General features: G+C 38.4%; 1 protein-coding gene across 2 annotated transcripts; it reads left to right on the forward strand.

Annotated features, from left to right (window-relative positions):
* The first annotated feature begins 22,299 nt into the window (after positions 1–22,299).
* Positions 22,300–46,271, forward strand: DYRK1A (dual specificity tyrosine phosphorylation regulated kinase 1A). Of its 2 annotated transcripts, none has more exons than XM_081998696.1 (10): positions 22,300–22,496; positions 33,578–33,705; positions 34,585–34,773; positions 35,498–35,645; positions 39,075–39,361; positions 41,803–41,949; positions 42,318–42,458; positions 42,742–43,048; positions 43,365–43,489; positions 44,760–46,271. In XM_081998696.1, the coding sequence occupies exons 1-10, from the start codon at positions 22,364–22,366 to the stop codon at positions 45,381–45,383; spliced, it is 2,229 nt and encodes a 742-aa protein (XP_081854822.1). In that variant the 5' UTR covers positions 22,300–22,363; the 3' UTR covers positions 45,384–46,271. The 2 variants fall into 2 exon arrangements, with proteins under 2 accessions (XP_081854822.1, XP_081854823.1); XM_081998697.1 differs by having other exon boundaries at positions 22,300–22,492; positions 33,613–33,705.
* Positions 46,272–72,089: the final 25,818 nt, after the last annotated feature.

The raw sequence follows: 72,089 nt of genomic DNA on the forward strand, positions 1-72,089 counted from the left end.
TTGTGTTTTTTGTTTGTTTGGTGTTTTCCTCTATGTCTGGAGGCATATGGAGCTCCAGGGGAAGGCAAGAAGTGAAACTTCATTTTTTCTTGGGAGCAATCCAGACTCTATAGGCTGCCATCCAAATGCAAAAATTCTGACGCTATCTGTTCAGAAAAAGTGGTACAAAAACGTAGCTAGCTGAATACTCCACTTTTCCAATAGAAGGCAGTTTCCTTAAATAGAATTTGGGAGCTAACTTTGTCTAGAGCAATGATTTGGGTTAAAAACACTGCCAGATCTACAGTGACATCTTCTTACTTGAAGTCCTTCACTCTGGCTACAGGTATTCAACCTGGATGCATGTAAACTCTCAAGGTATATTAAGACAGCTCGGGCATAATATATAATGTGAACGAAAAATCTACTTCACCATTTTTTCAGGAAAGGAGGGGAATGGGTTAGTAGAGAAAAGAATGAAGTTCGTTCTTTGCACAAATACACTTGCTCATGACTTACAGCTTGGTTATAGTTTAAGAGCATTTTAATACAGTATTTTATTGTTTTGTATCATACTTTTTTCCAAAGATCTGAGTCTATTAGCAGCATCTTTTTGCCATCAAAAAATCCACATTATCCTCAATAAAAAATTAGCAGTAGCTGCGTCTTTCCAAGAAGCCGCAGTAAACCATTAGGAAGATGGTTAATCTACTTCTTGTCTAAACCTTTTGATCGATTTAGATGAAAGTGAATTGGTGTCTTATGAGCAAGTTTATGTAGCAAGCTACTTAAAGTGATTTGGTCTCTTTCAAGATTGGCTTTACGGTTATTTACCTAATGAATCAGCTGTAGTTCATCAAAGACCAGGTAATTAGATAGGTATTGCACCTTTTAGATTAATGGGACCTCTGACAGAGGTGTCTCTTTCTTTATCGAAGTCCATTCAAAGATATGAACTATCTGCAAGAGTTCATCCGCATTTGAAAACAAAAAATGCCTTAGAAAATTACTAGAAGTCTCTGTATAAGATGCTCCATGGAGAAGCATCAGTATGCTCATTTTTGAAGAGTCACGGAGTCTCTCTTCTCCAGCTCATTCTGTGGTCCTTAATACAGTTACAGGGGGAGGGACAAGCATGTTAACTTCAAAATATGAATTTGCATGCCTAACATGCTTCTGCCCTTCAGTAATTAAATCCTGTCTGTCTAGTTCTTCATCTGAGTAGACAGAATGACTGTAGTATCTAATCTGATTACAGAACGGAGTCGTATGCATGGGTCCACTCACTATTGATCTTTCTTCAAGTTACATTCCTTGATTTTTAACCTTATTCTTTGAGACTCTGTAATCATTCCTTCAGAATTCAGAAATGAAGTGCTAGGCATGCTCACACACACACACACACATATTTCTTCCAGGCAAATTGCCCCTTCTGCTGATGAATGTAGAGAATATAGTTTTGATGGATTGTTCCCAATGGATGAGCTGAACTCAGATATCTGCCATTTTGGATACACATAAACCAAAGAAAGATGTAAAGTCTTCTAGTGTTCCTCATAAAGCTTTTCCTTATTTGTTTGAGCAGAGTAGAGCAGAGTGGAGTATGAAGCAGCACCATGAAGACATATTAAGCTTCTTTTATGAGAGTTGTCAAAAACTATCTGAGTCTTGCTCAGCTCAAGCTAACATATAAAGTGAGAGAAGGTGGGAAGGCGTCTGTCTTTCCCCAGTTTTGGAATTGAGTCTAGTTTTTAGAGTAGCTCTGCAAACTATAGATTGTATACATAGATAGCTATTAAAAATATTTGGTAGTTGTAAATAGATGAACTCTTGGCAGCATATTCAGTTACACCAAAGGCAAGCAGAAACAGATTGGGACATATATGCATAAATTTGTATTCTTATTTAAGAGCTTTTCAAAAGCTTTGTTTGCACAGCTATGCATCTGTGATAACCAAATGATGAAATGCCATATTATCTTATTAGGAATTTTGGTCAGTATTAGGAACTTCTAAAAATTCTGTTCCATACGCAGAAACATGTTTGCCTGGTTTCTTTAAAAATGGTGATAATTGTATTGTCCTTTATAAAGTAAGACAGGCTAATTTCCAGTTAGCGATAAAAGGGCAAAGGGAAAAGTGGAAGTGTAACCATTTCTTTCATTTGGGGACTTTAGTTGGTCTATGATTTTGGGGGGGGTTGTTTTTTTTCAGTTTTTTTTGTTGTTTCTACTTCCTCATAATAATATTTAATACATTCTTACTTGGCATACATTAGCACAGACATATTCACTTAATTTGTTATTTTTTTAATATGTCAAAGTTAGATAGTTGAGCATTCTTCCTTTGCCATCACTAAGCCAGCATACTGAAATTTTTTGATTCTGCATTTCTGTAAATAAAAGAATTGTAGCTTCTTCCCAAAGCAGAGTTCTTTCCTATTCCCTTTTCAAATAGGATATCGGAAATTTGAAGAGAAAATGTAAAGTGCTTCAACATAGACTAGAAAAGCCTGTAGGAACCTATCAGGTCACACTCTTGTGTGGAAGGGTTCTCCCCATAATGGGAAGATACGCAGCCTCTTTTTGGATGATGAGCACAATCTAGCTTAGTCTTTTATTTATTGGAGCTTTAAACCCTAGGCAAGTCAGGAGCACCAGCAAGTTTACAGATCACTTTTTTCAGCCTCAGAATCAAGCAGACAGGTAAGTGTCTTGAATTCTGTGCCTTTTGGGAAGGGGTAGTTGGGTCCTGATCATTAGTCTGCAGTGTGCCTAGGTGCAGACCTCTGATTTGGTTTTTGGTCCCGTTGAGGTGTCTCCCAAGTTTTTCAGGCCTACTGAGAATTCAGATGTTCACCGTAGTGTCATACCCAGGAGTGCAGTTGAGATAGACCATTTAGAAAAGTTGTAAGAAAAACATAGCATATGCAACTGAAACCACAGTCTCTGCAGTTAAACTCTGGGCTAACTTTATGAAAGTTTCCATGTCTATAGAAAACACAGTGCTATGGCCAAATATGAATGCACTTAGTGGTTCATTACTGAGGGCTTTGCTTCCCTTGAAAAATGTGTGGAGGTTGAAGTGGAGCTGAATGGGGACTTCATTTCTACTACAAACTTTGTTTCTCATGCCCAAGAAGATGGTTTGGCTTGCTTTCTCTGTTTGATACTACAAATGTTTCAGAGAAGTCCCTCCATGGCCTTTGGGACATGCTTATGTAGGAAGACAGGTCAGGTTATGTTACTCTCTATCTTCTCTATCATTGTGGAACCCACAACAAAATAATTATCAGCACATAAAGAAGGCCATCTCTGACTTGAGTCCTTTTAACCGTTCGTTCATCGTTAGTCTCTGTGAAGCTCTACTTTTCCATATAATTCCCATTTTGTAGCATAAAATTTAATTGTTGCTGACATTTTGAAACATTGGATTATTGGCTAACGGTGGCCAGTACAATGGCACTCTCAAGAGTCTATCATGCGTCCTTCTTGCAAATAATGGCAAAGGCAATTTTTCCATTTCTTTCCACTCCCTTTTGTGTCTAGAGATGTTAGGAATAGGAGGTCTCTCCTTACATTTTTGTGTGGCAGAAGAAGAGAAAAAGAGGGAAAGTCCTCTATGGTGCCTTCTGTTTGTACGTGACAGGGCTTTCTGAAGTTGCTAAGAACTATAGCATTTCGGCAGATTCCTACAGAAGTCATGAATAGCCTGTCTGAGACTGACTGACATTTTGAAACAGTTTTGTGCTAGCTTGTACAGCAATGGCAGCGAACAACGCCGTATTGCTTTCAACCCAGATGCTTTGGCAAATAGCAGCTTCATGTGTTGCCACTGCTTGGCATAATGACTGGTGCTACAAAGCAGTAGCAGGTGGTTTGAATTTTTTCTGCTCATTCTGCACCAAGTCCCTGTTTTTTTGCAGTAGTTTTGGAGCATGATAAACAATATTGCTCTTTCTTCTGGTAAGGATTTTAAACTCTTGGATGCACTTGGTAAAAAGTTGGGCTGGATGACAGTCTACTGGAGGAGGATACCAAATTACACAGCTCTCATTTTCTTTTCCAAACACCTTATCGGTGACAGATCCTATGTTTGTTTTATACACCCCCCCCCCCCCCCCCCCCGTTCATCACTGTAGTAACAGAAAGTCCTATTACTTTGAAAATTGTTTTATTACCGCTCTAGTTTATGCCCTGTTGCTGATAACATTTCTTCTGTACCCCTTTTCAAGCACCTTCTCCCACAATAGCTTAAGATAGCACTCAGTCTAATACATCTGCTTTTTCAGTCATGGGGAGGAGGGTGCTTCAAACTTCTTCCCTCTTAGCATCTTCTTGCTAGAGAAGAGCCGTGCTGCTAAAATGCGCATCTTCAAGTGTATGTTTGCCAGAGTCCTCACTGTAGCTGCCTGCTGTACATGAAGCAGGGTGTTTCATAAGCGTTGGCTATATATGCCCATTCATTCTATAAAGCTGAAGAGATAACGTGCCTTATTACAGTATTGCTTGGATTAGAAAGTTTCCTGTTCTGTATATTTTTTCTTCTTTTTTTCTCTGCTGAGAACACACTTGAATTTACTGTAATGCTGAAATGTCAAAATGCATTGGTACCTAACCTTTTTAAGATAAAGCAATCGTGTGTTAATTGTTTCACTTTTTTTGACTTGTAATGCCTAGACCCTCAGTCACATGACATGTTAGGAGATCGTGGTTCTTTTGCATTACAGTACAGTCATGTCTGGTGCCTGTAAATGTAATGTTCAGTATGTGCTTATGAACTGGAAGTATACTCTGATCAGACACTGGCACAGTTGTGTTTGAAATTCTGCAAGAATTAAAAGCCTGCAGGGGTTGGAACTTTGTTAGCATTTATGCTATGAACTGAACTTGTGATGATCTTTTCACAGAACACAGTCGTTGGCTGAACCTTGAAGAATTGCTTGTCTGTTTAATGTTTGGACCCCATTAATATTTTTACATAATCCCCTTTCCTTAAAAACATTGAAGTCTCTTTCCTGAGCTGTAATGTTCTTCTCCCTGTGCACCTCTGTAGAGGCAAGAAAACCCAAACCAAGCCCAAAAGCATGGCTAACCATCTGGTCAGATTTTCCTTGGTGCAGTTTATATATCCTTCAGGGAATGGTGGAATTACTTCTTCCCTTCCTGCTCCCTTTCTGCACCCCCTTTGAAGTAAGCTGTCTTTTCTGGTGCCCAGAGCATACCTTGCTATCTCTGCATTGCTCCCCGTAGTGATGCTGCAGATACATGTGACAGGCTGCTCTCTCAGTAGCTTGCTTTGAGAATTGGCATATAAAAAAGGAGACTGATGGAAGGAGAGCATAAATGTTATGTTTTAAGTATGGTAATTGCAACACGTGTTTTTGGTTTATGCATCTTCCATAATGTCCCTAGAGGACATGGGTGGCAGTTTTTGGAAAGGAGGAGCCCAGTCATGGCAAATGTGAACTCCAGTCTCTGCTTACAGAGATTTTGTAACCTGGACATAAGATTTATAGATACATAAATGTATAATACTTACAGATGTAGCTGAAGATGTAGACAAAAATTAAAGGTTTTAAATTTGCACAACTCTGGTACTTCAGTGGTGTTGCTCTCATAATTATTATTGGTGTGGAAAACCCCTGATTTTAATAGTTAACTGTAATTTTTTTAATACATAGTGCTTAGTTTATACTAGCAACAGTAAATCCTTGGAAGGAAATGGATGAGGTACACTTCAAAAATAATTTTCTTAAATCATAGTATTATCCTAAAGAAATAGTGATACAGGTTTTCTTGTTTTGTTTTGTTGGTGTTTTTGTTGTGTTTTTTAAATTTTTTAAAATTTTTCTGTTTTAAAATTAGTGCTACTTCAGAGAAATTAATGCAATTTTCAGTGACCCCCACTTTGGGGTCATATTGTTGTTTGGATCAATGAAACCTGGCATCACTGTCGTTTGGTGGTTGCTATTTGCAAGTACGTATTCAGCTGTACTTAAGTTTTTTCTCATTGAAAACTAGTACTTCAAAATGAGACAAATCAGAAGAAGTAATTACTTAAACTTCGAAATGTGTATACTAAATACAGAAATTATTACAAAGGCAGGAAATTGGTCTTTCAAATAAGTGCTTTGGAATTGTGAGGTTTCACTGTACTTCTGAAAGCTTGGTTTTATTTCTCATTTTAGTTGGAGTTCTCTGTGATTAGCAGGAGCTAAACGTTACAGCCTTCTACTGGGTAATTATTTCTTGTTTAGCGACTTAAGAAGTCTGAATGCAGTTTGTCAGGAAGTAAGGACTGGCTTGAGACATCTATTGTAAAATGCCAGTATAAGAATATCAGTTATCAAATCGTTAAGAACACAGCCCAAAAATTAGTTAGTTAGAATTTACAGCTTGTGAATATTTTATAGAAGAAAATAGTTCTGGTGCTTCCAGTCTACTTTGGAGTGAGGAAAAAATCTTTATGAATGTTGTTATTTTTATGAATAATAATATGGGTTAATATGGACAGCATGTCTGGGAGTTTCTAAGTATTAGAAACTATATCAGAATTTCTGTCACTAATACGGAATTTTAAAACAGTGTACTGTCTCCAAATGCAACAAAACTGCTCTGTTCGTTGCCAAAACAAAGTATGTACCATAAACTTCTGTTTGAGTGAAATGAACTATTTTAAGATTATAAATTAAATCAGCCATTGAAAGCATTCCCTAGAATCATTACACCAGCAGGTTCCCCATAATCAAGGTGTAATTTATAAAGGTAGATTTTATTTTTTTGGTGGTTGTTCAATTTGTCACTTAAAAAGCCTTCTATCTGTGTGTGTAAGTCTAGAAAAGGCTTCTGATTGATGTGAATTAAGTTTATGATATGTTAATTTTTTGCCAGCTAGCGATCCCAAATAAAGTGTTGTATAGCCAGTGTGAAACTAGTAAAGCAAAAAGACTTGCAATATCAATAGGGCTATGCATTATCCATAACCTGCAAGTAGAAGGAGGGGACATAACATAAAATCTGAAAATACATGCTTGCCTATGTACCGAGTAATTTCATTTTTGCAGTTGGTTTTATTGTTTTAAATTTTCAGCACTGTATCAGATGAAATCTACCTTCGTGGTAAACAACAGAGTACAAGTTGGATTGAGGTAACATAGTGAAATAGTTTGAAAGTACATGTGATTAATTTAATTGTGATTAGAAATAGTTTGCATCAGTTCATAATACCGTATTTATTCAAACTACAAAAGTACTTTCAGATCCTCCCCCTCTCTCCTGAAAGCTGTTTTCTTTGGTCAGGTATTGAATAATTTATATCATGTGAGATGATTGCACATGATGTATTCATCCCTTGTTTAGCTCTTACATTAATGGTTTGGCATGCTAGCTGTACATTGATATGGTAGATGCTTTCCATTTTTTCTGTACCAACTGTTTAAATATATCTTGTGCCTCAGTAACTACAAGTGGGAAATGACTTGAATTATTCTTTTTCCCTTGGTGGTTCTTATGCGCAGGAAAAGATTCCTTTTTTAATACATACGTATTTGTACAATAGATTTAAGGAGAGCTTTAAGAATGATTCAGATATTTATGCTAACCTTATGTTCAGCTGGAAATGCATCTGGAATCTGAAAAGCGAAGTGTAGATGTTAAGCTAGCTGTTAGCCACAGGTATTGATTAGGTAAAAAAATATTTGGTGTTTTTCACCTCCTGTACAGATCGTATGGTTTGATGGGTTGCCATATAGCAGGTAATTTGTGTTCAGTCTTTCAGTTTTGCACCGTAAACTGAAAATTGTAAGTAACATTATTTATATTATGTTTGGAGGTGGGGGGAAAGAGAAGGCACTGCACCAACAAGAAACTCTTACTTAACTGCTGATAAAAGTATTACTTTGAGAAGGCAGTTGAGCAGACTAGGAGGAGGATTAGTGCTGCAAAGTACTGGCCCAGGCTGGATTGCTTTGAAAATCTTGTAAGCCTGTGGTCAGATAACACTGCTGCTGCTGCTTACTGCTGTTGCTGCTGCACTGTTACAGGGTTTGCTAGATGAACATAAATCAAAAAGCACTAAGTTAGTTTAAAAAGCTAACGTGAGATAAAGAATAGATGGAATTGATTTTTGTATGTGTCAGAGGCATCAGTGCACATACTGAGATAATTTAGGACATGTAAGGCAATATTTTTAGTAGATTTATTCTTGATAAAATTTTCAAAATGAAGTTGCTAAATTTTCCTAATGAGGGAGCCAGTAAAACTTTTATTTCTGCTAGCAATAGGCTGTGGAACTGACATTTTGGGCACTTTCAAAACAGATTTGGTGATTCAGATGAGAAAAGTTTTGAGTGTCATAGAGATTGATAAAGAAATACAGAGCCCCTCTCTCTCCTCTTTAGCAGTGACCCAGGTTAGTGGCTGACGGAGGAGAGTCGCAGCCCTCCTTTAGCTGATCGGTGGGCAGAATAGTGTCACGATCCTTCGAGGGTTTGAGACGCAGAGGCGGCCGCTGCCACCGTTGCTTTCTATCCTGTACCTGGTGTGTACCTGGACAGGAGATGTCGGTTGCCAGTGTCAGGCACCTTCCACAAGCACTCGAGAACGAGCAACACACAACCACCAGTCTCCCAGGTGAGTGAACGGCAGGAGCACTTCCACATGGCTGTCGGGCTGTGTGGAAAGTGAAGTAAAACATGCCCAGGGATCACTTGCGTCCGCCGCAGTGTAGAGAGAAGCTGTGCAGCTGCATTCTGCTTTGAAGAGAGAGGCAGTTGCTTCCAGAATAAGTCTGTCAATCTGTGCATTTAGAGACTTCACTTGAAGGGGGCTGAGCAATGCTGGGTTTCAAAATACACATCTGTGCGTGTGGGAAGGGAACCTCCTGAGGAGTGCTGGAAGTGGTGATGGTCAGTAGCTGCCCTTCACCCCTATGTAGTCATGCTGTCATATGCAGAGACACTTAAAGGCAAATACTCTTTCAGATACGTTTGATTTTTGAAATTGGTGGAGGAAAAAAGTGCTCGTTTCTCGTAGGATACTTCAGTTTCTTATGCTCAGTCTTAACTGGTGGTTCAGTTTGGTCAAACGAACTGAAACTTGTGTACTTGAAATCTGTCAGTGGGGTAAATCACGAAGGAGGTTCTTTCTTTAGCCTTTTTCCTCTCCCTTAAAAACAAAGACGAGTGTAGTAGCTGTGAAAAAGGGAGTGATGTACTGTACGCTGCACGTACTATCTGATACAGCATAGCAGCCCATATGATTTTCTAAGGTGATCTAACTAAGCCAGTGGAAGAGAACTTTCCTGCTTTTAACTGTTGTGTAGAGCCCTCTGAAGAGTGTTAGCAGAGAGATGTAAGCCTTAAGAGTGTTTGGATATGATCTTCTTCGGCCCTTTTAACATCTCGGCCCTTCGAGGAGCGTTCTGCAGGCCGTCCCGCAGCAGAGCTGTTTCACGGGAAGTTCAGACCCTAATGCAGCGCTTAGCTGTAATCCCCGTGTATCATGACTGCATTGCCCTGCCCTTGCTGTGGGGGTGAAATGTAGAACATGAGTCTAATCCTCGGTAGATGGAGCTAATTTTGCTTTAAACTTGAAAGTGTTAACAGCAACTTGAAAATGTGACAAAGCTCAATTGCATTTCTTGTTTATTGCTTGTTTTCCGATTGGACAATAGGCAGCAGCTCTACCCTGGCAACTGAGGGCTGCGATTTGCATAGCTCCCTTTTGATTGGCCGATGGGCTGACGAACTCGCCCAATCAGGCGGCGAGGTTTTAGTGGTAGGCTATGCTAATTACCCGCTGTTGCTGGGGTTCGGGGTGGTTTCCGCGCGCCGTTCTGCTGCATTGTGTTGCCTGGTGAGCGGCGTTGATAAATGAGCAGTTAATGAGCTGCAGCAGCGCCCGCGCGCTGCGGGCAGGCGCAGCCTTCGGAACAGAAGCGAAGGCAGGGTTTAATGGCTCTTCCCTCTCGCCCGCGTGAATACGTGTGTGTGCGTGTCCTTGTACCGACGTGCCTATATGTACGTTAAAAAATGTGTGTGTGTATATACACGGCGTTAATTTAAATAAATAAATAAATAAATTTTAAAAAACCTCCACTGGAATAGCTTGGAAGCCGGAAAGAGCGCTGCATAGATGGAAGAGGACTGTTCTCGTCCTTTCCCCACTTAATTTATTTTTTTTTTATTTTAATAAAAGTGCCTCCTATTGAAGTAACCAGATTTATGCAGAAAGCGTGGCTATGGAACATTAATAAAGTCAGCTTTAATATCAGTACTTCCTAAAACGCAATAGCCTCTGTATCTAAGTATCTATAACTCGTGTGAATATAGAATAATCTATTTCTAGAACGCACACTTGCCTTTTAAAAATGGTGTATTCACATGTCTTTCCCCCCCCCCAACCCTATCCCTCCGCCCCCAGCGAAAACCCAAACCCCACCTCAGCTGTAACAGTTGAATCTGGATTTTTTTTTTTCCCCGTCCTATATACTATTCCTGCCTAAGAATATTGGGAAATCTGATCTTCAGATATTTTTGTTGCTTAAATCTGCATCTGTTTTCTTTTTTTGCTGCTTTCCAAACCTGCTTTTTCTTCTGGTCAACCATGAGTTAGTTTACCTTCTTCAATCCTCCTCTTCCCCAGAACCTCCCTCTGTCTTCCTTAGCTGTCCAAATTGCAGGCTTTCTTTGCATAACTACTCACGTTCTTTCTATCCAACTCAGTAAAACTGACTGTAAGGCTAATGAATTATTTAGCTGAGTAAATCCATCTACATAGGTTCCATGGTGTGTGTGTGGTTTTTCTTCCCCCCCCCCCCCGTATCAATATATGTCTGAGGTTTGATACCACCTACCATTTACTAGTAATGGTTGAAATTACTTTCACTGGCGTGTTTTTGACCAGGTATAACACCAGTGTCAGCAGATATGGAATCCTTTTGAGTTCAGTTGGAATTGAAATTTTGGTAAAAGTAGTTCCATTTGACAACTATTTTTTGTGGAATATTTTTGAAAAACATTGTGCACAAAATACTTTTTTCTATTTTTACAAATTTGGATTAATTGGTACTTTAATACCAAGAGAACAGACAGCATTTTCATGATTTAGTGCTTATGCTTAGGACTAAACAAGTACTGTTTTTTAAACTAAAGATTGGAGCGCGTTAGTTCAGGTGAGTGATAGTTGCAGCCGTTCATAAGTTTTGTTCATCATGAAGACCAAAGCTTACTGTTAAAAAGCAGTCTATGATTAAATCTGATTTTTACTTTGGTGGAATTTTAATTTTTTGACCCCTCAGAAATCTGACAGCAGAGGTAAATCTAATTGCTCTTGAATAAAGTGAACTTGGTGATTTCGAGTGCATTTTAGAAGCTAAAAACTAAGATAAAATATAATTTGTACTTGGAGTTTGCTTGAAGCCTTCTGAAATGTCAGTGTAGAGATTTTTTTATAGAATGTTTAATAGAACAACTTTCATAAAACCATGTAAATTTAAACTTCTTTTTCTGTTGTCTGTATTATGAAATTGCCATGATTTATAAAGTATTTTCCTCCTTTGTGCTTTTTTACTTATACTGAATTCGACAGAACTTTCTGTATAAGCAGTGTTTTCTATACGTATTTGTGTTTTTCACAGGTTGCACTGGGAACTGAAGGACAGGTGTGGGCCTTTTGCCTAGATTAAATATGCTTACATAGTTGGAATTAAGTAGTTGTTTTTAAACCATTGTTTGGAATAATACTCACACTTCATTCTTTGTTTCTATTTTAAGTGTTGTTATGTACTTTCACCATGATCGTAAAAAAGTACATCTCCATTCTCCCCTGTCTTTATATTCACTCTTTTTAAAGGGCAGGCTTTTCATTAAATCAGAAAACTTATAAACCACATAACCTTAGAATAAATGCATAAAATTGTAAAAGAAACATACATTTGTAGGGGTAGAGAAAAAAGAAGTACTAGAATGTAGCCTTGGCACATTTTCACCAGCATTGGTGAAATGAGTGTTTGATTCTTTTGAATATTTTAATAAAAATTTATTTTTTTTCAGTTTTAAAGCAAACGTTAGTCCTCTTCTTGAAATATGGTTTGTTAAATATTGAATGATTAATATTGATTGCTCAGCTATTTGGTTTCACTTACTCATTTGGCATAATATAAATACCATGTTGGGTTGAATCATCAGCCAAACTACTTGAATTTGACCAGCGTTTCTCAAGGAACAGGTTTATGATGAAGAGTTGGACAGACTTACAATGTGGTAGGAAAACTTCTGAAGAATATTAAATGTGTATTAGAAAAAGATAAAACCTTCAATAATAAATACCTTGGCATGTATACAGTTGCACAGTTGAGAATGTATCTTCTTCATCTCTAAATACTAGGATATCCTCCCTTGGAGGATTCCATGAAGGCAGTGTGTCAAAAGGGAGTTTAAAAAAGATAAATAAACCAGTCGCCCAACAGTAGAATAAACAAAGTTGCTGATGTGAAGCCTCTTGTTCATTTCTTCATGTCAGTATCATTGCCTCTTTGCGGGAGGGCAGCCTTAATTTTTGTCACTATTCAGCAGAGGCCATCAGATGAAAAAGGCAAGTTCACAACAAACAAAAGGAGGTGGTGCTTAATGCCCTGCCGCCTGTGAGTAAGCTGTGGAGTCTCTTGCCGTGCAGTCTTCTGGATGCTAAAAGCTAAAATGCAAAAAGTGGTTCAGGAAGTCCATAGAAGAAAAGGATGCATTATATATATGCATAGATACATATTAATCACAGAGACTCTGCTTCATGTAATTCCTGGACTGTAGACTAGGTGAATATACACCTATTGCTGTGTGCTTGCCCTGACTGCTGTTGGCCACTTTCAGAGACGGGACACTCATTTGAATGGATCTTTGGTTTGATAATCTGAGTAATTCCTATGTTAGTGCCCTGTTGCTTGAAAGAACTGTGTTACTTTTCAGTCTTTAGTCCAACATGAATCAAGTACCCCTTCTTTTTTGATTTTGTTTGCAAGCAGAAATGAACATCCATTTCAGACCTCTCTCATTTGGTTTACTTTTCCCAGATTCTTGAAACTGAACCTGTAAAACTGCTCCTCTGTGGAGGTCTGTAAAACAGAGGTTTACCTACTAGTATGTGTTCTTTGTCTTTTTAAAGCCTTTCAAATTCTATACATACCAAATCAGAAATCTAAAATCATGGAACCCTTTTGTGTTTAACCTGCATCTCCCTGTTTTTCTGCTGAACAGGATAAAATCCAGTCTCGTAAGAATATTGCAGAAGTAAATTGTTCTTTGTGAATTACATGGATACTAAAACAATGACTACTCTATAGAATATATATGCAGACAGTAGTAATTTTATCTGGAGCACAGTCTGAGGAGTGTCAAGGGATATTATGTTAAATACAATGAAAATAAAAAGATCTATTGTATGGCAACCTATTCAGTGAGCGCTACTTCCATTCTGTCCCTTAAAATAAATAGGGTATTCATGTAACTGAACAGTATCATAACTTATTTACATAGAGGCACTAAATTAAAACTGTGGAAATATCCTGGTGTTTCTGAACTTCTGTACACAGTACTCTTCCATTTTAATGTTCTTTCAGTCCGGTATATACCTAGGTGGAGGCTTCCGGTCTATGTGACGACCTGTACATAGGTTCAGTTCTCACTGTTTACTTGTGGGGCTGAAGGTTTTTTTCAGAAGTTCTCTGAGGTGGGCCTGCTTCTCAAGAATAGAAATGTGAAAGCAGAGTTCTCATAAAGCTTAAGATTTTGACTTTGTAAGTTAGAGTACTTGTGTTTTCTGTAGATTTTAGCAGAGAATTTTGCCAATCTTTGGCTTTATTTATAAAAAAAGTAGTTTTACAAAATTGTCTTAGTTCTAAAATTCTCCAGAGTATACTCAAAGTAATATTTATATGCTAATGAAATATAGATTTATATAGTGTTGCCAGTGGATTAAATCATAAATTGCTCATGAGTTTTAGACATTTCCTTCTCTTGGAAATGGAGGATTATAGTGAGCAGTGGTGTTTAGTCTGTTACCAGATTTTTGAAGTGGCTAGGGAGAGATATATACCACAATCTCTCCTTTTCACAGGTCTTAGCCACCGTATTTCTTACAGTGGAGGGGACTACTGTCCCGAGTATGAGCCTTACTGCACAAAAGCAATAAAGCGCATGCATGGTAAGTCCTGTCCAATGCCCACCTCCTGCTGCAGCTCAACCAGGAAAGAGGATAGCCAAGATGGGTACAACAATGTCAGAACGGTTAATGAAGCCTGCTCTTGGCCTATCCTTTCCACAGGTTTTTTTGTTCTATCTCTGCCATATGACCAGACACCTGTCAGGCAAATCACGTCAAAGGTCCACAAACTGTTGAGAAAGGTGGCACCTCTTAAGCACTTCATCTTCTCTGCAGCTCTGTCCTTTGGGAAGGAGCATAAGCAGGAGAGGAGGACTCTGTGGGCTGGGTGTATTGGCTTAGTGAACAGAACTTGAGAAGTTGGCTGTTTCTAAGTTTAGGGCTTAATTTTGCTTTGAGAGAAAGTAGCATTTGGAATTTCTGTACAGGGAAGTTGACTGAATAGTTATTGTAGAATAGCTTCTGAAGTAGCCATTCTTAATAATATAATTCCTCCGTGATAATACAGTTCCTCCAGAGGAGGAACTAGTGTGGGATATTTATAATGGAGTTGTTTGTTCTACAGTAGCTGCTGCAGGTAATTTCCCTTTGTTCCCTGGGTTCTCTCAGCTTTCCTCATTACCGAGCAAGCTGAGTGAAGTCCATGTACCTTCACATTCTCATGCAGTCATTTTAAATGCAGTGCATGAGGACAATAGGCAAAGCAGTGTTTCAGTAGAGCAGTAGTTCACTTAGAGTTCAGGTTGGCATTTGCTTATTGCTCAAAATGTGGTTGTTCTAAACTCTAAAATCCCAAGTGCTTGACATTTATTATGCTTAGGCAGAACTCGGGTAGGTCTAACTTGTCTTAAATGTGGATTTATTTGAACAGAGAGTTCTTGAGATACAAGTGTGTGTCTCTTGCTAATGGCTCACTCTCTGTTTTAGGATGTGCTAATACAATGCAGAGGTGGTTGGGTATTCAAGCAATGCAGAGATCAGTCTTCTCACGCTTCTGGACTCATTTCTTAGAGGTATATTCAATGTAATAGCTGAGGTATTGTAATGCTGATTGGTACCGAGAACTTGTACATGCATGGATTTTGAAGACCAAGGTTGACCAGAACTCTGCAAAGCAATTAACTTCGCAAAAAAAAAAAAAAAAAAAAGTGGGTCTTGTGTGAAGGAAGAGGGCTGTACAGTTCCTCAAGTAATACAGGATTTTCTTTGAGGAGACAATTGGCTGTTTTTACATTCAGTAATTTGAATACAGAAAAAAATAAACAAGAAGGTGGATACCTTCAACTGTGGTGACATAGCAGAGATTGGACTTAAAAAGATTTGAAGTCTGAAGCAATCATATGCAGTACTAAGAACTACCATACTTGGTCTGTGTCATAGGCCCACAAGCTCTTGAACTCTGCATGTAGAAATGAGAATACCCATTGTAGTGAATGATACAGTTCACACTTTTATTCTGTGGTCCTGTTTTCTGGCAGGCCTTCATTCAGCTGTGAACATACTGCTGAGATGGATCACCTCTGCACATTGCTGAATGACCCAAGTAGTAGATAGCAGAGATAGAACAGGGAAAGGGAGGATGGGGCAGGAAGGGGAGGAGGTGAAAGGAAGCTCAAAATATTTAGGGTCAAAGCAATGATCTTTATAGGGAAAATGTTGAAGAACAGGAAGAAAAGTACTAGCAATGCCCAGAGAATTACAGAAGAGGAGTTGTGCAGAGGAGAAAGTTTCATACTTCAAAATGAGTTGACTCCATAGGCCAGGATAAATCCCCAGGGAATATTGCCACTGATGCCAGTTTAGTTCTGCATTATTTCTGCTAGTTAAATGCTATTGTGCCATACTTTACTCATCTTTAATTCATGGATCCGATAAGAAATTCTGCCTCTTCTTTGAGCTGAGTTGAACAAAGAGGTGGGAAAATGGGGACAGTGGCATTATTGGGAAACAGCCAGAGCGTTCTGCGGAAGTAATAATCACTGCCTGGAAGCCAGGTGCAGAGGGCTTAGGTACAGAAGGGACTATGAAGTTGTTATAATCTTAAAGAAGACCAGTTACCCAGATAACAGCTTAGTGATAAGTTCTCAAACATGGGGAATGACTAGATTTGAACTTTTAAAAGTATGAAATAGAATGCTAGTGTGACTTTCACTGCTTTTACCAGCTTCATCTTGCACAACAGTCAGTAGACAGTGAAGTACTTTTAAGGCTGTTACAAAGGTTATGTTATCAAGTAGAGAACTCTCTATCTCCTGGTGTCATGACATCAAGATCAGCTACTGCACTGGCAGATGCTTTTGTCAGTGTTGAAGGGTCAAAAACTCACAGGGTCAGAAATGTTAGAGTGGTCCTTTTTTCATATTAATTTTTAATTGTGAGGTAAGTAGGTATGAAGAAATATTAAGGAAACGTCACTTCTTTTAATGTTTTAATGATTTTAATGTCTGAATTTGTCTCCTTTTTTATCCTTCACTATGAGTATACCTAAACAGAATACTTGGTAGAACTGCGACAAGGACACAGAGAGTCACATACATACATTGAGAAGCAGAGTATATTTAATGAGTTGGGTGACAGAAATGCAAAGAAACTCTCTCACTGCTATGGAGATTTTCAGATGAAAACCCACATGACAGAGGAGCTGTTCTAACAACTCCTTGCTTCAAAGAGAGAAATCCCGTCACCTGCTTTGTGCTGATGTTTGTGGCACAGAATCACAGAACCACTGAGGCTGGAAGCCAGGATCCCTGGAGGTCACCTGGTCCATCAAGCAGGGCCACCTAGTGCTAATTGCCCAGGACTCTGCCCAGTTGGGTTTTGACTATCTACCAGGACATGTTATCCATAGCTTCTCTGGGCAAGCTGTGCTCGGTCAGTGACTGTGGGAAAGGCTGTAGCGTGGCTTCCAGATTTATTATCCATAAGGATAAGTCAGTCTTGTCCAGAGAATAGACTTTACAATGGTCCAGCTGTAGGGAAAACTTCAGTGGAAATTGTCATATTCTTAGATACCAAATTTAAATTATCACACCACAATTTTTTTTCAGAAATGATGATCCACTCTTGGGGTGGCACACTGTCACCTGCAACTCTTTACAGTCGGTGAATATTTGTGCCTTGCTTTATGTTGAAAGAAGGCCGGCAGTGCATTGCACCACATGGTTACCTTATGATACTTTTTTTGGGAGGAGGTAATGTTTAAATTAGTTATATAGACTGATGTCAAAATGGGAATAATAGAATCTAAAATGAATGAGGTAGGAGATTGAATTTTGAAACTGCATTGAGTTTAGTTAATTTATAGATTGTTCAGTAACTACAATCTCAAGTATTTTTCTACTTTTGAGTTACTAATTTCTTTGATACTTGGAAAAGTAATTTAAAAAAAAAAACAAACAATTTTGCATGAGGGACGTATTTCCCATCCTTATGAAATAAATACATTCTTGAACTTACACTCTTCCACTGTTAAGATGATGCTTTAAAGAAATAAACCCTACCTTCTTCCAAATGATAGGGCAGTCCATTTTTGCAGTATCTGTATTTTCAGATAGTTATGAACCTCTTTGGAGGTTATAATTTAAGTTTTCTCTATCATCACTTTTATGCTATTGGCCCCCTTTTAAATATTTTCTTCCGGTTATAAGAGTGGTTTAGCCTTACAATAGTGTAGCATTTTATTAATACTCACTTTTTCCTCACTTGTTACTTTCCAGAGACAGTAAATTTACAAAAGCCAAGAAGTTACTATTGTTGTCGTTTATATTTTTTTTATATTATGGTATATAGAATGTCACTAATGAAATAGAGTGTTCTGAACAGCTTCCCTTCAAAAGAGCTGTTACATTCATGGCTGTAGAATAACAGGGACGTATGCTCTCAAGACTGAAATAAGAGATGCTTTCTGTAGCTGGACCTTATTTATGGCAAGTTCTGATTTAATCTCATTACAGGCAAATAAATGTTTGTTGTAAACTGTAAAAATTTACAATGGTAAACATACATAAAACTGTATATTTTTATGCCATTCCCTGAACTAAAACATTAGGTATGGCCCATTCATAAGATAGTTCTAACCACTCCCAATCTGTAATCTCTTCCTTTAACGTACTTCATGCATAGAGATCTTGGCATACTTTTTGTTTTCTGTCACTTTGTTTCCTTCCCAAGGTGCTTCACAACATGTAATCATTTGAACTTATAGCAGTTAGAAATGAAGATTAAAGGAATAATGTCTAGTCAATCATCAGATACTCCTATCTTGTAGAAGTTACAAATATGGTGTAACAAGCTCCTGTGGATTGGTTGGGCTAGCCAACTTCCCATGGTGGTCAGTAGATCACTTCTTTGAATGTCTAGAGGTCTCCAAATGAACTTCAGCCACAAGGGGTTTTGTGAACCTTGATTAATGGATGTACACAAATGTTCCTATTTCTATAGCTGACTGACTCCTCGGCCTAAAACTAAAAGACGTCAAGAGTGCTATTTGAGCCAATTCTTCTTTCTCCCCTCATTTCTTCCTACCATGTCATTAGGTGTTTCTTGGCTCATAATAGTAAGTTATGAGTGTTCTCCTGGGATTAGTTGTACCGGGGTAGGATTGCAGGTACCATGGAACAAAGTCTGAAATGTGGCAAGGGCAGATATTTCATCAGGGACCATATCCTGAACATTACTTGGTTTTGTTGACAGCTAAGAGAAGTCTTTCAGCAAGAGAAGTCTGTGAACTCGTGTGTCTCCATTCAGTGACAGTAAGAAATTGTAAAGATGAAAATTACTTGGCTACTGATATTTTGACCCAGGTAGTTCCTGCTTATTGTTAAGATGGTTAAGGGTAGACACCACCATCTTCACAGAGACTATTAAAATGCCTATTTGGCTAGCTCACACAGCATGTTCTTATATCAATTTCCATCCATCTACTTGTAACAGACTTCAGGTCATGAGACTCTAGTGAGGCTCTTGTGTTTATTAAAGTCCCTTTTTCTGAGATTCAGTGCTGCTCACTGAAATAGTTTCTACCAAAGAACATTTCCATTCTACCAAAGAAATTCTACCAATATTTCTACCAAAGAACAACGAGTTATGAAAAGTTTCATGTTGGATATAATTTTTATTCATGTAAGTTGACATCGTAGGTTGTGCATGACTTGCCTCCAAGCAAATAGGTAAATGCTTGTTCCTCACAAACATTGAATCTTCAAAAAATTGTAAATTGGATGAATAAAATACATTATTTGTCAAACTGTGGTTCTTAGAGAAGCTTTCTTTGTGATCCTGCAGTCCAGTCATCTTGTTATAAATTATCAAGGTTTCCTTTCTGGGGCATTGCTGTTGAATTAACTGAGTTGGTTCAGCTAACTGCTGTCAGTTTGGAAGACCGGGAAAGCTACAACCTCATTGTCCTGCTAGTGGACTCAGAAGAGAAAGGGTGTGCAAGCATCAGAAATTTAAAGCCAAAGTGAAACATCACAACTGTTCTTTTGTGGGATAATTGTACGTCTAATCATTTTCTACTTTTCTTCCCTTTTTTAAAAAAAGTGTGTGTAGTGCATTATTAGTTTGTCCTCAGATTTGTTGTGAACTTTGAGTGAGCGTCAGAAGATACTATGAAGGCAAAATTGTAAATGAGAACTCATGCTACCAGGATTTTTGTGTGTATATTTGTGATCTTTCTGCTTTTTTAGGGACATTTGCAAGTGCAGATTTTTTGGAAATAGAATTCATTTTTATTATCTAATTTGCTAAATATCTAGTATGCTATGGGGAAACTGTGGCCTGGGGTAAAAAAAAAAATACAAGAAAAAAATCTTTTAAAGTAATTTGCTCTACAGTTTAGAATTAATAGTATTTTTTGACTCTTTGATTTAAATATTGTTTTGACTTTTAATTCAATCACCATGATGTTGCTAAATGAGGGGTTTTTTTTGTTCAGGTTAAGCAAAAAATCAGCAGAAATTGAAAGAGCAAAAAGCAGACATACCAAATAATGTCTTACATGTGTTCACCCATTCTTACAGAAGCGTTCAGTATATCTTGAAAAGTAAATGTATGCTAAATTTACCAAATTGTATAGATGGAAGATTAACTCTGATTCTCTAGTAAAAATGGGGTTTGGATATTAAGAAAACACAGTAGTGAGAAAAAATATTTATAAACATTTTTTACATGATCTGACAGATGCATTAATATATAAAGGAACCATGATATCTTTGAGAGAGATCAGCTGATGCACTAGAATCTTTGCACATATTTTCCCCCTGTATTTAAATGTGAACTTATGAAGTTCATAATACTTCATTTAAAAAAAAGGTGACAATCTGTTGCCCAATTCATAGGTGAACATAAGATGTTACTTGTAAAGAAAACAGAAAAAAGTGCAAGAATCTTAGAAAGCTTACACTCAAATATTTAGTAATATTTTCACTATATCTTTAAATGTTGGAGGACAGTTTCACTTTCAGAGCTTACTAGGATCTGTATTTGTGTTAAAAATCACAAAGCAGTTTTTAATGGACGTTTTACAGAAGAGTTAGAGCAATTTTCTTTGCAATGTTGACTTCGCTTGTAATTGTTTTAGGTCAGGAATTTCTATATTTAATTTTCATTTGTAAGGTCAATTTGATACTTTATCGTGTTACCAGAGGCACCATAAACGCACAGGAAAAAAAGGAGTTTTCATATAGTATAGTTATTTTGGGACAGTGGTTGTTTTGTGTGTGTGTTTTTTTAAAAAGTAAAATATTTGAAGATTTAGTGAAACACTGTGAAAATATGTGGGTGCTTGTGGATACCAATCTATTTTATGGAGCAGTTTGTTCTCTTAGTCTTTCAGTAGTACTGAACTGTAACACTGGAGAAAAATACCAGTGGTCTGTCAATGGGTATTTCACTGTACAATTTTACTTCACCCCTTCTAAAGTAATAGTGGTTATACTATATATAGGCTTTCTTACTTAGAGCTGTTTGAATATTTAATTTCTTTATTTTTCTAAAACGATCTTAATGTAAAATAGCGTTTTATTTCATCCCATGTGGTTCTTCTACTGCCCTGATAGGTGCTGAGTCAATGATGCAGTATCATTTTCAATATTTTATTTTTTCTTAACTCAGAATAGGTGGCAAATTGAGCAGTCAGTTATTTTTAAGAAAGTCAAATTGATGGGTGGTATTCATCTACTTTTTTCTACTGGTTATATTATCTTGCAAGGTAAAGGAAACGGGGATTTCCCTTGCTGGCTAAGGTGCTTGATTATTTCACACCTTGCTTCTAAATTTAATCTTTACCAATAATTGTTCTTTCAGATTTCAGCTTGTGATTCCACATGTAGTCCTTCAGTGGCAATGCTGGCTTCAGTGTGCCTGGCTGCTTGTCCCATCCTGCTCTGTCTCTTATGTTATGCCAACGTGGCATCCATGTAGAGAATTTCCTCCCTCTGGCATAGTCAGCAAAAAGTAAAAGGATGGATGTTAAATGTGGAACATGCTAAACTTTCATTAGCAAACAAAGAAAAACAAATTGTACTTTAATCTGTCCTCCACTGTTACAGGACAGTGAATATCCAGGTAGACTATGAACCAATTAAATGCCATCTGATGGATGTCTGAAACAAGAGTTGAGAGGTGTGGGATCTGTCCCCAGTTAGAGGCAGATTCTGTGCCTCTGGAATTTGGCATTTTTCAGGATGTTAAACATTGAGGCCAGGGAAGATGAGCTGCTGAGATTGGGCAGTAGCTTTGCTTTTCTTTTGGTACAGTCAGTTCAGAAAGTTTCTGTGAGCAACCTTGACAGGCAGAACTTGTGTATTTTTTTGTCTTTCATGGAATCCATACACAAAATTCATATCTTTGAAAATAACCCCTGTCAAATTCTGAGTTATGACACATGGGTGAAGATGTTATAAAAGGGATGTTGAGGATAAATAGGAATAAACAATTAATGAATAGTTTGTCACAATGAAACGGGAAGAAGCATGTCAGCTAGGTAATCTTTACATGAGGATGATTTCTGGGTTCATTGTGTGTGAAAACTCTTGCCTATGTTAAAATGGCGAAACTGTTTATAAGCTCCGTAAGCTAGGGGACGGAGATTAACGGAGGTAAATATTTTCTAAACCATTAACTGCATTAAAAACTCACGTCGTCTTTGCAGGAGGAGAGACTTCAGCATGCAAACCTTCATCTGTTCGGCTTGCACCATCATTTTCATTCCATGCTGCTGGCCTTCAGATGGCTGGACAGATGTCCCATTCACATCAGCAGTACAGTGATCGTCGGCAGCAGAACATCAATGACCAACAGGTTTCTGCCTTATCGTATGCTGACCAGATTCAGCAACCTCTAACATTAACAAACCAGGTAAGTGATAACAAAAAAGTCATTTTAGATGTAATAATTATTTTTCTAAATAGATTATATATCCATAAATTATAGGATGAGGACATATGTTTTTGTGGTGGTGTTTTGTTGTTGTTTTTTTTTTAAACTAACTAGCTCCTGACTCTTCAAGGATGGGTGGACGAATAAGTTTCTTGAAGTTGTTTTTAAATATCTGGGCACATATTTATTGTGATTATTCTACTTCTGACGTTTTTTAGATGAGAGGGGAGAAGGATTGTCCAAGTGGAGAGTTGGAAAGAGAGTTTAATAAATTTTTTTTTTTTTTTAGGGCTGTTTGATGTTAGAATGTGATTGCTTTATTACTTGTTCTAATGGACAGTGTTTTAATGTAGAGTCACTGGTTAGTGTATTTGGAATAAAGAGGTTTGCACAAAAGACACCTTTTATTAAGGAAGATATGCTTTTAAAAAAAAGGCACAATCTAAAGCTATGCTATCATTAGGGTTTTACTACTACTGCTGTACCACTTATGATTGCACGAGATAAAACGAACATAGGGATTATGACGATTATGGATGCTTTTGAGCTGTCAAGATCAGTGTTTCTTCCTTACTGCTTTTGAGTTGCTGGAACTGCTGCAGTAGCTTCCTAACTAACACTGCTAGGTTGCTAGCCACAAGAACTAGTATTGCCCTAAGAGAGAGTTCTGTTGCTGTCTTAAAAATGGTGCATCCTAGTTGTGGAGACGTGAACACAGGTAGGTTTCAAAGCTTAAAATCCAGAAGTCTAAGTCAGAACTTCAAAATTTGGGGCAGGCTGATGAGGCATATTCTACTTAAAGAGGATCGAGAATGAAGTCTTTTGCTGCTACCAGATTCAGGTATGTTCCTGTGTTCAAGATGGTTTGATAGAAAAATCTACAGTACCATCAAGAGATGCTCTGTTGGTATTGCTCTGTAGGAAGACACTTACGCAGAAAGAGGGAAGGATCAGAGAGGATGAGAATGGTCAAACGAAGTGCCAGGATATTTGGTACTAGTATTTGGAGATTTGTAATGACTAGGGCTTTGTGAAGAATGGCAAAGTGAATGGAGCTGGCAAAGGATGTTTTTAGTTTCATGCGAGCCACTCAGTAGGAAGAGTAAATCTGCTCCTATATAATAGTATTTAGCTTAAGAAATCTACAAAGGTATTTCAAGTGACTTTTTTACATTAATGGTCCCCCCAAAACCTCCACAATGAGGTTAGTGAATCAGTGTGGTGATTAAGAAAAGTTGCTGGGTTCCTTAAACCTTTCAAAGTACTTATCTCAGCATTACAATCTGGAATCTCATTTGTGAGCATTAGTGTTCGTTAGTGCTTAGTTGTTCATATTTTCAAACCAAAAAGCAAAATCAAGGAACTTTAGGATATATCACCATCCATTCCTGTTTGTGATCACAGTGGCTTTAAAATGGTAGCTGAATAATAGAAAGCTGAAGAACAGGTTTCAGAGAACAGCCAAGAATTGTTGACCAAAGAGTGCAGCCCACTGTGATGAGGATGTAAATGCAGGGAGAAAGCTGTGGTTGGCTCTGGGAGGTTATCCATATGAAGAAATGATCAGCTGGCCACATTGAAAATGGTAATCAAGCTGTCTTTGCACTACGAACACTATTTTATAGAATCAGTGTTTTTCTTTTTCCTGTTCCATCTTGGTTTTTCTGCATTGTAGCTTCTGTCTTCCTCTTTTACTCTAATTGTTGAAGTTTTTATAGCCCTCTGCCTAAGCAGCTCAGAATTGTACTTCTTTATCCTTTGGGAGCTGCTTTCAGCACCTTTGACTTTGATGGTGGGCAGCTTTTTGAAGTCTTCTGCCTACTTGCCTTTCGTGACTGTTTACTCCTTTGAGTTCTTGTGCTTCTTCCACTAAGAAGTCCCAATAAAGAGTTTTTGCCACATTCCAGGTTGGTATGGAGGTTCTACATGAGCCTCTGTTGGAGAGTCTCAGTGGCTTTTTGTCTTTGCACTGCAATTCTGGTTAATATTACCTGCAAAACCAAATCCAGGTAACATCTTTAAGCTAGTGAGTAAAATCATCTGCTCTAGACCTTGTCTCTGTTGAAAAATTTTTTTTCTTGTTCTTTCGCTTTCAATAGCCCTCTTGTCAGCTCTAGTTCATCTTGATTAAAACGTAATTCTTACTCCTTTTGTCTTCTTATAAAAGCCATGACTCTCTGTTGTTGAAGGCTTTCTGCTGTCTTACATTTCTCCATTGCTGTGGACTACCATCTTGCCTTTCGCTCCAGCTATAATCTGCCTATCACCTAGGTTTTCATGTCTAAATGATACATACATGTTGCAGATTCTTTCTTTGACATTTCTACAGGAATCCTTTTTATTCAAGGTATTGGCTTGAATATGCTGCAATTTGTTTCTCTCTGTCCTTGATAAAAGCAGTTCTGTCCTGTATATGTCAGTTCTGAAAAAGTTTTGCAGATACCATTTTCTGAACTATCCCTGTGCGGCTGTTTCATTGCTGTGTTGGAATCCCAGCACTAGTTCTTTCTGTTGTTATGTGCTGTCTGTTATTAAAGCTTGTAACACCAGACTAACCTTTTAGTAATGGCAAATTCTTTTCAGTCACAGAAGGTGACATAATTCTATGTTTTCAAGTACATATGGTTGGAAGATCATGTTTTTAACTTGGGCAGCCAGAAGGGTAGGCTGAATGTCTGCTGTAGAAGGCTTGATAGATTGATCTAAAATAGGCGGAAGAAAAAAATGGGAGGAAGAAAAAGTGACTTTTGGCAGATACAGAGAGTGTAATTCTTAAAGGATGGACCCTTTTAACGCAATATCTTGCATCCAGTGAAACAGACGAGAAGTTAGGTCTCTGAGCTTCAGTTTCCCAGAATTTCCTAATGCAACAGTAGTTGTTGACAGCCTAGACAGTTGGGTCAGCTTTTGGTGCTGCTGGTTTCAACAGCCTAAAAGCAGCTCACCTGGATGCATGTGTCCAACAGTTGATAAACAACGAGTTGCCAGGCCCCTCGCTCCTGAGAGTGCTCCATTTATTACCTTGCTGGTTCCGTTGCCAGACGAGTCAACGAAGCGGGACTCTCCCAGGGTCGGCGGTGGCTGTGCCGGGACAATCCTTCCCCGAGCTCCAGCCACCATCTGCTGGCCAGAGTGCCGCACTGCACTGCCGGCCCTGCTGCGGGCGCTGCTCCGCCGCGGCGAGCTGCCTTTGGCTAGGAAGGCTTGCCCTCTCCTCTCCGAAATAGGCCATCGTTTCAAGAAACTCTGTTCTGTTCAAAAATTTGCGGAGCAGCTTGTTTGCGTGAGTCTTTCATCGAAGGAATTGACAATCCGAATTTTACAAAGGTTACTTCCTTGATTGCTACGTTTGCTGAACTTTGGAAACAGAGTATTTTGTCCAAATCCCAACAAGATTGACTTGGCTGAAAATAAAACCCAGGATGAAGTCTCAGCTTTTGGGATGCTGAAGTTTTATAGAAATAATAGATAGCAAGTAGTTCCTGCCTGAAAGTAAATTTCTTCAGGCTGCAGCAAGATACATGAGGATACTGCTTGTCAGTTGCTAAGAGTAGCTGGTAAGTTTTAGCATGTAGAACAGCAGTGTTTTCTGTAAACGATGTCATTTTGATAAATAGCACTGACGATCTGCCTTATTATGGTGTTTTTCAGGTTATTTTTGTGTCTTTCTTTTTACTGAGGACTGACTCAGTTTTTTTGAGGACTATTGTCTTGTTCAAGTTCTTGTAATGATTTTCATTCATAACCAAATAATGGGAAAGCTAGCCCTTGAATGTTAATTTATTGGTTTTATTCCAACTCTGTCCTGCTTGTTTTTTTGATTTGTAATGTCTTGCAGACCATATTCTGGTATTTTAAGAGTCATTCACAGTTGCAGATTAAAGGTTAGGAAATGGTAATGACGATTTATATTAAAGTTATATAAACTATGCGTATTTTTATTATATGTTACCCTTAAAATATTATTTATATAATCTTCTCTTGCACCTATTGCTTTATGGCTATGGTGGCCAAAACTCACTCATCTCATCACTGGCAAGGAACAAATAACAGGAAGATACTTCAAAAGCAACCAGATTGCTTTGTTTTTCACTTATTTATGAGGTTTTAAATTACATTTAAAAACTTACAGCTTTGTCCTTTTTTATTTTCTTTTCTTCAGTAGTTAGGCTTAAGGCTTTTGTTTCCTGAAAACTGCTGGATTGAAAGGGTTTATTTTAAATCTGTGCTTCACCAAGTGTTGGGCCTGCTGGCAGGATGGGGGTCCTGCTCTTGGTTGTGTGGTCTTAACTCTCTGGCGAGTGCCAAAGCCAGCTTCAGGAAAGCAGTAAGAGTGTCTGGCCTAGAGTGATTAGAAAAGAGATCTGTGGGACCTTTCTCCTTTAGCAGTAAGAAACAGTAATGTTTCTTTGTCCAGTTTCAACTGGTTGCATCTTGAGAGTTCAATGTAGCCTGATGTGAATATAAGCACTTAAAAGTTTTCACAATCTCAGACAAACATTTCTTTTGTGCTGTGCTGATGTTAATCTTCATCGTGGATATTCAGATTGCCTGAAACTTTTTTCAGTTAAATACAAAACATTAGAAAATTGATTTACCTGTTAAAGTGAGATTCCTGGGCAGATTTTGGTAACAAATTCCATCAGTTTAGCTTTCACAAAGCACCAAAGGTCAGGCTGACTGCTAAATATCTTTCTGTGTGTATCTAAGATCACGTATCACCTGCAAAATTCTAGGTTTTACTGACCAGATGCTGGCCAGAGATTTTATTGATTGCAACTAGGTCATTGAAAAATCATGGCTGTCCGGTGAAGTTTGTGGTGACTGGAAAAAGGGAAACATTCCACCCTTTTTAAAAACGGGTGCAAAGGAGGACCCTGACAATTACCAACCTGTCAGCCTCACCTCTGTGTCTGGGAAGATCATGTAACAGACCCCCCTAGAAGCTATGCCAAGGCACATGGAGGACAGGGAGGTGATTTGAGACAGCCAGCATTGCTTCACCAAGGGCAAGTCCTGCCTGATCAACCTAGTGGCCTTCTATGATGGAGTGACCACATCAGTGGACAAGGGAAGAGCTATGGATGTTGTCTATCTGGACTTCTGCAAGGCCTTTGACATGGTCCCCCACAACATCCTTCTTTCTACATTGGAGGGATGTGGATTTTCTGTGTGGACTGTTGGGTGGATGAGGAATTGGTTGGATGGTCACATCCAGAGGGTAGCAGTCACCGGTTCAATGTACAGATGGAGATTGGTGATGAGCGGTGTTCCTCAGGGATCCATGTTGGGACCGGTACTCTTTAGTATCTTCATCAGTTACATAGACAATGGGATTGAGTGCACTCTCAGCAAGTTTGCAGATGACACCAAGCTGAGTGGTGTGGTTGTCATGCCTGAGGGACAAGATGGCATCCAGAGGGACGGGGTGCCATCCAGAGGGACCTGGACAAGCTTGAGGAATGGGCCTGTGTGAGCCTCATGAGGTTCAACAAGGCCAAGGGCAAGATTGTGCACCTGTGTCAGGGCAAGTCCCAGTATCAGTATAGGCTGAGGGATGAAGGGATTGAGAGCAGCCCTGCTGAGAAGGAGTTGGGGGAACTGGTAGATGAAAATCCGGACATGAGACGGAAATGTGTGCTCGCAACCGAGAAGGCCAACCCTATCCTGGCTGGGCTGCATCCAAAGCAGCGTGGCCATCAGGTTGAGGGAGGTGATTCTACCCCTCTCCCCTGCTCTGGAGTCCCACCTGAACTCCTGCATCCAACTCTGGAGCCCTAAGCACAGGAAAGACGTGGACCTGTTAGAGCAGGTCCAGAGGAGGGCCACAAAAATGGTTAGAGGGAACACCTCTCCTGTGAGGACAAGCTGAGAATAGTTGGGGTTCTTCAGCCTGGAGAAGAGAAGGCTCTGGGGTGACCTTCTTGCAGCCTTTCAGTACTTGAAGGGGGCTTAGAAGAAAGATGAGGACAGACTTTTTAGTAGGGCCTGCCTGTTGCAACAGGACGAGGGGTAATGGTTTTAAACTAAAGGAAGGTAGATTTAGACTAGATCTAAGGAATAAATTTTTGGCAACAGAGGTGGTGAAACAGTGGCACAGGTTGCTCAGAGAGGTGGTGGATGCCCCATGCCTGGAAACATTCCAAGTCAGGATGGATGGGACTCTGAGCATCCTGATGTGGTTGAAGATGTCCCTGCTCATTGCAGGGGGGTTGGACTAGATGGCCTTTAAAGATCCCTTCCAGCCCAAACTATTCTATGATTCTGTGATTGCGAAGTTTATGTGTTCTAGCAGGCAGTAGCAAATCCTTATTTCAGTTACTTCAGCTACCTACTCATCATCATTATCATTAGTTGTGGTCAGACTTCACCAGACTCTTGTCATGAATGTGAGCATGCAATTAATTGCAATAAAAGCAAAAGTATGTTTATGCTGTGGCAACAAGAATTTCAGAGTGGGGTTTTTCATTCCCTTTCTGTTACTCCCCCTGTTCCCCACTGCGCGCTTTTTTTTTTTTTTTTTTTATTATTATGGTTGGGCTGAATCAGGCAGGATAAAATCTTGGCAGATGACCCTTCGTTCCCTGTTGGTTTTATTTATTTATTTGAGTTTAAACTTATCTGTTTCTTTCTATTGCTTTTATTTCGCATCCTTATTTATTTGGGGAAGGAAGCCAGAATAGGAGGGAAATACAGAACACAAGTCAATGATTAAAGTAATGGGACTGACATTCTGTCCCTACCTGCATACAGTTCTGGCTCTGAGTAGTCAGTTTGAAGGATGGTCTTGGATTTTTCTTGTTTTGTTCTCTGGCACATATGCTTTTTTCTCTCTGGTCATTTTTCTAAAAAAATCTTAAGTTTGTTTTATAGTAGGGGGAAGTGTTACTGTGCCTTGCGATTCCAGCAATTAAACATCTGTTTTGTTGACCCTTTGGAGACACCATCTATTATGTGGCTGCCCACCACAGTATGGGATTAGTGTTGACTTCCTATCCTGTGTTACTGTGATGCAAGAAGAGTTTTGAGTGGAAGTGGTGTAGGAGATGAAACTGGTCCATTTATTTCTTTAATATGGGAGTCTGTTAAATAGATTATTACACTTCGAATACTTGCTTAAAGTTACCCTTATAATATAAAATTGTCATTATTTATGCATGTACTGTATGCAAGCAGAATTTCTCTTTTATTTTTTTCTTTCCTAATGAATGTGGATGGTGATGGATCTTCCTTTAAAAAAAAAAAAACAAAACCCGAATTAAAGCTTTCCGTTAACAGAATATATATTATCTCGCTCAGAATTTCCCGTAATCAAAATAAAATGCATTTAGTAAGGAACAGCGCCATCTGTTTTTTAGATAACATAGCATATGTCTGAAGAGAGAGAAATATGTTGTCTACTCCTTCATTCATTAAACTTCAAAGAGTATTCTAGTTAAAACAACATACATGAGTTAGAAGTCATAGTTTCCTTAAAATATGGTTTGTCTCAAATGTGTTGAGTACACAAAGTGGGGCTCTTGGTTGCCTTTTTTTGTGTTTATTTGATTCTTCTTTGTGTAGACGAGTTACAGGTTGCTTCTCAGCACTATGATATGTGTGTTTGGTTAATAGGTTAGAAAATAAAATTTCAGTCCTTACTTGTAATTTTCATCAGAGTACCATCCCAGGTAGCTCTACTGTTTCCATTGAGTCTTAAGTGTGGACCAGTCAGAACGTGATGGGTATTTACTGACATGTATAGTTGTAATGAAAGTAGTTTCTTGACTTTCAGTCTTGAAATACAAGCATATCTTTTGATTTGTGTTCTATCTTTAGGAAGAACTGAGGTTGCAGTGTTGCTGTCTGGCCACCAGATAGAGACTGAAGCTTGTGCAATAGCATTTTTCCTTTTCTTTCCTTTTTTAAAATTTATTTGTTTTTTTCTTTTGTGGTTGAGTATTCTTTGAAGCCAAGAGGGAAATCAGTATTACCCCAACGATAAAGAATTTGGGCGTGTTATTGTATAAAATGGATAATGACCACTTTGTTCCACAGTCTTCCATCATCAGGAAGAAGGAAGCAAGAGTCTCCAAAAGGGTCTTGGAAAAAGAAGAGAATGTTACAAATTTTGCAGTATAACAGGGGGAGGAAGAAAAGGTCAATTTGTTCTCTTCTCCCACTCAAAACTTTATGAACCCAGGAGAGCAAAATAGTACCTGTTAAAAAGTTCATAGAAGTTAAAGTGTGTCCTCAGAAATGTGAGACTGTCTAAATGTACAATTAAAACCACAATTTTAAAATAAGTTACTGGCTGCAGGCAACATAGGGGTAGCCTGCAGAATTTTAATTATTTATTGTTAAGGAACAGCAACAAATGAGATTTTTGTTTTTTGGGTTGTTGTTGTTTTTCCACCAAGCTGCTTATTTCAGAGTTGAAATTAGAAGTTTGAATTTTTTTAAGTAAGCAAGCAAATTTGACTTAGAAAATAAACATGAATACTTGTCCTACAAATTCCCTTTCCCAATTAGAGCAACCATATGTCTGAATAGTTGATCTGAACTATGGAGTTCTTCCACACTGAGACTCTTTCCTCAAAACTCATAACCTGCGTAATGGAAACCCTGTGCCGGTGGTGTCAGCCTAGGGCAGAGACTGGTCCCTGCCAGTATTTGTGCACCGCAGCATCGTTTCTTTTACCAGCAAAATCTACCAGTGTTCCCATACTCCAGTAATCTCGTTAAGTCAGATGAAGAAATTTAAAGGAAGTACTTGCATTTGAACAGTCTGTAACAGTGACAGCTAGGATTACGACTAGATGCTGTTTAGTTGTTTAACAGTGCTGTGGGAGAGAACCAAAAGCAATCATATTTAGGTGTGATTTGTTTAACAGTTCACATTTGTTTGACAGATGAAAGGAAGAAACAAAAATGTTTTGTAAATGTCAAATAGTTTGTTTAGGAAACTTTAGAACAGACTTTCCTGATGTTTACAAAATGGTTGTGCTTGTAATAAAAAAGAATTAAGGAATTAATTTGGCAAACCTGCTTAAGGGAAATTGATGGTAGTGGGCATATCCAAAAGTGAATTGACTGGAACAAACACCTAGGGCATGAACTTGGGTTAAAATTCCCTGATACAGTTTATGTATCGCATCGTCTCTGAGAAACATTCCCTAATCAAAAAGACCACAAGTCAGCAGTCTTGCGGGGGTGTAAAATTGTTTTGTGGGTGTATGTGGAGTGGCATGCATCACAGCTTTGAATTGCCATTTTTCAGGAGCCTTTAGCTCCATTGAGTTTTGTACCTGTTGGGAGTCCCAGCCTCACACACGTACCATAAGCTCACTGGAAATGTGTTGCCTTTCCCCCCGTCTTTAGCTCTCTTGCTCTTGCTCACACTCTCTTTCCCCCCTCCACACAGTCGTGAGCTTACCTTTCTAGTACTGTTGCTTGAGTACCTGAGTTCAGGTCCAATTTTGGAAGCATAGACTCTCTTTATTGCTTCTGTTTGTGACAACTTTTCTGGGTTATTTCAACATGATTTTTTTTATTTGGTCATTGAGCAAAAAAAAAAAAAAAGCCATTTGCACAGCCACCATTACAAGTACTAAGTAATACCATAAAAGATAGAGGAGAAGTTAACGCTTTTCTAGTTAGTTTATTAGTTCAGCAATACTGATATAAAAATCAGTTTCATTATTTTTGACAGCTTATGCTCTTTCCTCAGCTCTGCAGGAGGCTGCATATCAGTTCAGCTGTAATAGGAGCCAGCAGATGAGATTAAGCACTTGGAAGTGAAGAGAGTTATGAGCGTGGGCATATTTGGTGGCATGAGATGAGATAATGGGAGATGAGAGTTATAAGGCTGAGTGTGGTGCCAGTCGATCATCCAACCCTCTTAATCATGAGTAAGGAAGTACAAGAAGCTTTAACATATATGAAACAAGCTTTTCTCCAATGGAATTGCTTAAATTTGCCCTGTGGTTTTCTGTCATAGGGAAGAGAGGGAATAGAGATAGGCAGGCTAGGGGACCAGTCTCACTAACCTCACCACTCTCCCTCCCAGCTCCCCATCTGACACTCACTGGGCGAGACAGAGGAGTTGCCAGAGCTTGTCTGGTGGTACGGTTGTGCTGTTAACTATGTGTGTGCTGAACAGGTAGTCAGCTTTAGCCAAATGAAATGGCTTGTGGCTTAATTTTTTCTGCCTTCTCTACACAGGGGATACTGCTCACCTCCAGCTTGCCACGTGGAACTTGAACTTTTCAGGAACTTTATCTTCTGAGATTTCAGACAAATCTTAAGGGGGAATAGAAGTTGATTGGTAGATCTAGAATTTACATGGTGTATGTGTGCAAAGAAAAAAAAGAGGCACAGAAGTGGTTTTATTGCACATAAAAGTCTAGTTTCTTGAGGAAACCAATTAAAAAGAAGGCCTACTATTGAAGATGGTTTTGTTCTACATGTAGTCAATTTTAGGAAACACAAATGAGGAACATAGCTACCTTTTCAGGGATGTTGTTTTAAAACTTTAAAAGTAGGTGTGGTGTTGCTGTGCATGCTTTAGATTTCTTTAGATTTTCTTCAGATTTTAGATTTAGGCCTGAATGTTGCAAAGCATGGTAGACCTACGGGGTTTTTTTATTTAGAATTTAATACAGTTTAAATGTGGCAAACTGCCACAGTTCTCCAGTAGTTATTACTGTTAACTTTGTGGTTTTAATGCAGCTATACATGAAATGTGGTTACAATTTATGTATCAGTCATGGTGTAGAGGAGTAATGTCAGCAAGAATCTCTGTTGTGAAAGGAGCTGTATTTTTAACCGAGGGAAAAACTGTTTATTGGGATTAAGCCTGCTAGGCATAATGGGAGGAGAGATAGGAGTCTTGGGATTTTTATTTTTTATTTTATTAATTAAATATATTAAAAAGTAACTTAACTAAACTGTTAACTTCTTTTGATTCCTATATTTGTTTTTCTTTTTTTAATATCAGCTTAAAAAAAAAAGTTGCAATGAAATAACTAATTTCTGTGAGGAATATAATGATTTGGTGTAGTAATTATATCATTAAAGTCCTAGCTTTTTTCCTAAATTATGATATGGTCATATTACAGAGGCGGATGCCCCAAACTTTCCGTGATCCAGCCACTGCTCCATTGAGGAAACTCTCCGTAGATTTGATCAAAACATACAAGCATATAAATGAGGTAATGGCTCCAGCTATCTTTGTGATGTGTATTGATGTGAAGTTTTTGTTTACAATACATTGTTAAGTATACTTTCTATAAATAATCTTGTGAAGAGATAAGAGAAATCAATCTTTCTCTCTGTTGTTCACATCTCATTTGAGATCATTGGTGTAATGGTCCTGCTTTCTTGTACAGCACATAGGAAACTTTTTATCCTGAAATTTGTTTTCTTTTGTTTTATAAACAAATGTTGATCTTTTCTGTTGCATGATAAGGAAATATGGGTGGTACAAACATTCTTAGCTCATGCTATAAACCTTTATGAACATGTCTAAGGATTTTTAAAGAAAATAATAAAGTGTTCTCCCTAAATTATTTAATTAAATATTATTGGCAGATGTAAAATATAAAAAATTACGTGGTTAATATAGGAAAGCATCAGTTAGTTTCTAACTCTTTGGCAATTGTAGGGAATGTGAAGGGATTTCAGCAGTGATTACTGATACTTCTTTGGAATTTTTCTTTTCCAGTCTTGTGGAAAGAGCAACTGATAACTCTTGTTTCCTGGCTACTTGCCATTTTTAATTTTGCTGTGTGTATAGTGTACTGTCACATATCTTTTCTTTTTGCACCTATGAACTCTAGGGATCAGTGTTATTAGTATAGGTATTTGGATCTGCTTTGTGAGTTTATAAATTATTCATCAAGACTTTGCTTTGATGTAATGAGTTGACTTCAACTAGAGTGATAGCAGGAGAGGATTGTTTGTTTTTCCAGTAGTAGAAGTTGCCTTTTAAAATCACAGGATTAGGTATGATGATTATAAAAGCTGATTCTATTCTTTACTGAACTGATGTTCTAAAACATGGTTTTAAGCAATACACTTTTCATGTTTAGGTTTACTATGCAAAAAAAAAACGGCGGCATCAACAGGGCCAAGGAGATGATTCCAGTCACAAAAAGGAGAGGAAAGTTTACAATGATGGCTATGATGATGACAACTATGACTATATTGTAAAAAATGGGGAGAAGTGGATGGATCGTTATGAAATTGACTCTTTAATAGGCAAAGGATCCTTTGGACAGGTAATGTGTCTCAGCTAAGCAACCTATAATTCATAAGAATTATAATACACATTTCATTTAAAGTGGTACTCCTGTTTCATTTTGAAATTAAACTCTTTTTTCTTAATCCTGTATACTGAGTCCCTGCTCAAGACTCTTGGTTTGTGCTGTTTCTTGTTACCACAGATAACATCTGAATATACTTCAGTATGTAGATCTGGTAAAGCATTTTGCAATGAGCAAATCCTCAGCCTTTTGCAATCAGTTCACATTTTTCACTGTTTGACTCGGGTTTTTAATTTAAACAATAGTCTAGTGCTAGGGCTTACCAATTACAAATGTTACTTAGTAGCATTTGTGTTGACTGTTCATAGCTGTAGCCAAGGTTTAAGAGAAAAGCTGGTGGGAGGATGGAGTTTTTCTTTTGTTGTTTTTCTCAGATTTTGCCAGTTGTTTTACAGTATTCTTTTTGATGATTTAATGGTTGCTTTTGGATATAAGGCTTGCCTTAGTGAAGCCTCAGTTCTGTTTTGTGACATCACTGCAATAAATGTCACATGATCAATTGTGGCTTTATCGTAGTATCAAGTAAGAGAAGAAATTTAAGCGAAGAAATTTAACTGGAAAGAACAAAAGTTCTAAAAATGCTTTCTCTGAATTCAGAAAGTGAAGATAGTTTAGCAAGTGAGTTTGGCTATGTTTTGAAAGCTCGAGAGCTTTTACTGATGTGTTTGTTCTCTTTTAGGTTGTAAAAGCTTATGATCGAGTGGAACAGGAGTGGGTGGCTATCAAGATAATAAAAAACAAGAAGGCTTTTTTAAACCAAGCCCAGATTGAAGTGCGACTGCTTGAGCTTATGAACAAACATGACACTGAGATGAAGTACTATATAGGTATTTGAATAGTTATTCTTAATTTTTATTCAAACAGATTATGAATATTTTAGATCTTGCTATATAGCATAGGATGCATCTGGTGCTAAAGAAATGAAAATAATAATACAACTTTTAAAATTATTATTTAGTGCAAATTTTCCAGGTTGCTTCGTGAAAGGACCAGATCCAGAAGAAAAATATATAAAATTATTTGGGATAACAGACTTGTTACTTTGTAGCATTGAGATCTTTTCTAGCATCTTCTTTTTGCAGTTAATGGTAGGGACATTTGAAGGAGTTGCCATGGACTGGTTTTTCCACAGAAGCTGTGATCTGTGGTAGTTTGCATCTCTTTCACTACTTTGAATATATGTTAAATTATCTCAGAACTGTCATGGATAAGAGCATGCATATTTAAAGTAAAACAGCATCATACAGTAGTTTTATGGCTAGTTTAATCATTATTTTTTGATCATATGTGTTTAAAAAGCTCAAAATTTTGTATAATAAAACTGAGATAAGACTTGTATAAATGTTAAGACCTGACCATTTATAGCTCAGAAAATATTTTAAAGCTTATAATTTTGATGGCTGCTGTAGATTGGAATGCTGTTCTCTTGACTTAGAATTATAATGCTACTTAAAATTTATAATAATGATGAAATGAAGTCAGCTCTTGCAGAAAGTTTACTAAATCCTGTCTGTCTTCTGGAGTGGAGAACTGGGTAAAAGATGGTGGAAGGAAAGCAACAGCATGTTGTAAAGAGAGATGGAGAAGGATGAAAAAGAGTGATGAAGGAAAAAGAAACTGATTTTAAGCATCCTTTAATTTGTAGAAGCTGAAATACTAACAGCTATGCTGTTCTGATTTACATGTATATATTGGATTACTAATTGTTCTTTCTGTAGTTTAGAAAGAAACCTTTGAAGTAATGCTAATATGCGTATTGGTATTAAATTATCTGATGAGTATTCAGTTAAATTTTAACTTGTTTTATAGAATATTAACTTTAGAATACATTTTATATATTTGGTGTTAAACTTTTTAAGGTACTTTTAAATTTATTAATCACATGTTTACGTAAAACAAAACTGAAACTTGACAGCATACTACGACAAAAAGATGTTTCAGGAACGTTAAAGACACGACCAGTTTCAGATTAACACATGGCAAATAAAGACACTATAGGCATCATCAAGTAAGCTCTTGGAATTTTACTTTTAGAGAGTCTGTTTGTAATATCAGGTAAAATGAACTAAAGCATCATACGATCTCCCTCTGTAAGTTAAGGCGGGGTGGCTTTATATAGAGAGCAGTGCTGAAACAAAAAAAAACCAAAAAAAAAGTTCTGATGATTTTGAACAGTGGAGAAATAATATATACTGCCTGTGCTAAGGCAGGTGATTTTAGGCTTGTTTTAGGCTTGTTTCAAGCTGATTTCCAAATCTATTAGGGTATATTTGAATAGTTCAGCTTTTATTTAATGCAGTATTTAATGAACATGACAGCATCAGTAAAGATCAAAAAACCCAAATAGGTAGTGTTTTGAATTAATACTTTGTATTGCGTACTGTGCAAAAACTGACCGTGGAAAACTGAGAACTCTAGGCACTTCACTGGAAAATATTTATAAATATAGGAACAATTGCTTATGAATATACTTTTGCCACAAGACTTAATTGAAGTGTTCAGCGTATTAATGCAAAAAAAAAAGTCTGTAGGACATGTGGACAATTCACCCTCGCATAGACTTTCACGTACATGATGCTGAGAATAGCTGAAGGCTGAAATCTTTGCAAGTATTACTACTGCGTGATGTAAAATGTGGAGTTCAGGGAGAACATGGTGAAATGCACTGTAGCCTGATTTTTAAGGACATAAAGTTTAACTGCTTACGTTTCTATCAGATCTGCTAGTACCTTCAAACCTTCTGACTGGTCTCCTTCAGATCTAACACAAGAGTAAGAATGCATTAGGGTGCTCGAGTTTTGTGACAGTGGCAGAGAGGAGGAGAAATGTTCAAATGTCATGTCTTCACTGAAGGAAAGATGTGGCAAGTTCAGCTCTTATCCAAACTATTTGAGCTGCGTGGCAGTTGCAAATGGTACTAGCTGGCTAGTAGCGTGCTGGTAGTTAAAAATCCATTGGAGTAAGTGGTGCTTCTTGCCAAGCTGGCAGGTCCAGCAAGTTTAAGTGGTGTGGTGAGGAATTGTAATCAAGTATAGGAAGACCACAAGGACATGAAAAGGTGCTGGTGCTTTCATGGTGGGAAGATAGTGGAAATATGACAAAGATGAGAAAATACGAAAGGTCTAGACAATGATGTATTGCAGGAACTGGCATCAGGGTGGAAGCAAATGGTATCGTTACAGGTAAGTTGTAAGGGGCACATGAAGAACTGGCTTATGGTAATGGAGGAAAAAAAAATAATCTGTAGGACACCAAGTAATGACCTTAATTGGAAGTGTGAATTCTCATTGTGCTAATATTGGTTCAAGATTTTATTATGACAAAAAAGGGAGTGTGGTACTTTTTATCTGAAGAGATGAAGTATTTTTCCCATTTCAATTTTCTTTTCCTTGTGGCAACCAACCTGAATGATTGACAGACTGGTAAACCCTGCTTGCCTCTAAACAGATTAATGTGGTGAATTTTGCACCTATTTAATGAAAAAAATTGATTGCAGTTGGACTGGATTGGTTACTTTCATAAATTGAGATTATGCCCAGTTGAAATTAATATAATGCCTTTGGGATATTGATCAGTTTTGTTAATTGAAGTAATCTACTGAAGTTACAGCTTATAAATTGCAGTGAATGTCTTAGTATATTTTAAACGAATCTGACAAATATTTCCTCTGTAAATGCAAGGGAAATTCTTAATAAAGAATTCAGTCTAAAGTGCAATACCTGCTTTACTGTTGAGAATGCTGCTGTATGTGCACTTTTCTCCAATCTGCTTGGATTTGAGTACAGTTTTAGCTTTAGGACTGTGGAGAAATGAACTCTCTCCTGAAAAAGATCAAAAGTGTTGTGACAAAGGCTGTGTTACACACAGTTTGCACTTCTTGTCTTTTTTGCTGATACTTTTATTTACCCACAAATGTGTTTGCCTTTGCTAATAGGGGAGTGATAGCTTATTTTGAAAAAAAAAACTCTTCTATCTGTTAAATAATTTTTTTGTTAATATAGCTTTACTGAGGTACACATGAGGACACTTCAGATGTGGAAAATGTGCACCCCATACCCTAGGCAGGGCAGCAATATTCCGTAAATAGCCATAGATCTAGGGGGAAAAAAAAAAAGTAACACTGTATTTTCTTACTCATAGGTCAGCTTCCTATTAAATTAAATTAACTATTAAAATATTTAAGCATTGTGTTGTAATTAGTGTTTCATACTTACCACACAGGATATGTGTTAATTATTTTCTTCCCCTTTTTAAAGTGCATTTGAAACGCCACTTCATGTTCCGAAACCATCTCTGCTTAGTCTTTGAAATGCTGTCCTACAATCTGTATGATCTCTTGCGGAACACCAACTTCAGAGGTGTCTCATTGAACCTGACACGAAAATTTGCACAGCAAATGTGCACTGCACTGCTTTTTCTGGCGACTCCTGAACTTAGTATCATTCACTGTGACCTAAAACCTGAGAATATCCTGCTCTGTAACCCCAAACGAAGCGCCATCAAGATTGTTGATTTTGGCAGTTCGTGTCAACTTGGGCAGAGGGTGAGTAGTAGTTGAAATTCTAATTATACTACTGTTGGATACAGACAAAAAATGTTTTTAGGCCACAATACCTAGATGGCTAATCTAAACTTTATTAATGATTACTTAAATGAAATAGTAACTAATTTGTACATAAGATGTTAGAGATCGACAGTCCGTAGGAGCTTTAAATATGAATTGTAGTGCCATGGTAGATAAAATTTCAACATAGTGATATTTCCATAACTTTCCATCTTTCTTTTCTCCTTTGTTATGTTTTTATGCTATGTTAATGCAGAATGCTTCAGCATTTTATTTTGGAAGTCTGTAGTGCTATTAAATAAAATACTCTTTTATTATTTTCTTATTCGATATATATTACTCCTTCCACTTTAGCATGTCCTCTAATTAGTGTGCCTTGGAGATAAGATATTTGAGGGTTCAGACAGTGCAGTCGCTGGCTCTTAAAGATTCTGTTTATAACTAACCCATTTTTAGAAACACTTTAGCAACTGTGGAAAGACTGAATTGAGTTTAGTGGTGGTATTACTATGAGTAAAGATGCCGATGTGCAAAGCATTTCCAGGACAAAAGGCCAGATTGCTTTCTTTCAACAGTTCTGCAGATTAGGATAGATCTGAACTATTAAATAGTTGTCCAAAAATTTGGAGTTTTATCTTGTTGTTCATGTACTTTGAAAATGGGTGCATTTTTCAGTTGAGCTGTTGGAATCTGTTGAGCCTAGGCTATTCAGCATAGCAAATAAGCTCTATATTTGCTTTAAGAAATGTTAAAATATATACATTAACTTAATGTTTTAAAATAATAAATAATTTTGCTTGGATGCCAAAGCCTGTTTTCTTTAGGAAGAGTTTTGAATCATATTCCTCAAATGTTTGATTTATACTGACAAATTGCTCACTGAAAAATTTATCAGGATATACTGTTCAGCTTGAGTTGAGTACAAGTAGACTCTTTACTGGTTGAAAGAAATATATTTGGCTGAGCAAGTGACCACTTTCATTCAGGGTACTTTGCTTTAGTTGTTTGCACTGGAAAAAAAATGTTAACTGGAGAGATAAGGAAGACTTCTACAGATAGAAGTTAGCCTTTAATTCCCTTGAAAAAAGGATTTTGAGCCTTCCCAGGTCAGGTGTATTCCTTTTGGCAGTTTCATCTATAAATTTATGAATTACATGTTTTTGCTTTGAGAAAACTGAGTGTTTCTAAAAAAAAACCAAAACCCCCAAACACAAAAAACCCCAACAACCTACCAAAAAACCTGCCAAAAATATGCAACATTTGCAAAAGAGATGAAGTTTCAGAAGTATGACTAGTAATACTGCAGATGGGATCATTATATGAGAAGAATTAAGAAACTTCATGGACTAACTTTAACAGAAGTCCCCCAGTCCTCCTTTGAGGAGTTGGGACTGGCCAGTAGCACCCCATTGCTTTTTTCCCATAATAAGTTTGGGAAGAGCAGGTCAGAATGTTGAATATTGTATTGAAAGCAGTGGTGAGACATATGTTTAGATTAATAAAAGGACTTTTTACTAGAAAAAAACCTTTCAGCCCAGAGTGAAGGAAGATACTAGGAAGTGAAATGAGATCTTGACTGTTTAGATCAATAATAAGATAATTTTGAGATGTTAAGAAGCACAAATACAAAAACCTAGTGTAATTCTTCATTAAAGTTAACTTAAATAGCGGTAAGGAAATATCAGTACCTTTTGTAGAAAGTGCTGGATAAAATTGCTTGTTACTTAGAATATAAAGTATGGTTGTGTTTTGGGTGTTAATTTGTTTGGTGTTTTTTTGCTACGGTTTTGGAGTTTGGTTTTTTGTTTTCTCTGTGGTTTTGTTGTTCAGATTTTTTGTTTCTTTTTTTTAATATGCCTACAGTTAAGACAGTCTCCAGGTTTAGAATCAAGATAGACTCTTCTGTCTTGTGAAATGAGCAGGATAGTTGAGGGTGGAAGGAGGTTGCTTTTTCCCATGTGGCGTTTTCTAGTTCCTCAAATGACCTGATAATTTAATCTCATTTTATCATATCGTAATTGTGGCTTTTGATCTTTTACTATAGATCTTGTCTGGAGTGTTATGTGATTCTGATATGGCTTATGGAATAGTTTTTCTTTGGGTGATAGCAGACTAAAATTTTGTTGTATGATTACCTGTAATTGCATGAGACTATACTCATCAACACTAAAGTGTAAAATACTGTAATCATGAGCGAATTTGTACTTTTTTTTGGTGACAGAGTGTGAATGCTAGTATTTTCTTCAGAATTAACATTTATATATTTTTATAAATGTAATGTATAGATACTTTTTAGTATCACTGATACCTTGGCTTTCCCTATACTAAAAATGTATTTCATGGTAGTCCTGTTTTGTAATACAGAATAACAATAGTGCTGTTTGGATGCTGTGTATTACCTTTAGATACTTGTATTTCAGATATATCAGTATATCCAGAGTCGTTTTTATCGATCACCAGAGGTGCTACTGGGAATGCCTTATGATCTTGCAATTGATATGTGGTCCCTTGGGTGTATTTTAGTTGAGATGCACACTGGAGAGCCTCTTTTTAGTGGGGCAAACGAGGTATGCAGCTATTTTACAGTACAAGTAATTTGGTTATTTTATTTTCTTCATTCTTATAATGACTTTTATCTGTTTAATTGTAATGTGTAAATTAGGGAAGTCCGGTAATTTTAAAATGAATAAACATCAATGACAGCAATGTTTTTTGTCAGAACTTCGAATTGCCTGTTAATAATTTTCTGGGTCCCCACTTACCCCTTATTCACTAATTTGTTTTGTACATACTGGATTTTTCTGAAACTCAAAATTAATTTAGAACTTGACTGGATAGTTAACAATTGCTTACCATGTGACTATAGAATATCATTCTATTACATTGCTGAGCTGTCTGTCACATGTTCTTCACAAATATTCTTTATTTGGAACAGGTGGATCAAATGAATAAAATAGTGGAAGTTTTGGGGATACCACCTACCCACATCCTTGACCAAGCACCAAAAGCAAGAAAGTTCTTTGAGAAGTTGCCAGATGGCACTTGGAACTTGAAGAAGACCAAAGATGGAAAAAGGGTAGGTTACATAACTAGCATGAGAATATGGTCTGTCTCTTTAAAAAAAAGTATATAAAAATGGTGAGATGTTACTTTGCTTTATGTCTGCATTACTGAAGATGTAGCTTTATTGTTGTTTATTATTGTTCCATGTAAGACATTGTAAGACAGGTTGATTAAATAACACTTTTTGTAGCGTTGAATAGTTTCTTTTATTTGACTGACTTACAGCATGTTTAAAATGTGCACATCCAAGGCTTAATATATAACTTGATTTCAAGCAATTTCTAACTTCCCAACAGGAATACAAACCACCCGGAACTCGTAAACTTCACAATATACTAGGAGTTGAAACAGGAGGACCAGGTGGACGTCGTGCTGGGGAATCGGGTCATACTGTAGCTGACTACTTGAAGTTCAAAGACCTCATCTTAAGGATGCTTGATTATGACCCCAAGACACGAATTCAACCTTATTATGCCCTACAGCATAGTTTCTTTAAGAAAACAGCAGACGAAGGTACAAACACAAGCAACAGTGTGTCTACAAGTCCTGCCATGGAGCAGTCGCAGTCTTCAGGAACCACCTCTAGTACATCTTCAAGCTCAGGTAAGTTTTTCTCATTAACAGATAACAAAATTATATTTCCTAATCACATCAAAGGAATCTTTCCCAGATAAATGTCATCTTTAAAAAAAAAAAAAAAAAAAATCTACATCAGTCATACTCATCAAAAAATTATTTTAATCAGCTGGAACAGGTAACTGCTCCAACAAAAAAAAGCAGATGCGCAAAAATGCGTGTGATTATCATAGGTCTTCTGTTCTTCCTTGAAGCGGTTTAAATATTTTCTTGCTGTCACTGTTTTACAGCTTACTGTAAATTTTGTGTCTCTTTAGTTATTGTGCATGTTACGATTTTACAGGTGGATCTTCTGGAACAAGCAACAGTGGAAGGGCACGGTCAGACCCCACACACCAGCATCGACATAGTGGTGGACACTTCACTGCTGCTGTTCAAGCTATGGACTGTGAAACACACAGCCCACAGGTACGCTTAAATAGAGCTCTGGTCTGTTTGATTTATACAAATTTTCTGAAAATAGTAACTCCCTAAAACTAATTAACACTTTCATTTCAGGAGTGAAGTGGTTTGCACATAGAACTAGCCATCAGATTTGGTTTATTTTTTATCTCCAGCTCTTGTATAGTCCTGTGTGTGTTAGGTCAGTCACTTAGGTGAAAGTACTGCAGGCAGCTGTAAAAATATCCATAGATTCTGCAGGGGTGAAGGTTTTGGATCGGTAGTAATAAGTCAGGTGGAGTTGTCAGTGCTTCATCCTAGACATGGTGTAAGGGTACAAAGAACTATGCATCTTCCAACCCAGTGAAGAGCTAGCTTGTACTTCAGTGGACTCCTGCTGGAGTTCTTCCATTTATTTTATGGTGTTCAGGTACTTCACCAGCATTATCATTGGCTGAATTAATGTTTATTCCATACTTCTTGGAAAGAAGCAACAACTCATCTATTAACTGCAAATAATTCAGTAATGCTTTTATCCTAATACAGAACAGGTAAAAATACGAATTAGTGTATGTTAGGTTGTTTTATACCTGGAAGAATAAACCTGAAATATGATAGTGATTTATCATTTCTATTCATCACTTTTACAGATGCAGAATCACTTTTACAGGTGTAAAGCAATAGCCTCCAAGCATTACACTCACAAGAAAAGAAAAAATGATCACATGTGCTTTTTGTAGCTGACAGAAAACAAACTTTTTCCTCCAAGTAACAGTTTATGCAACACATTGGTGTTTAGCTAAATCTTGCAATTTTAATAATCTTTAATCAGCTGTGCTTTTCCAGCAGCATAGACAGTACTCTTCTAATACTGTTGACGCTGTTCAAGATACGAACTACAACATTCTAATTTAGCTTAGTAAGCTAATTGTATCCAGAGGCCTGAGTCAGAGATTAGGGCCTTACTGTTGTAGGTGCTGTGCAAACACTATGTTGTTAATTACTACTGTTATCTAAAGCTGCTTCTATAATTTTGACGGTAAGGTGACATGTTGGACTTAAACTGTTTGCAAAAAACATCCAGAATGTGAACTCATTTTTCTTAAGGTATATTTAGAAAACTGTATTAGAAATGCTTCTTAGCTACATGCTTACATTTCTAGAATAATTTTGCAACTGCAATGTTTTAACTTTTTAGAAAGTTAGCGTAGACCTTTAATATCTTAATCTGTCTCAGGTATTGCAAATGGGCAGATTTGATTAAGCATTTTAATTTTTATTTTGCTTATTAACATAGGTTCGACAACAGTTTCCTCCTCCAATTGGTTGGACAGCCACTGAAGCTCCTACACAAGTCACTGTTGAAAACCATCCGGTTCAAGAAACCACCTTCCATGTAACCCCTCAACAACAGAATGCATTACATCATCATCACGGAAATAGCTCTCACCACCACCACCATCACCACCACCACCACCACCATCATGGACAGCAAGCCTTGGGTAGCCGGACCAGGCCGAGGGTCTACAATTCTCCAACAAACAGCTCCTCCACCCAGGATTCTATGGAGGTGGGCCACAGTCACCACTCCATGACATCCCTGTCTTCCTCAACTACTTCTTCCTCTACATCTTCCTCCTCTACTGGTAACCAAGGCAATCAGGCCTATCAGAACCGCCCAGTGGCTGCTAATACCTTGGACTTCGGACAAAATGGAGCTATGGACATGAATTTAACAGTCTACTCTAATCCGCGCCAAGAAACTGGCATAGCTGGACATCCAACGTACCAGTTTTCTGCTAATACAGGTCCTGCTCATTACATGACTGAAGGACACCTTGCAATGAGGCAAGGGATTGATAGAGAAGAGTCTCCCATGACAGGAGTTTGTGTTCAGCAAAGTCCTGTGGCTAGCTCGTGACTAAACTGAAACTAAGTTTGTTTCTTGTGTGTTTTTATAGAAGTGGTGTTTTTCCAAAAACAAAGTGCAAAGCTGCTTGAATCAGAAGGAGATAAACTCACTGAACCGCTACAGGAGGGCAAAGCTGACTATTTTTTTAAACTTGAAAAGATTGCAAAGGGACAATGAAGTTTTTTTGTTGGTTTTTGGGGGGGGGTTTGTTGGTTTTTTGGGGGTTTTTTTTTGTTTTTTTAAGAGCCATGTCCGGACCCACCTTAACGGATAGCTTAGTGGTGTTCACCTTTTTCTTCCCCCATTTTAACTTGCCACAACCTAGTCATAGTTTGTTTTTTTGGGGGAGGGTGTTTTTTTTTTTGGTCTCATTCAACAGGGGTTATTGTTCAAATGTTAGCTGTAGTTGCAAACTAGTTTCTTTTTAAAGGCATTGCACATGATTTATAAAAAGGCCCTTTGAAGTTTTTGGGTGGGAGGGGAGTGAGTAATTTTTTTTTTTTTTTTTTTTTTTTAGTTCCCCAAACAAACATGGGCACAGAAATGCAGTACTGTAAGAAAGAGGGACCTTCAGATTACACAAATATATATTCTTCAGCTGTAAAAAGGGACGGTTGTAATGGAGTTTGTAAGGCACATTAAGCATGCTAAGTGGCGGTGATCAGAACTCTCCTTTTCTGAATCTACTGAGGATCAAAGCAGCAATTGTAATGGGATTCTGTGGGTCTCATATTTTGGAGACCACAGTCAGTTAGTATTGAAATATGACTGGTTTCATAACTGAGGTGCACTGAGAAGCAATCAACGGGTCGGTCCTGGCCAGTCCTGGGGAGGTCTAAGTGGTGGTCTTTGGGATAACCTTTGGCCTTATGGATTTGGACTCTTAAGTTAGAAGAGCCTACCATTTCAGATGCAATCACTTTTGGACATGCTTTTGCAGACAGTCCTTAATGCTGAAAACACAGAGAATGGGTAATTCAAGAGGCCTTTCTTTTAAATAGACTTTTGTGACCCACTTATTGTAAGGTATTGCAAGGTCACTTTGCGTGTGTCATAAAGTTGACTTCCTTATTGGTTGAAGGTCACAGGAGTAGTGGTTTGCGTTTGATGGAAATAGCTACAACTGTGTCCCTTCCTGCTTTTTACTTTTTTCTTTTGCTTTTTCTCGGCACGTGGTTTCTCCACCATTACTTCTGCACAAAGACGTCTTCTGTTCATCCTGAACATTTTTAAAAATGCAGAATTTTATGTGACTGCTTTTTTGCCTCACAATTATGCTGTGAATTTTACAAAAATTTATTTTCTTTTTTGATAATTTATTGTACCAAAGCTGTTTTTATAGCACATAGATGTCTGTAACCAATAATGTAGCAGTTCTGCACTTTGACACAAGGTGTAACTAGACCATTTTTAAATGTCAGTTGAAAATTATGGCTGTACTATTGCTTAAACAAAACTGGAACTGTTGTTGAATTCATAGCCAATACATTTACAGCAATCTGTGTACTGAACATAATAGATTGACATCTACTTTGAGACTATAACATCTGTTACATTAGAAATGTGTTCAGGCTTCTGAAGGTAAAAGGGACACTAGATCCAGAAGCTATGAAACCAGCAGTTGATTCTTGTATTCCTTATTAACATAATTGTAAACTTGAAGGCAAGACCTTGATTGCATGAACAGGTCCAAAATAATAGTCTGAGTAAAGCAAAACACTCACATGAGACCTGAGGTTAGCAGGCTGTATTTAACAGGTGCCTAATTTTTGGGTAATGCTGCCTTAATATAACACAGTCAGCTTGGCAGTTGCAAAATTTATGGGCCCATTCAGAGATTTATTTATATGAAAAGTAAAAGCTCCATGAAAACATTTGAAAGAATAAGGGTAATTCATTGATTGCCCATCCCAGATTAACAGTGTTTGCCCATTATATATTACAGAAGCAGTGATCTACCTCTGCCAGTAAGCCCTTTTAAAAGGTAATTCAGCAGAAAATTCAGAGTTCATACTGGTCAATTTCATGTGGCTTTTTCAGACTAAAAGGTGGGATTTTTTTATAGTTAGAGTGGCAACGCAGCAGCTGACTACCATGTAAATGGGAATGACTACTTGCAATTACCATTTTTTATAAATCATGACTTTTTTTTTTTAATTGAGCAATCCATATTTCTTTTGTATTGACACATCAACCCTGTGGATGAAAGTGGTTTGGGTTTGTTTTTTGGTTTTTTTTTTTTTTTAAACTCAGTAATTCAGAGAAGTTTACAGGATTTGGAAGGCTGTCACCTTAGAAACAGGATGCTGAGTGCTGAGTTTAGCAATATAAAAAGGAATCCAGTACTTACTGCTGTCTAGGAATATAAGGGTAATATGAAATCTGGGTAATTTTTGTGTGCGCGGGTTGCCACACCTGAGCAAGCACCAAAAAATAAAGCAGTTTAAAGTATTTACATAAAGAAGAAATCATAAAATCCAGTGCTTCTGCATACTGTGTTATGTTACAGTCCAGTTTTGTGTGCTTTACTACACAGTTTGGTTACAGGACTTCTGTGCATTGTAAACATAAACAGCATGGAAAAGGTTAAATACCTGTGTTCAGATTGTAAGATCTAGTCCGGACTTGCTGTGTATATTGTAACGTTAAATGAAAAGACAAGCCCTTTGTATTATAGTCATGCAGTCTTATGTATGATAAACAGTTGAATAATTTGTCCTCAGACTCTTTACTGTGCTTTTTAAAAAAAAGAGTAATTTAAGAAAAAATGTAAACATAGTAAATCTTCCTATGCAATTAACCTACTCCAAGCCATGGTATGGTAGGTATAATTATACTATAAATGTAAATATCAGATACATTGAAACAGACTTAAAAATATGAAAGTAAAGTTGGAGGCATAACAGATAATTTTGAGTTTTTAATTGAAACAGCAAGGTATACAAATCATTGATGTATGAACACAGCTCTGCTTGATTCTGATGGACTGTACTTGTAGTTTGAGTTCTTTATATTATCATCTGTTAGTTTGAATGTTCTTATATGCACTGCAGCTTTCTACCTATTACAGACTAGCTGATTTTAAGGCCAGAAGTGACCATGGTAATGATATAATCTGGCTGGCATGCCATTATCCCTAGAATTCAATCTAGTTATTTCTGCATCATGAAGTCCGTATATTTTGGGTGCAGTAGAACATACTTTTGATAAAGATAGTTGATTTTCATATAGATTCTTCAGGTGTGAGGATTTTTCCGTGTCTCTTGAGTGATTCAGCTAGTTTATTTTCCATACTCTTAGTCCTTCTTCAGTTTTAGGACTGTTTAGTTAGAGCTGCTGGCCATCAGCTAGCTAGCTGCCTATTAGAATAACAAATAACTACTCTAGTTTTAAACTATTTCACTTTATTCACATAAAAATATGTTAACTTTGATAACCTATATTAATGGAGTTCCTTAAATCTCTAACTGTAAAGCTTTTACGGCTCTTCTGAAACGTCAGATGTTCTAAAATCCATTCTAAAGTGTGGACATAAGAACTGCATACAGCATCTGGTAGTAATTTCAGTATTGCTGTGTGCGTCTAGTATGTGCAGGTACATTCTTGAACCTTTCAGTTTATATCTTCGCTTGTTTGTTTATACCTCCAAGGATTGCATTTTTAAATCTTTCAGTCTCAGTTATTTGCATTAAAAGATTGTAAATTTAGTTGATTATCCATCATGATTCCTAAGTCCTTTTCAGAACTGCTGCTCTTCCAGGATGTAGTCTTCCATCCTGTAAGTATAATGATGTCTGAATGGGACTGGTTTACAGAAGGGTTGGATTCACCTATAGATGTGACTTGTCTTCATTGTTTATCACTCTACCATCGTTATTTTCATTAAACCATCGATGTTCTTATATTTTATTCTTGATAACTGAAAAATCTTAAATACCTTTGAAGATGATTCCTGTTGAAACCCATCAGAAACATCCTTTTTGAATGGGGAAGTAATCTAAAACTCTAACCTTCTGACACGGTGGTGAATATGTTGTGTTGATTTATAGAACAAATATATTTCAATAAGATCATTATATGGAACTGAATAGTATTGGAAGTATCTCTCTAGTCAAAATTACACAAGTAAACTGACTAGAAAGTACGAGTTATTGCTGAGTGTTGATCTCATGAGGATAGTTTGTATGTGATCCAGCATGACTTTGGCAAGTGATGTATTTTACTTAGAAGGATGGATTTTAGAATTGCACAATATCTTACATTTGTCAAGCAAAGAAAGTCACCTTGCCAAATAATAGTTTTCTGTTATATGTCCCTGGTTTTGTGGGGTTCTACAGAAGCAACCTCATGTTGAAAAGTTTGCAAATTGGTATTTATTTCTCCACCTCGTAATGATAGTTGAGCTATTTTTTCCTTATTGATTAAGATGCCTTGTTTTTATTTCAACAGTTATCCATACTAGCCCTGTCAAATATATATGATCTGCCTAGACCTGAGAGGATTTGCAGTTTCTGTTGTTTATTATGTTTTATGCTAGATGTTAACAGAGCATCACAGAGTTCAATCACAAGACGGTCACTGTGACTGACCCTGAGGACCTGAATGATACGAGCATGTGATACACTTCATAAACCAGACAAAGGTGGTGGTCAAAATTTTAAACTTCAGGCTCCTCTGCTGAATGTCAGAGAGAAAATTTAGTTCACTTTAAGCGATGTTCATAGATTCTAGAGAGAAAGTGAGGATAGAAGATTTAGAAGAGGGTAGGGGTTGTAATTGAAAGGCTGTTCTGTGTGGGAGGGAGTCTAACCACTGTGAATAATAGCATAGGGAGGGGAGAGAAATACTCTTAGCTAGAGTGGAATTGTGCAGACCTTAATTGAAAGTGAGACCGAGAAATTCTTTTATGTGGTCGTGGTCCTAGGAAAGCCTATGAGGGAAGCTAGATGAAGAATTTCATAGCCATGTTGGATGAGGGAGTCCAGCAATTAATGTGAGAGATGTCTGGAATGTAGCGGTGTGCTTTGTTTCAAGGTGGATTTGAATCCAGACTGTGTATCAAGTGGCAAGACTTGGGTCAAATTTGGAAGTTTGCAAGAGAGCCGAAATGAAAGTTCATGTTATTTTGTTGCAAGTTATGAAGGCTAAATTGAAAAAGGAGGATTTTATTTCTGACAGGAGACCGAATGAGGATATGCTGGAGAGATCAGACTGGCAGAAGCAGCAGTAATGGATAGAGTGGATTGTCAGCATGTAGGGAATTGAAGGGATTTTAATACTAGGGCTGAGATGTGTAGGTTAAAATAAGCTGAAACCAGACCCTAATGAGACCTTAAAAGAGAGAAACCACAGCAGATGTTACAAATGGAGTTTTAGAACTGTAGGAGTAAAAAAACCCCAAAGCCCCAAGTAGTGTATGTTTTTTGAGTGAGTGATTATCTATTAAAACTTTTTTACATCTGTTCAGTAGGATGAGGATGGAAGTGACACTGACTAAAGACATCCTTAAAAACTATTGCCATGGAGTAGAAAGGGCACAGGATCTCTATAGCCTAAAAGATGTTTTATTTTGGATCTGCCGTAGGTCCTCATTCCTAAGGCAAGAGGACCTCTTCTGTTTCACAACAAGCAATTTTTCCTCAGTGAGCAACAGTGAAAAGTATCCCAGCTAAATAACAATAAACAGTGTCATAGTGAAAATCTGCAAACCTCAGCTAGAAAACTAGCATGTAGGGAAAACAGCCCCAGTAGTTTTCAGTCTAAACGGGAAAAAGCATCAGCTATTTTTTGAAAATTAAGGCTAATATCCTTATTGTAAGACAGAACTCCCAGTACTGTAAAAATGTCATAAATCCTTTTAGGAAGAGTGTGTGGACCAGATTTTGCTTTCTAAACTAAATTCTGATAATCCTAAAGAGCAGATGCAGCCTGGGCTGGGGCAAATTGGTCTCAATTTCAGTAGAGCCGGTACTGAGAAACACGCAGGTAGATCATGCTTTTTGGACAACAGAGTGTAATGTGGCTTTAGGTAAACAAGGCAATGCAATTAAACTTCTTGTATACTGGTATTTTCTTCTATTTCTCTTTCCTGTATGTCTTCGCAAGAGGCATTTCTCATCTCTGGTAAGTCATGCAGTCCAGCTCTTAGTCTTCAAGTAGTCCATAGGAACAGCTGCAACAGGAATATTCTGCTTCCTGACTGCTGCAAACACCAGCAACCTGGAATACAATTGTAGTGATGTCTTGGCATAGGTTTTGGTTATAAGGGCATTGTCTTTTCTAGAACACTGCATCTTACATGTCAAAGTTAGTTTCAAGCTGTTCAGTTGGCAAAGTACGGAAAAGTTTTGACGTTTTGCTTCCATCATTGTTTTGCATGGAAAAGGGCAAATCTCATAGATTTGTTGTATACCCTAAGACAGTGTTGCAGCGTCTCCTAGAAACATGTTCGTCTCCAACAGGAATGCTTTTATAATATATGCAATGTTCTCTTGAATGCATAAGCCATTTGGATTCATTCTTGCAGCCTCCTGGTAGAGTCTGTAATGAAAACTTTCTGGGAAGACATTGTTTTGCCAGTGGAGCAATAGAGGAGGAGCTCTATGCCTTCTAGAAAAAGCAACTTGAGTCTAAAGGATTGCTTAATTTATTTTAATCGTGTGCATTGCTGTTCACAGTTTGTACTGATACCAACATTTTAATTCAAAGCATTTATTTGTTAAAGGGTGTTCAAAGTTGCCTGTAGGACACACTTGTCATCTTAACAAGTTCGCATTGCATTTTTCCATTTATTTTTTTCTGCATAGTGTCAGGCCATTCTCACTGCTTAAAGCAATGGTACGGTATTAGGTTATAATTTTGAAGCTCTGGCTTGGTAGGTTTCTTCTGGGATTTTCCAAAAAGAACTCAGGCTTTCCTACTGCTGAGCTGACTTTCTTCTGGGATTTTCCAAAAAGAACTCAGGCTTTCCTACTGCTGAGCTGACTTTCTGCAGTGTGTATAGAAATAAATTTGACTTAATTTTCCAGGCAATCCACAGATTCGTCCCTAAAAAAATAACTATAAGATAAGGAAAAAGTTAAAAACACTGCTTCTCAAATCCAGTGTTGTGTTACCATCACACAGATGAATCCTGCTGAGATTTTATGAATTTCTTGAAACTTCAGATCTTATGAGTATTCCATATGGGTTTAAGTAATAAAAAGAACAGTAGCATAGATAAGCCAATAGAAATTAATAACCAAATCCACCTCCTGTAGGTGTCCCCAGGAGAAGTGGGAGGAAAGGAGATTAATGTGACAGATGTTGACTGTTGAAAGACAATTAGTTGGTTAGTGATTGGAAAACAATACATAATAAAAGCTGAGCTTGTTTGTTCTGAAGAAACTAATTGAAGATGTCAAGCAGAAAACCTCCTCACCCAGACTGCCTTCTTCAGGATCCCTCTTTCCCCTTGCTAGTAGAAGAGGTCTCTCGTGTACCACTTGCCGCAGTCTTCCAAAACCTTTCTTTTCCTGCAGATTTTCCTGCCAACTTGTAAGCGCATTCAGGACTCCACAGCTCCTTCCCAGCATAAAATGTCAACAGTTGTTAGACTTAGTTAATCGTTTTGAGACTGCAAGGATGATCATGAAGGGGAGTGCTCTTTACCTAAAGCAGGCAGAAAGGCTAGTCCTGAACGGAGCACCTTCTGAGCTATTCTTGCATTTTCAGAGCAACAAACCCTTTCATAATTTGCACTCAAACTCCATTCAGAGACTTTGGAGTCAAGAATAAACTGAGGGAATGTGGTTTTCAGAGCTTCAGTCTCGTGTGTGTTCTTTCCCAATGCAGGGCTAGCGCAGTTTAGTACCAGTGAGATTCATCCTCTTCGCTGCAATGTGCCAGAGCACTCGTGCATTTTTATTTTTGTCTGAATTGGTCTCCTGCCTGTATAAAATGTTTGCCTTTGTGTATGAGGAAATTTTATCCCGTTTTTGCACACTAGCTAAGTTAGCATTTCTTCCAAGAAAAATGCTGTATGCAAGTTTATTCTGTACTGGAATAACCCACTTTATTGATGTACCCTTCTCTATGTATGCTATCTCACATCAGTCTGGTAACTTCAGTACACAGAGCTAACACTATTCTGTTCCTTTGTGAAGGGACATTTGCTGTGTAAACAAAATGAATAGAAACGTTACAGTGGCACTGCCTTGAAATCAGGTGAGTCTGAGTCTGTAGAGGTCACTTCAGTAGAGTGACAGTATGAAGGTTCGTGTCCTGACATAACCTCGCTGACCTGGGAAGACAAATCCAGGAATCTCGGGAGCCAGAGCTTTGAAAATCAGAAATACCACATTCAGAGTTCTTTCATGGGGACAATAAGAGCTTTTTGTCTGAAGAAAAAGTCAAACATAGGAACTTTGGCTAAAATAATCTTAATACCCTCTTCATTTTCTTTTCAGTACAAACTGTAGGTCATTTCCCTTTTCAAGAGCAGTAACATTGCCTGACCTTTTCTCCCCCAGAAGTTCCTGTCCTTTCTCACTGCTGCTCACTCCCATCCCTTTCCCTACTTTCTGCTCTGACCCTTCTCCCCACTTTGCTATACTTCTCAACTTCTGATTTTTCTCTCCTTCTCCCATCTTTCAGCCTTTTATTTTTCCCCTTGCCTTTCTTTTGTTTCCCTACTTTTTCTGTTTCTGTCTTTTCCCTGCTGTTCCCACTGGTTTTCCTTGCTTTCCTTTGTTGCTTTTCCAGTCTGCTTGTTCTTTTCGCTGTACTTTCCTTTTCCTGCTTGTTGTCTTCCTGTCTTTTTCCCAGTTTTTCCTGTCTTGTCCGTGCTTGTCTTCCCTGCTTTTCTTTTCCTGCCTGTTCTTCCTGCCATGCTTTCCCTGTTTCCTTTGCTCCCCCTGCCCCCTTCTTTTCAATACTTTTCAGGTCTTTCACCCCCCTCGGCTGCGTTTCCCTTCCTCTCCCTGCTTGTTACTCTTTCGGCTTCCTCCCGAGTCTTTCAGCTTCCCCCCTTCTTTTTGGTGCTTTCCATTCCTTCTTCCTGCTTTGGCTTTCCCCCCGTGCTTTGACTTCTGGTCTTTTCTGTTCTTTTTTTCCTGTTTTTCAGGTTGCTTCCCCCCCCCTTCTTTTCATTGCTCTTCCACATGTTGACTTCTTTTCACTTCCCATCTTTCCTGCTTGTTTTTTCCTGCCTGTCTTTCCCACTTCCTTTTCCACCATTGCTTTGCATTGTTTTGCCCCCCCACCTTTGCTTTCCCTTCAGTGACTTTCAGTGCTTTTCTTTCTAATGCTTTTCAGGTCTTTCACCCCTTTTCAATGCTTTCTGTGTCTTCCCCCTTTTTTTCCCCCATTCTCTTCACTGCTTTTCAGGTGTTTTCTTTACTTCCTTTCCTCACTTCAGTTCTTCTCAGGTTTCTTCCCCCTTCCTTCTCCACTTTGTTTGAAATGCTTTTCAGGTGTATTTCTTCTTCCCCTCGCTCATTTTCCTCTCCCTGCTTTGACTTCTTTCCCATTCTTTTCCCATCTCTTCCATGCTATTTGGGTCACTTCGTTTCCCTTCCACTTCTCTCTCTTCCCTGCTTTTGACTGCATGTTCTTTTCCCTATTAGTTCCTGCACACACACACCCAGCCCCTTTATATTATTGTCACTGCTTCCCACCGCTCTGACTTCTTTTCATGTCTCCTCTTTTTTTTTTTTTCTCCAGCTTCTCTTGTTTTCCCTACTTACTCCTGCTTTGACATCCTCTCCCATCTTTTCCCTCTATTGACTTGTTTTCACTGCTTTTGTGGTCTTCTCCAGCCTTTTCCCTGCTTTTCAGGTCTCTTCTTCCTCCTTGGCACTGCTTTGTCTTTTACCTGCTTCTCTCGTCTCATCTTTTCCTCGCTTCTCCCTTCTTACCTTTCCCTTGCCTTTCACTCCTTGTCTATTCCCTGCTTTTCAGGGATTTTCCTCCCTCCCCCCCACCTTTCCTTTCTCTTCACTGTTTTGATACTCTTTTCCAACTGCTTTTCCCTGCCCATCCCCTTCCCTGCTTTGTCCTCCTTTCCCCTGCTTTTCAGGTACTTTCCCTCATTTTCTCTGCTTTTCGTTAGCTTGACTTTTTTTCCTCTGCTTTTCCCTCCTTGTCTTCTTGCTTTTCTAGCTCCATCTTCTTTTCATGCTTTTATTCCCACCCCTTCCCTGCTTTTCAATACGTACAGACTTTTCTCTGCTTTTCAGGTCTCCTTCTTGCTTTTCCCTTCTTCTCTTTTACATACTTTCCCCTTCCTTCCCCACCACCTCTGCTTGCCACTGCTTTGACTTCCTTTTCTTGGATTTTCCAAGTTTTTCTTTTTCCCCTCCTCTTCTCCCTGGTTATTTCTAATTGATCTTTCCCTGCTTTGCTTGCTTTTACTTCTTCCTCCTGCCCTTTTCAATGCTTGTCACTGTTGACTTAACTTTACAGGTATTCATTCCCTTCCCCGTCTTATTTTTCCTGCTTTTCAGGTCTCCTCTTTTTCTCTCCCCTTCCCCTACTCTTCTTTTCCCTGTTTTTCCCTTCTCTTCAATTGTCTGATTGTTTGTCACTGCTTTTTACTGCTTTGACTATTTTTCACTGCCTTTCAGATCTTCGATCTTCTTTTCCCTTCCCTTCCCTGCTAGTCACTGCTTTGACTGCTATTCCCTGCTCTTCTGGTCTTTCATCCCATCCCTGCTCCTTCTTTTCCCTGCTTTTCATTGCTTTGACTCTTTCCCCAGCTTTTTCCTTCTCTTCCCTGCTTTTCACTGGCTTGACTTTTTTCCCCTACTTTTTTGTGTTTTGACTTCTTTTCCCTGTTTTACTTTTTCTCCTTCTCCCAGCTTTATGCTGCTTTGACTTCTTTGCTTTTCTGGTCTTTTTCCTCCTTTTCCCTTCTTTCCCTGCTTGTCACTGCTTTGACTTGTTTTTACTGCTTGTCACGGCCTCGATGCTTTTCAGGTCTTTTCCTGCTTCCCACCCTGCCACCCCCGCGGGCTTTTGCCTTCCCGTTCCCCGCTGCTCACTGCTTTGACTTTTTTTTCCTGCTAGTAACTGCTTTGATTTCTTTTAATTGCTTTTCAAGTCTCCCCATTCCCCTTCTTTTCCCTGTTTGTCACTGCTTCGACTTCCTTTCGCTGCTCTTCTGGTCCCTCCTGCTCCCGCTTTTTTCTGTCTTTTCCCTGCTTTCCACTGCTTTTTAGTTTGTTTTGGGTTTTTTCCGCCCCCGCTCCTTTCCCCTGTTTTCCCTCCTCCTTTCCTCTGCTTTTCAGCCTCTTCATTGCTTTGACTTTTTTCATTGCTGGTTTGGTCTTTTCCTTTCTTTTCATTACTTGTTACTGCTTTGACTTCTTTCCACTGCTTTTCAGGCTGTTCCCTTCTCCCCGCCCCCCCCCCCCCCGCTTCTACACTTTGCTGCTTTGACATTTTTGCTCCTTTTTAGATCTTCCCCCCCCCCCGCCGCCTTCTTTGCTTCCATTCCCTGCTTCCCCCTTCCCTGTTTTTCACTGCTTTTCCCTGCTTTTGGCTGCCTTTGGTTGTTTTTTTCCTGCTTTCACTTTATGTGCTGCTTTTTGCTACTTTTCTGCTAGTTTTTGTTTTGTTTTGTTTCCCTCCTCCCTTTTCTCTTTCTTGATATTCACTCCTTTAACTTCTTTGGGCTGCTTTTCTGGTCTCTGGTTTTCCCCGCTTGTCACTGCCTCGACTGCCTGTCCTTGCTTTTCATGTCTTGTGAGGTGCCTCCCCCCCCCCCCTTTTCTCTGTTTTTCTCTGCTTTGAGTGCTTTTCCTTCTTGCATGCTTCACACTGTTTTGAATGCTTTTTGCAGCTTTTTACTGGTTTGCTGCTTTTCAGGTCTTCCCCTCCTTCCTTCATTTTCCTACCCTTCTTCTCCCTTCCCTTGCTCTCTTTTTCCCCACTTTGGCTTCTTATCACTGCTTTTCAGGTCTTCCATCTCCCCCCCACCTCCCTTCTTTTCTGTTCCCTGTTTTTCTTCTTTCCCTCTTTCCCCTTCCTCTTAGTTTTTCTCCATCCCCCTCTTCCTTCTGCTTCCCTTTCCCTCCCTGCTCTTCCCTGCTTTGGCTTCACGTGGCCAATTCTCACATCTTGTCTTTTCCTTTCTGATTTCCCTTCCGTGCATCTTCCTGCTCTCCCCTGCTTTTCATGGCTTTGACTTCTTTCACCCCTTCTTTTCCTTTCCTGCTTTTCCCTTCCCTCCTGCTCCCCACTTCTCCCAGCCTTTTTGCTGCTTTCCTCACCTTTTCAGTGCTTGTCCAAGATATGCACTGCTTTGATTTCTTTTAATTTTTGCCCCTTTTCCCCCTTTTTGTCCTTTCTTTTTCTTGCTTGTCATTACTTTGACTCGTCCTTTCTTGCTTTGCTACTTACAATTTTTGTTTCTCTTTTTTTCTTGTCACTTCTATTTTTTCATTTCTTTCTTCTTTTTTTCACTTTTCCTTTGGCAGTTCTTTCTTTTTTCACTCCTTATGACTTCTTTTTCTTTCACGTGTTTTCTTTGTTTTCACTTCTCTCTTCAAATATTTGCATCTTTCAGTTTTTTTATTCTCTTCTTTCGTGTATCATTTTCACTTTGACTTTTGCATCTTCTTTCACTTTTTTCACATTTTTTTCTTTTCACCACTTTTCACTATTTTTAATGTCCGTAACCTCTTTTCACATTTTTCACTACTTTTCTTTCTTGTCACATCTCTTCCTTTCTTTTCACTTCCTTCCCCCCTCTTTCCCCTTATCACCTTCTCCCCCTTCCTTTTCTCCCATCTCTCCCCCTTTTCTCCCATCTCTCCCCCTTTTCTCCCATCTCTCCCCCTTTTCTCCCATCTCTCCCCCTTTTCTCCCATCTCTCCCCCTTTTCGCATCCCTCCTGTCTTCATCAGCATTCCAGTCAACCTCTCTTGTTGGCTTCAGTACATGGAAATAAAATACACACATGAAGTATGTAGGCATAAACAAAGTGCTGATTGATAGTTGGGAAAGCTTCTAATCTTCATCACTTTGATCGCTCAAAGCCAATGGCCTGTTTTTCTCTTCAGTTAAATCCATTACAATCACTTGACTGCAGTAAGGAGTTGATCCTTCCAGGAGTCAGAGTGCGTACTGTAGTTTGCTGCTGCAATATAATGGTAATGTTTATACTTACAGACAGACACAGGGGGAGAAAAGGTCTGATGTAACGACTGAGCATTTCATCCTTGAATAAAGCATTCGGCTTGATATTTGAGAGATCACACAGAATCGCTAAGGTTGGAAGAGACCTTTTAAGATCATCAAGCCCAACCATCAACCCAACACCACCCTGCCCACTAAACCATATCCTGACGTGACACGCCTACAAGTTTTTTGAACGCTTCCAGAGATGGTGACTCCACCACCTCCCTGGGCAGCCTGTTCTGATGCTTGACCACTTTCTCAATACAGCAATTTTTCCTAATAGCCAATCTAAACGTCCCCTGGCGCAACTTGAGGCCATTTCGTCTTGTTCTATTGCTACTTACTTGGGAGAAGAGACCAACACCCTCGTCGCCACAACCCCTTTCAGGTAGTTTTAGAGAGTTGTAGATGTGGGATTCTAATCTTGCCTGGCCATAGGGTTTCAAAGAGATACTCCCATACCACCACAGGGGTTTCACTTCTTGTGAGCTCAAGAATAGAAGGTGAAAGAAAAGGAAGAAGAGGCACTGTGCACCCCGCCTTTTAAAATGACCTTATTGAGCGCTAAGGGTTTGAGATTCATTTGGACAGGTGGAGAATGCAAAAGGAGAACTGTGTAGCCTTGTGGCTTTGAAGGACTTCCTAGAAAAGGAGAGGGATTAGGATTAAGACCATGTGTACAAGAGAGTGAGGTGAAATGGGTGCCAAGTATGTTCTATTAAGCTGAAAACAACAGAAGGGTAGCACAAGGGCAGGGAAGAAGGCAAAGAGATAAAAACTCAAGTGGGGAGTTAATGCAGGGGTCCAGGTCATCTGAAGGGAGGGAAAATGTCCAGGTGTTCTCTATAGTAGCACTTCATGCGTTCAGATGTCTCGGTCGCAGGCAAAGTGGTGCAGGTGGCTGGAGGCAGCTCTGCAGAGCTTATGTGCGTCCCGCAGACTCCTCTCTCTGGGGACTAGGGACACATACCGGTGTTGCATCGGTGGGGTTTTGTTTCATGAAGACTTACCAGCAACTTTCATTTTCACTGCTTTCTCTATAAATGTAGTTGGCATGCAAGTTAAAGAATAGAATAATGCAATCGTAATTCAAAAAACCCAAAAAACCTTTCAGGCATGTTGAAAAATCTATCATGCTGTTTGGCTATCATCACAATATCATAATGAACTATCTGGTTGCTAGCTTTTTGTAGGGACCCTGTTATGACAGTATTTGAGCGTCACACAATATTTACAATACACTTAATGTCGTGTTCTCAGATTTACAATTTCTTTGGGGGAAAGGAAGGAGAAAGACATTAACCCGAGGCTTCTAGGTATATTTTACAACAAATTGCAAAACCAAGCAGCAATGAAACAGCCAGAAGATACATTTGCTTCTACATTTTAAAAATTTATTTTTATTAGGAAACAAAGGATCAATATAAACATGATGTAGACTTTAAATCATATTAGTTACAGTTTGAAAGCAAACACTTGAATATAAACCATAAAGTTAAAGGAAGAAGAATGAGACATGGAATAAAGGAAACTAAAGGTAGTACAAAGGAGTAAAGAACCAACATAAAATGAATAAAAATTATAGCATAATTTGTTTTTTAAAAATAGAAAACACTGTTGGGGAAGGAATAAGTCACAGAACCACAATAAAATGAAAAATTGAGACCGATGCAGCAGAAAAAAAGGCAAAAACTTTCAAAGGAGAGTAATTACACATAAAGGAACATCAACGGTAAAGTACAAGGGAGAATGAGAGGACCTGTTTCCACCTTAATTCCTGAGGCTCATTGATCTTTTACTTATGCATTAATTAAGTCTTTAAAAAAGGGTCAAAGAATAAAGGGAAAAGGGCAGAAGACTTTTGACTTTATTCAACCTTCTATCATTTTTCTCATTGCCTTTTTTATCATCTAAAGAAAGGCAAAAGGAGCGAGAGAGGCTTGTCCATAAGGCTGATGTGTTTAAAACAGAAGATTTTCAACCTGTGGATGTCTGGAAACTGAACTATGTAAAAGTTTGTAAAGCTAGCCATGGGTCTCAAGCCTGTTGTCAGTAGGTTGAAATTTGCTTTTTCCAGGCTGCAGAAAGTACCGGGAACTGGAGCAAAGAATGATAAGAGATAGTAACGACAAAAACCTAAATTCAGGACACGGTCACAGTGATTTTTGGCATGTGAGATGGAAACATGAGATGAATTTGAGAACTTCAACTTTAATTCTTGAAATAAAATAATTTGATGATTACTTTCATTAGATTGGGTTTGATTGGAAATAAACACTGCTGAAGTGACGGTTGAATTATTACACTAGCTTTCTGCCCCTGAAGTTCATCTTTATAATCTGAATTACCAGTAAATTAGGCTGGAGCACCCTGTCATATTTCCAGTCAACACTTATCTATATTAAAACACTATCCTGCATTTTTTTTCTTACAAAATATCTACCGATGAAGCATAAAGATCCTGATAAAATTCATTATCTAGGTAGGTTTTAAAGATTATTTTAAAAGTAGCTTTCATGTGTATATTATGATTTGACAATGCAAGAGAGTATTTGTTCAAATTGTGGTTTGTGGTATGTGTCTGGTTAGTACTCTGCCTTCCAGCATCCTCCCTTGGTACCAGTCTTTCAATGACAAGTGCAGCTTCTAGTAAAACATACAGCACAAAACATAAGGGAGATACAGAGATGGTGTAGAATTTTATGGCCCATAACCAGTATAGAGAAGTCACCACAACTTTCTTAACCTTGAAGACCTGAGGCAGCCTATGAATTAATGAGATTTAAAGCAGAGGCAGTCGTCCCCCTGCCCATGCCTTTCTTCTCTACCTCTGTGATGTAGCACAGAATTTCTGTCTTTGTGTCTACTTGAAGTCTTCAGTCCTGCCTCTGCAATAATATCTCATCCCTGAGGAGGATGAGGTATTTTCCATGGTAAGGTGAGTATTCACACAAGTTGTGCAAATAGTTGAGCATATGCCCGTAAAACTTGCTTTCCAGGGGCACATTTGGAATGAAGTTTGACTGCTTGGATGTTCAAGAAGAGCAGGCGTGAACTCATCTGAAACAAATTTTCTGCTCTGATCTAACAAGTCGTTGTTGAAAAGACTCTTTGGCATTTACACAGTTCTAATTATTCTGATGTTTTGTTTGTGCTGTATCTCTCATCAAGGGCTTTTGGCATCTCTGGTAAATCCATTTTGTTTTATCTTTCTCTCATCCCTGTGTGCCCTCAGGTGTACATATCTAATCTTTGTCTTTCTGAAAACGAATCTGCCTGTTCACTTTTTTTTTCCTGTTGATGTTTTTAATAATAAAAAGTTTTAGTGGTTTTTCTTTGTAATGGTGAAAGGCTTGTCATGCCAAGGTTTTTGCTCTAACCCTTTTATACCACATGGAAATCAGCTGTAAAACCAAAGTATCCAGTAATGAAATCATCCAGTTTTAGAGATTAATGTTTGGAAGATGTATTACTCTCATCCAAGTACCAGTGGCATGGGCCATTGTTGTAAAGAGTTTAACATTGTCCCTCCCTTTCTGGGCAGATTTTGCTTGTGGTTTTGACCTATAGGAGGTAAAAAACCTTCTGTTTGCTCAAATCTCTGTCAGTTTGACATGACTTTCCCTTGATAAGAGAACTGATGTTGTGGGTTTTATGCCTCACTCTTCATTGCCTCTTTCATGAAGTACAGCATGGGTAATTTAATTTCAGCAAGGGCTTTTCCTGGTTCAAATGTTCAAAAGTTTTTTGGCTCTAGACTTTTTGGCTGTATGGGTGTTTTAAAAATGATGCAAAGCATATTCTTGAAAATGTTTTTCTCATAGCAGAAAACATTGGGCTTTTAGTCATTCTAGGTGGAAATTATTTGAGTGCTTTAGTTACTAAATGTACTACTTATCAATAATTTGAATAAATGACTACAAACAGGAACTCAGGAAAGAGGTAATTTATGTAGCCTTATCTATAATTTTTCATCTTGCCATATAATTAAATATTCTTTATGGCATCTTGTTTTCTGTTTTGTGCACTTTTTCTCTGATCAAATGTTACAATTAAATTCAGAAACATACAAAAATATTTCTGTAAACAGAAGTCATTGACTTAGAAAAACATGACCAAGAATGATGTGGTTTTTAGCACATACTGGTCATACAACTGCAACTTGTAACTATGTGTTCACAATATATCTCTAAACACTTGAAGAGATTTTTATTTCAACAAGCTTGCTTTTCTGATGGCTGTTCCAATATTCTCATATGTGTCATCTAGAGGTTGCTTTGATGGAAGAGTCTAGAATACCTTGAGGAGGTAATATAACAATTTCCATGAGCAGAAGTAGTAATTTGGTTCTTAGCTTCTTTGAGCTGTACAATGAAAAATGCAGCTGAGAAACAAGAAAATATGTATATTTTTTGCTTTAACTATGATGCAAAACTTATGCCCTCATGTAACTGCTTATAATCACTGATGCTTCTCATGGGTTAAGAATGCTAACAAAGAGAAGACGCACAGAGAAGAAAATGTAATTAACTGTATCATGATCACCCTCAGAAAAACTATGCTCTACTTGCATCATATTTCTGCATTCACATTTTCGTCCTCATTACTATAACCTTAGAAGTCTTTCTGCACTCTCTGCCCACTGCTTTGTTCCCTTTCCACAAAAGATTCCTCTTCTCAAGGTTTTCTAGTTGTGGCAGAAGACAAGAAATGGGGGGACAAAATGAATCTACTTAGAGGATTGCTCCACTTTTGGTTTCAAGGAGCAGTCACCACAGAACTCAAGTTCTGAGGAGCTAAAGAGGAAAGCAGGAGCCGAGGAAAGGAGGAAGAAACCAAACATTTTTTCATTAATTACATGAAAGTTTATCCATCTACCTGCCTACTGTGATACTGCGTTTGTTTCACACCATCTTTGTCCAAAATTATGAACTCATTGCTGTAGAAATTGTGAAGAGACTGACTGATGCGCCCACAGACCATCATTACAGAAGGGGGAAGGTAAGTCAGGTAGATATTAGTGGTCTTTGGGGGAATTTCGGGAGCCCTCCAAACCAGCCAATGTCTCTGAGAATCTCTGTAGTCCCCTGGAATGTAACGCTACCCATTTCATTGCCTGGAGGTCCCTCCTCACCCCGTTCATCTTGTGAAAGGTTTCCACAAAACTTTTGCATGGCTCCTGTCCGGATGGTCTGCTTTTGGGAAACTGTTCTCCCTGGAAATTGAGCACTCGGCAACTTTCAACTGGTGTGAAAGGGCCATCTTGAGGTAAGGCTCTTTTGAGACTCCCTGTTGGGTTTCTTACAGCACTAAGCACTCTTTTGGCAGATTAGTAAACAGGTTTCTTCAGCCTGTGGAACTAAATTTTATAGTGTGTGGATGAGCAGTGTGTGAAAACCTAAGAGCTCTGATGAAATTCTACTAGCGAGCCTTGTAGCACTTGTTATACTATCTTGAGATGGTACCTCCACAGCATATGCCACATGTTGGTCGCTCCTGGACCAGAACTGGGCAAAGGGGAGATTTCTTGCAGAGCAAACCTTGGACCTGTGCTCACGCCGCTAATGCACTCATGTTTAAATGAAGATGCTGGGCAGTAAACTGTGATAGAAGCGTAGGCACATATTCCCTTCTGCCATGCCTGCTTTGGCAGAGTTACGACAGACAGCTGCAACAAAGGTGCTTAGTTGCTGGTGTGGGATTCTCCAGAGATTCTCCATCAAAGCTAATAGGTCTATATAGGAGCAGCATTTCCAGAGGAGCTTCATAGTACTTTGTTGCTATCTGTGACCATACTTCGATGGGAATCTCAAATAAGGAGTAATAAAATAGTTTCTTTCCTGCTGTAAGATACGTGTGACTGTTGGAGCCATTCAGTATCTTTGTAAAGCCATTTATCTTAAAGAGTAAAAAATCCTCTTCAAGTTTTAAAATCTTTGTTCCAAGCAAGAATTAATTTATATTTCTTGAAGTGGTCTTTCTATGGATGACACCACCAACAACTTCACTTTTTGACAAGATCATTGCCAGCAACTATAATAAAATAAGAATTCTGGTATAAATGTTGAATCTTAAAAATGGTACAAAATACTTCCAACCAATCAGTCTTTAGAAAAATTGGCTTATCAAGTAAAACTCATGGTTTCTTTTTAAACTTATTAATAATTTCCAAGCATAAGTACAACCACTGAAGTGTCTTTTAAGACTATTTAAAAGAGGAGGAGAGGACAGGGTGAACAAATAGGGGAACAAAAGGGACAAGTATATCATTCATCAGTGTTTACAGTTAGAAAATAGACAAGAATGTAATCCAAAATATCATTTATTACCACTTCTGTTGAGGTAACATTTTATTTTGCTAAGTAAAGAAAAATTCATGGTGGCAATTGTCCTATAAGATACACAATTTCCTTTTTCGTTATGATAGTCACAAGCAGATGTGGCTAGTACACAGGGGAGTCTGGCTGGGAAGTCTCCTTGCCTTGCTCAACTTACGCTTTGCTGTTTTTTTCTTTTCTGAATGTTTCTTCTGGCCATTTCTGAAAAAGAAGCTCAAGCCTCCAGGTTGGAGTTTGGATGAAGGTGTATATTCAAACTACACGCCTTGTGATTTGGTACAAAAAGTTGCCCAAGTAGCCTGTACAGAGTCAGTGAGTCAGGTTACGTGTGTCGCGCACTGTGCGCACCAGATTTGCTGCACTCGTACAGGTCAGTTTTCTTTCGTGTGCTGTGCTATCGTTTCTGCAGGCACAGTCTAGCTGGGGGCACCCAGAATGCCTCAGACCGGCAAAGCGTGACTTGAGCAAAGACTGACTATATTGCACGCGCTGTGTGTTATTGCACTTGTGCACTGGCTTCGCCGTGCATACGCTACTCGTTGTATGCGTGTGCCATTTCTGTAAGGCTTCTAGAAATCCTGTAGATTATTATTAAAAGTGGTTGTCTGTCACTCAAAGCTGTAGACTTAGAAGATAAGCAAAGGCACAAGTAACTTCTGGAAGATAATGTCTGGGTTGACAATAATCACCCCATTTCATCGCAGTCAGAAGTAAAAATGGTTTTTAATAGCTTATGTACTAATCTTTTATCATGAAACTTTTATGGTCACTATACTAAAAATCTTGTTTCTAAGGAAATTGTAATGAGAAAACAAGTTTTGACATCTATCCAAAACCCCTTTCCTTAATTCTCACTTCTTCTGCGGAAGGAGGGAACATCTTTTGTGGGTGAGTGCTTATGTTGCCCTGAGCTCATCCCTCTTCTTGGCTCTCTCTATTTTCTGCTGTGAAAATAAAAATTGTCAAGAGTATGAACAAGTAGTTCATGACCTCTGTAGCTGGCTGTAATCTGAACAAGGACAACTAGCAGAGTAAGTATTGGAAGACCAAAAGGACCCCGTTTCCTTCCCCTGAGGGAGGAATGGTTAAACAATCAGGCAGCATCCTAAGGTCTAAGGCATTGGGCGTATGGTGCAACAAACTTTCCACGCCTTTGTTTCCCCTGTGAAGTGGAGGTAGCTGCACCTTCCTCTCTGACAGGGTGTTATGTGGAAGCAGATCTGGTAAAGGTGTCTTAGCTAGAGAAGAACCTAATTCTGCTGCTGGGTGACGGCGAGCGGTGAGACTCTGGTCCTCCATGCGTTGTCAATTTTGCCAATGCAGGCACATTTCAGGTTAATTTCTGAGCACTGTAAATGCCTCATTAGTACTTTTTAGTTCTCTTTCAAATATTTCCCTGTTTTCTGTTCAGTTTTGTCTTTATAGCATTTTGTTTTACAGGTGTGAAAAAGTTTGAGAGAACTTTGTTCCCAGAGAACTGATATGGAACTTCCCTGAGCAAAAGGCCAGTGTTGCCCAGATTAAAACATGGGAGACACAGTCCGTTGTGGTCCAAAATAGACCTTTCTGTAATTGTCTAACCTAGGAAGTACTGAAGTCCAGAATTTTCTCATTTTTCTATGACTTTTCTCAGTTGAAATATATTCATGTCCAAGGCAAAAAGAATATGGTATGTCTTTAGTGCTGATGACTGGTCTTGTAATTACTGACTTGAACCCAACGTATTTCCATTATGAGCTGACCAGTTTTCATCTGTGGTGTAAGTAGGTTTTGAGCCTCTTGATCAAAAATGTTCTCTGTTCCTGCCTTCGAGTAGTAAGTGGTACCTTCTCTGTGACGTGACTGAAACGCTTGTTGAAGATTAAGCTAAGCCCATTTAAACTCATTTTGTATGTGGCCCAATCAGTGTGTACTATGGAAAAGGGAAGGAAGACTAATGCCGTAAGTCATTTTACCAGACATTTGCTTCATTGCTGTGTCAATTCAGACCAGAAACCCTTAGCCCTTGTTTGTTTGGGTCAGCCTGCTTCAAGAGCTATCAAAAGATTGACATGTCCTCTTGACTTCCTTAGTAAAGGTGCAATCGGTTGGGGAAAGAAACCAGAGTGTGGTACAAGTTAAAAAAAAAAACAACCAACACCCAAAGTGATGGCGAGGAGGTAAATGGCAAACCAAATTGTCTGATAATAAAACAAAGAATAATAAAAGTGCTCTGAACTTCTCCAACCAACAGAAAGTTGAGCCATGATCACCATATTTTTTATTTAAATGAAAAGTAGGCAAACATTATTCTTGACAGAGGAGCGTAGGTCTTTTACTTTGCTCCATCGTCTCGAGAGCAAAGGGAACAGGATGATTCCTGCCCTGTCTGCATAGCTCTGGCTATGTATAGAAGGCTGGAAGCCACCTGCATAAACGGTTTCTGCTCTTGAGGAGGCACTCCATGGGAGCCTGGGGTCAGGGAGGGACAGCAAGACTCTGTTTTAGGGGGTAGAATTTACCACAATGCCAATGAAAGCAATAACAATATTTGAAATGACAAGCAAAAGGTCCTGGATTAGGACCTGTATCCTTACTAGACATTTGGAAAGAGGGTGAGGAACACAATGGCAAATCCCATAAATGACATAGGGTGGTAAACTTGAGCAAAGTTCATGAAAGCTGTGAGAAACTTGAGAGGCACTTCACCAAGCTGGGGAATTCACTGAACAGCACGCTGCCTGCAGTTGGATATCTGCGGCTCAGTGAAAAGGTCCAGGGCAAAGGACTTGGAGAGGAGTGAGAAGAAAGGATGAAGGGAATGGAAAAGGTCTCATGGAGGGAGACTGAAAAAACTCAGGCTGTTTGTTTAATGAGAAGGGACAAAGCCATGTAGAGGAACTTAAAAATATACCCCGGTATAGCGTAGTGAAACCTTCTAGTCACCTTTTTATTGATGAGGTTAAATATTGTGAAGTTGTTTTGCTTGGAAAATTGAAATTGAATTGAAGCTAAAAGTGACAAAGTCAAATATTTTTCTACGCTTTGCTCTGCTAAGCCGATATAACTCACTCCCGTAACGAAGGACTGAAAAAAAAAACATTAGAGAGCGAGTGGATAATGCTTAATCAAAACGAATAACAGATACTGAAGAGAACAAGCACCCTCAATCTTAGGGGCATTAATCAGTTCTAATTATTGAAGGTTAGGAGAAAACTTCCGTGCTACTTCTTGGTACAAAAAGTTGCCCTTGCTTCTTTCTACTGTAGCCACTCTCTTTGAAACTTGGGTGCTTGCTGTAGTTGGAAAGAAGATACTGAAGATCTTTGCCATGACCATGTAAGGGCTTCATCAAAGCCTGCCTGTCCTGCAACCTTCTCCTTCATCACCAAATCCACATTCAGCTTCAGCTGTATTACATAAAAAGCTCCTTGTCCCTTTTTTGAATGTTGGCCAAACTCACACAGCTGTGATTTCAAGAAGGCATTTTTTAAAATCCGAACAAGAGAGAGAAGGATTTAGGAGAGGTAATAGGAGAACCAGGAAAAAGTAGATCTAAGCATGCACGTTTCTACCAGCTTGTTTTTCCTCTAGTTTGGAAAAAACCCCCTGACAAGGTAACTCTTCATCATTATCTGAAATAGATTTCAGTCCAACTCAGTAGAAAGGCGTACTTGAAAAACCTTAAGAAATATTTGAATTAAAGTGTAGAAAGAAGTAAAGAATTAAAACACCTGACATGGTTTGTCCATGTTTAATTATAGCTACTGCTCCGTGCGTGCGTTCGATTTTTGCAGCGCGGCTGGAGTAGCTGTTTCGCTTGGCAGCGTGTGTGCTGGCCGGCCACCCCTCTCTTCATTCACTGAATTCTGACACTATGTTTAGAAGCACCAGCCATCGAAATTATAATGGGCCTCATACTTTGCATTTAGACTGCAGAAGTCAAAGCCAATTAAAACAAGTGCCTCAGCATTTGATATTTTTTTTTTTAACTTCATTTGAAGATGTTCTCTTAAGGGAAATTTTAAACGAAATCTATTTTAGTATGATACACTGAAGATGCATTTATTAAACAGGCCTGTTTTTTAAAATCCAGTGCACTTCTTGTGCATTTGATGTGTTTTCCCCTCAAGTATTAATTTAAAAGGAGGAGAGAATATTCCCTAAACATGGGTTTGAAGAGGAGGGAAGGAAACGCCTTCGGACACATACCCTCTTTGTTTTCCCAGTAACAGTGGCTGGAGCGGTACCTGCCTCAGGGCACAAGAGGGGAGAATAAATTCACGTGTGTGCAGCCCCCTTCCCATCTGCACCGAAGCGATGTTGACCCCTGGTTATTCTTCGTGTGTGTGGGATGAGGGTTAAGGCTGATTCTTGAAAATTAAGCTCTATACCCAGCTCTCTGCCAGATTTTCAGCATAGCTTTAGACCAGCTACTTCACTAGTTCTGCCTCTGAGTTATGCACCCTGCAAAAACCTGTGATAATGGAGCTTTTTATAAAAGATTGCTTCAGTCTTGCATCTTTCTGATTATTATTTCTTAATGAAGTCTGAATAATTTCTTCTACGGGCACAAACTGACACATCAAATAAAGTAAAATATTATACTTCTCTGAATGGGTATCTCTGCTCATTCAAAAAGCACTGTGTGACTAAGCTCAAGTAAAGAGCCAAAGCAAAAGCTTGCAATACTCCGTCTGCTGAAGAAATGAGGAAACCAGTGAAAGTATGCTTGAGTCTAGCAGTTCTGGACTTCATCTAGGTATACCATGATCAAAAAACCTCACAAGGCTGAATTCCTCAACTTGGGAAAACTAAAAGGATATTTTGACATTAATTAAGGAATTTAAAAAGCCTTTTGCTACAAAGTAGTGAAGGTTGAACCTGTGCTGTATTTCTGGGGGCAGAAAGACAACAGTGCGAACTCAGTCTACGATGCTTCAGGAGAACATAATCCAAGAAAGGGAAGACATAGGCAGTAGATTAGATAAAGTGCAGAGGCTGCAAGTGTCAACACAGAAATAACGGAAAGTGAATTTGAGGTAAGAGGTATGAAGGATGAACAGCTATTAATAATAATGAGACATTGAAAAAATCCCACAGCCGCCGATGGAAGAAATCTGAGAACGTAATGCTATGGAAGGATTTGTAAAAATAGTAAGATATGTTTGCAGGGGATGTTTCTCAGTCATGTCGGTGGAGTAATGGAATATAAAATGCAAGTTTCTAGAGCTGGTGCATCAGAGGCCCATAAGCAAGTTAGATTTCTGGAGCTAACGAAAATCCACGCCAGAGGAAAAACCTTACAGAAATAGCTGAACTGCTGTATCAGATGACAGCAGCAAGACTACATTTGATATAGCATGGAAAGCAGAAACACTTGTACATATCAGTCAAGAGTGGAACGTGACAGGAAGAAAGCGGAGTGGATAAAGCTCAAAGAAAGTAAAGAATTTAAGCTAGCCAAAAAAAAAAAAACAACCCAGGAAAAAAAAAAAGAAATGAAAACTCTATGAAATCCATCTACTCTTTTGATGCAATTATAATTTTCAATGAGCAGGAGCCACTCTTTTCCAGTCATTAAGTCTGAACAAGAATATGGGGGGAAAAAAAAATATTGTGCAGACTCAGAGGAAAAGGTACTGTGCTGGCTGGCTTGAGTGATAACAGGGTTTTTTTTCCATGAAGTACAATTGAAGGAAAAGCCTGTCTGGCTGATAGCTCCCTCTTTTCTTCACAGGGAAAGTTAAAGAAATCTCTTTGCATGCATTTGAGCAGCTCTGACCTCATTTGCAGTTTATAAGAGAAACATTTATTAAAAAAAAAAAAAAAATTCCTCTCCTTTTCGGTATTGGTATAAAAATGCAGGATGTCATTACGGTAAATTGTTAACCAGTAATAGCATGATCATTTGGCACATGGTATCAAATGGCATAGAGGCCTTCCTGCATGTCCCTTGGACCTTCAGCTTCCAAGAAACCTGCACCTTCATAAATTTAGAGGAAAGCATTAATTTTTCTGGATCACGACAAGACCAAGGCAAAACAAAAAAAATCCCCCTATGAAATGAATTATTTTGCATAAATACTCCTTGTATTTGTTTCTGTTCACTGAGAAGCAGGAGAGCCTTACCAAACCAGCAAGATTTTTTTTTTTATTATTTTTTTATTTTGTTTTTTTCAGTTCTGGCTGAAGCAAATTTGCCCAGAAAGATTTTGGCCAGCTCTGCCGATGGCTACTGGTGGTTGCGTAAGAGCATCCCTCCCTTGGAGGGAGATGTGGGTCCCCTCGCCGAGCTCTTGGATAGCAAACAGCTACACGCAGGCAGCGGGTTGAGCACGTCTCTGGAATTAGACTGGTAACTTGCAGGCCCTGGTTATTATTGTTCAGTGAGGAGTCAATAGAACAGCTTTGCAACCCACCGTGTTAAACGGAATTCAACGACGTGTCATTTACAAAACCAAAGGGTTTTAAGATCATCCTGCGATGTGCTGAGTAGCTCTTACAACGTTCGTAGACTCTAATTTGGGAAAGGTATTTGTGCACACCCATGACCTTATGCGCACAGCTCCGTTCCTGTACTTGACGACAAAATTTCCTAAATAGATGTCACAATACCTTCCATTCTTGTTGAAAAATTCACAGGATTAAAATGAAAACGTGACTGTCTTGCTCTTCGTACAGTACTTTTTAGCAAAACACAAACAGCATTATCGCTGCATGTTATGCTAATAAAACATGCACGTTGTTTGGAGGGTGCGGGCTTGTGGTTAGTTTGTGTAACAGCAACTGTTTTCTTGGGTTTGTGCAACATAATTTTCTCTGAATAGTTAGCGAATTTTTTGCTATCCTTGGTCCTTTTACAGAAGTCATCTAACACGATGTAAAATTTGGTATGAAGGGAGTAATGATATATCAAATTCTTATAAAACTATCTCTGAGTATTCTCAGTTTTTTAATACCAGTAGGGAACTGAATCATGGCTAATGCTGTTTCTCCTCTTCTTTGTATCCATAAGAAAATAAAGTCATAGAAACTGATTTTCAGTTATTGACCAACTTAAAAAAAAACCCATGCATTAAAAGTCCAGTGTGATAGTTGGTATGTATTTTAATGATTCGTATTTCCAGGATTGTTTGGTTTATTTTGGATTTTTTTTTCCCTTCTCCATTCATTTTGGTACTTGAATTTGCTTAAATTCTTACCTATTTTTTATTACTTTTATAAAAAATAGTTT

The sequence above is a fragment of the Phaethon aethereus genome, assembly GCF_964289735.1.
Source record: "Phaethon aethereus genome assembly, chromosome: 1".
Taxonomy (NCBI): domain Eukaryota; kingdom Metazoa; phylum Chordata; class Aves; order Phaethontiformes; family Phaethontidae; genus Phaethon; species Phaethon aethereus.

Bases quoted from the DNA above. Each gene is read 5' to 3' on its own strand.
- DYRK1A (XM_081998696.1), top strand. From the start codon at position 22,364: ATGGCTGGACAGATGTCCCATTCACATCAGCAGTACAGTGATCGTCGG. The intron at 42,459-42,741 runs GTAGGTTACATA...ACTTCCCAACAG, and splicing joins AGACCAAAGATGGAAAAAGG to GAATACAAACCACCCGGAAC. The intron at 43,049-43,364 runs GTAAGTTTTTCT...ACGATTTTACAG, and splicing joins TAGTACATCTTCAAGCTCAG to GTGGATCTTCTGGAACAAGC.